General features: G+C 37.6%; 2 protein-coding genes across 3 annotated transcripts; one reads left to right on the forward strand and one right to left on the reverse strand.

The window, feature by feature from the left end:
* The first annotated feature begins 8,875 nt into the window (after positions 1-8,875).
* On the forward strand, positions 8,876-13,114 carry LOC18018044 (NADPH:adrenodoxin oxidoreductase, mitochondrial). Of its 2 annotated transcripts, none has more exons than XM_006401980.2 (13): positions 8,876-9,211; positions 9,319-9,423; positions 9,507-9,620; positions 10,118-10,171; positions 10,259-10,375; positions 10,719-10,828; positions 10,924-10,997; positions 11,586-11,647; positions 11,837-12,047; positions 12,210-12,270; positions 12,362-12,429; positions 12,528-12,673; positions 12,740-13,114. In XM_006401980.2, exons 1-13 carry the CDS (start codon positions 9,092-9,094, stop codon positions 12,965-12,967), a joined length of 1,470 nt encoding a protein of 489 aa, XP_006402043.1. In that variant the 5' UTR covers positions 8,876-9,091; the 3' UTR covers positions 12,968-13,114. The 2 variants fall into 2 exon arrangements, with proteins under 2 accessions (XP_006402043.1, XP_024012453.1); XM_024156685.1 differs by having other exon boundaries at positions 8,885-9,211; positions 10,118-10,166.
* Positions 13,115-23,292: 10,178 nt separating this feature from the next.
* Positions 23,293-24,266, reverse strand: LOC112086551. The gene is made up of 2 exons (XM_024155520.1): positions 23,791-24,266; positions 23,293-23,719 (listed from the first exon to the last, which is right to left on the reverse strand). The coding sequence occupies exons 1-2, from the start codon at positions 24,264-24,266 to the stop codon at positions 23,293-23,295; spliced, it is 903 nt and encodes a 300-aa protein (XP_024011288.1).
* Positions 24,267-72,089: the final 47,823 nt, after the last annotated feature.

Raw genomic sequence — 72,089 nt, forward strand, 5'->3', positions numbered from 1 at the left:
AACTGTGTCCTAAATAGTCATTTGGTTTCTATCTCTGAAATTCCTCCGAATTACCTTAGTCTAGTGCTTTTTTTAACTGAATTTAAATCGTTAAATCCATTCTCTTGTGTGTTACCATACAACCAAACAAATCGTATTTTGTCTTAGTGATAACACCGTACTTTTTGACCACTTTTATGGATCGTTTTGACATAATTTTTTTTATGTTTTTATCGCTTTCAAGTATTTTTCTTATGTTTTTCTAGTATTTGTAGTTTCAAAACTCTTTTCAAGAAACTTAGGTAAAAGCTTAACAAAATGGATAGAAGACCAGATTTCAGCTTATAGTCAAACCGTCTAAAGTTCACCCCCAAATCAAGACCTTCTCACCGTCTGATCCAGCTCAATTTTGGAGACCTTAAAAATGGAACTACCAGCATTCCAGCATACTTTACAGCTTGGCAATCTAACGGTTCAATCAAAAGTTATACGAAGAGCAAGATATCTCGTAAACCAGCCGGCAAACATTCCTACCCGCGACCAACAGCTATTTCACCACGGTCCCGACCTTCCCGACCACGGAGAATAGTCTGTCCGACCCCGAAGCCCATTTTCAAGTCCAAAATGGTTTTCTCATTTGGAGAAACCCTAAGTGACGACTTGAACACTATAAATACATGTTTTTAGGAGCCCTAGACGAGACACACACAGAGAGACACATACAATTTATTGTTTTTGCAGCTTTTAAGTTTTTGTCTTTCATTTTCTTAGTTTTTAGGTTTAGGGAAATAGAGATCTATCTCTTGAACCATTTTTTTTCTTCTATCATATCGATTTCTACTCTGCTTTTTAATACAATGTTTTTGCTTTCGTTCATCATGTCTGAGTAGCTTTATTGTTGGGTTTAAGGGATTTTCGATGGGGGCTATATATGTTCGATGAGGATTCTATTAGCTATTGAAACCGAATCCTAGAAATTTTTCTTCTAAATTTATTTATAATGCATGGGAGTAGTGTCATGAAATACAATCTGATCTAGGTCTTGGGTGTTGCGAAAGTTTTCATTCGGGGCCAGGTATAGTTCGAGAAGAGCAGATCAACCATAGGAGTGGAAAACTACCTATGGGAGAGCTGTGAATGTTAAGGAGTCTTAAGCATACTAAATCTTTTCTCTTCCAGGGCCAGAGTAGAAACATACTGGTCAGGGTTGAGAGAGATAGTTGGTTATGATCACAATAGTGGCGTATTCATACGTTCGTGACTCGAGTTCTAAAAGTTAGCTATGATCTTTTAATTTACTTTTTAGTAATGTTTTGAATCGTTCATCGTCCGGAGCGAATTTCTCTGAAAACCCATCGTCTCGTCTTTATATGTTTTCGCCGATTTCAGTATAAGTTTTAGTCCTTAGGTTATTTTTCTTTATCCCAGCTGATTTTCATACAAGCAATTATGTCTAGCCGTTTTCTCGTTTTTCGTCGATTTCATTAGGTTTAGTTATTAGGTCATTTTAATTCTCGTATTTTCTCGTTAAGATTAGTTTTTACGTTTTAAAGACATCACCAAAACCCCAATAAAAATCGCATAGTTATAGACTTCCTTACTTCATATTTCTTTCGAAGGCTTTTGCAGGAAAAATCCTCATTCCCTGTGGATTCGATCCCTAAGTACTACAATCAATCAGCTGTGGACTTGCGGCTATAGATTTCATTTAGGGTAAAACTTGACAACCCTCACGCATACATACATCAAGTTTTTGGCGCTGCTGCCGGGGAAGTCACGCATTTTCTTTTCCGCAAAACCCTAAGAAAGGTTGGTAAATCGGCTCTAGAACCCTTTTTCTGCCTAATATGAGGGAGGTTTTTACAACACTCCTCAAGCCACCAGACGCAGACAAGAGCAATATATACGAGACCTCTTCAACTCGGTTTAGAACTCAAATCTGAACTACCGCGCATTCTTGGAGGACCCCTACACGCCTCCAATGGTAAACCCTAGACCACCTATGCATCGCCTACCTCATCAAATCCTCCAACAGTATGAGAACGCGCAGATTAGTAATCGATTGGAGCAGCTTGAAGTCATAATCAAGCAGTTCATCGAAACTCAAGCCAATCATACTGCCGCTCTTAACAAAAGGAATGATGGAATATCGAAACTTTTCAACAAGAAGATCGATGACCTTGCTTCCCAGGTCAAATCTATAGAGGAACGAGCAACCAAAGACGCCGCTAATAGATTTGATAACATGGAAGATGAACAAGCAAAACACGCTTATGAGCTTCGCAACACTAAGAACAAGATCATGGACCTGGATTTCAAATTCGATGATGTGGACAAGGCTCTCAACGAAGCTAAGAATGAGTCTTACGACTTCACGGTCGAAGTTTCGGAGAAGGTATACAAAATCATTGACAAAACCAAAGAGCTTGATTCAACCATAAATAAGGTTGTTTATGCTCTTGATGAAGTTGAAGAAAAGGTCGAGGAGATCATGCAAGGACTTGGAGAGAAAAGTTCAACACTCCACCTAAGACCAGAGAGGAAGTACACCAAGCCAGAAGACCCAGGAGACCATTCAGGAAGCAAGGGAGCAAGCAATTCCAGCAAATCACCTCGGAGACTCCCACCCACGGTCGTGTCCCCTGTGACCATGGCCAAGAAGCGTCCTCCCGAGGTCGTGCTCGGCCTACCTGCGGCCCATAGTTGATCCCTCGCGGTCACGTCCCCTGCAGTCACGGCCAGCCGTCAAAACGTCCCAAAACAGCACCGTCCGGCTCATACAAGCAGTTGTTCGTCTGATGCACCTTCTGAAGTAGCTAAACCACTCTTTCAACAACTAATCTACTCCATCAGCACTCAAGAATCTGAAGACGAAGACAAGCCATTACCCTGCAACATGGCCTTGTCTTGTGAAGATGAGTATGAAGAACAATACTCTGAAGATGAAGAGTATGGCTTGTTCGTAGACGACCTAGACGCAAGATACTCATCAGAAAGCAGTACAGCAGAAGTTGAATGGATCACTAACAACATCAGTAGAGAGAAGCTCATAGAGTTTAACAGCCTCGTCAAGACACTCCCTGATCATCTAAGTTTTGATGATGTATGGAAGCTTGGCTGTTTGCAGGTCTTTTTCAGATACTGTAAGGAGTCTAAAGAGGACATCTTCAAAGACCTGAAGAATGCAGCTACTACACCAACAAGATCAGCTTAATGAGTTTAATGATGTAGTCCGAAACTTACCTGAAGGAATTACCTTTGCTAGAGCTTGCAAGGACTTCATGATAGGCCATTACTTCTGTGAGAGCAAGGAATTCATTCCTGAAATAGAAGACTTGTTCAATCATGCCAGAAGAGGTAGACTTGTTCGAACACTTCACAAAATCGAAGGTCAAGGTCAGTTTCTCATCTCTTATTTGATTAGAGGTGAAATGTTTAACAATGTGCTTTGTGATTCTTGAGCTCGTCTCAACATGATGTCCAAGGAAATTGCTTTGAGACTTGGTATTAAGCACCTGCGCAGGACTAGGGCGAAGATTAGTCTAGCTGATGAATCCAATGCAACACCTAAAGGAATAGCCCATGACATTTCTTTGAGAATATGAGAATGCATTGGTCCTGTTGACTTCTACATTGTCGAAACAAAAGACGCAACACATCCAATGATTCTCGGATGATCCTTTTTAGCAACTTCCGGAGCCATCATGGACTGGCCAAACCAGAGGATCTCATTTGCTAATATCGACAAAGATGTCTTCACGGAAGCTGTCTCGTACAAGAGCAAAGCAGGAAAACGTCCTGCAACAGAAGAGTTTGAAGAAGAGCTTTGGAGTGACGAAGAACCTGCTAGGGAAAGCAAGGAGATTTCGAAAAAGACTTGTCTTAGGACAAGGTCTTCTTCATCTGATTAAGTCACGTCCTAAACCAAATTCAAGCTAAACGACTTAGGGCTTGACTGGTTTAAACGCACCGGTTGTGATTGCGAATGCAGGAGTTTGTGAAAGCGGGTGATTGCGGTTTTGAGCGTTATTAAGTAGTTTGCACGACTGGTTAAACTTTTTAAGGCGGGTCCGTTTGCGGGATATTTTTGACTGGCAAACCAGCGGATATTTTAACGGTTAAACATAAAATTACCAAAATAAACAGCATATATAATTGTAAAAAAAAACAGAAAAACTATATTATTATGACTAAAATCAAAATCACTAGTTCAAAATAATTAATAAAAAATTATAAATAAATATTAAATAATTATTTTAAAAACTAATAAAATTTATAATAACATGTTTTATTTCAATTATTGGGAACATCACCCAAAATTGTGTCTAATAATATAATAGACTGGAAAAAAATTGCTCTAATACGTGGATCTTCTGGATTTGTCTTATGCATGATGTAAAATTTTTTTAATTGATCTAATCGATTTATTGCATGATCCCAACTCAAATCAACTCCAAATTGCTCATTAGTATTCTTCAGAATACGTTTTTTTCTGGAGTGCACTAAACAATCTAGGTTCTTTATCTTTAGTTTGTTTTTCTACAATGATCCGTTGAAGTAACGCACATATCATCTCGTTTGATCATGTAACTTTCTGAAAAACAAAAAAAAGAATTATAACAAACTAATTTTGTAATTAATAAAATATATATTTATAATTTCTTATTTTAAAAGTGGAAACAGAACAATTTATATGAATGAATTAAACCAAAGTATTATGGCACTTAATTTTGTATCTTAATTTTCTTCAATTGGTATGAAAATTATGATTAGATACTAGAACTTAATAGAAAAAATGATAAGTTAGGGTTTACATATATAGAAGAAGATTAGTAGGGTTAGGTTTTTATAATTTTTTTTAACCTAATCTTTTTTTTTTTAGTGTAATTTTTTTTTATCTAACCGCTACCGTCCGCAACTGCAAACGCTGGCATTGAATTTCAACGGTATAAAAACGATACAGAGCGGTTTGCAGTGATTTCTATGATTGTGATAAAACGTCACTAACCGCTACCAACCTGCGTTTGCGGGTGATAGCGCGTGAACCTAATAACACCTTAAAACAGAAGCGCTTAATGGGAGGCAACTCATTTAGGTATTGTTTTTTTGAGATTTTTCTTTCTTTTTTATTGATCTTTTTCTTTATCTTATTTTCACGTGTTTTTATAAATAAAAAAGCCAAAAAATTAAAAAAACCAAAAAAAAACCAAAAAGAAGGATGGTCCATGACTGCTCGGCCCAACCGGAACCAAGGAGAAGCAAGAACATGCCTTATTTAAGCCCCCGCGATCGCAGGAGTTCGGACCGCGGCCAAGCCCACTTCGACCACAGCCGCGTCTTTGTGACCGCGACCAAGCATGCTTTCACTGCGGTCGCGTGAGCTCTGACCTCGGCCAATGGTCGTTCAGATGACCTCTGATCCCAAATCACCCACTTCACCTCATTCCACCTCACCAAGCCCTATTCCACCTCATTCATCACTTTCCATCACCTCCCAGCACCATTTATCACCTTCCCGAATGGATCCGGTCCATCTCCATCAGCATCCCAGATCCATGTAAGTTCTCTTAGGCTTACCAAATTCGATTATCTATGCATTTTTCTCATCCAATCTCGACTTGTTTCACACTGAGGACAGTGTGAATTAAGTATTGGGGAGGATTTCATCCCCTTTTAACCACTTTTCTTTCATGAGTCTTGCATTATCTATACTTTTAATTTTTTTTTAAAAATGGTTTTCAAAACAAAATACATTTTTAAAGGGAATGGTGAACATGAATCGATGATAGTTGACTGTGTGCTTTTAGACTTTTCCTAGTGAAATGCTCATTCATGATTTAGGACTAGACTAGGCGGTAGCTAAACACATTTGAAACGAATTACCCCAGAGGAATTTGAATGATTTTGATTTAGATAAAGGAATACACTAGCTCTGTTTTATTTGGACTTAACATGGACTTAATTCTCTCATTAAAGCATTATACCAGGGAAACGAATCATACATTCAGAAATCCTTTATCCTTTTACCACTTTCTGTTGATCCTGAATTGCTAGTTCATCTTTAGCTAGTTCACCACCTTAACCAAACTTCTTTCGAACCACATGCACTCTTGTTTTCCATTGTATTATATGCAGATATATGCAAAAACGTCGTAGAGAAAGACGAACGATGTAGTTTTCAGTCACTAAGACGAAGAACTGCAATTTTGCTAAAAAATTTACCGGAAGGATTCAACAAAGGAGAAAACTCAGCTTACCTCAGAAAAATCGCCAAACATTGGTACATTTTCGTCCCTTGGAATTTCTCTCTCTCTAAAAGTTTATTTCCTCTTTCGTTAAAAAAAATGAAAGGAAAGGAAATAAAACTTTAGAGAGTCTAAGAGGATCGATTTTATCCCTGAGGCAAGCTAGAGTTCGATTATATGGAGTTTTTGGAGATCATTTCTCTGATTCTCGGAAAAGATCTAAGTCTGGAAAATAGCTGTTCACAAAAAAAGAAGAAGGATTATGCAACAACACTGGAAGGGAAGAAGTGACTGAAAATTGCGGTAATCAACAAGTCCACTCTCTCTCTTGCGGTTTTGCAAAATATCTTGCATACTCCAGATTCATCAGGTAACCCGAAACACTTTAACTCCACTACTTAAACAGCCCTTAAATGCCAAACGCCGTCTACCCTGGATGATGTCTTTGATGAGAATTCACTATTACACTTAATGAATGTAGAGAGCTAGTTGACTGAAATCAAGATTTAGATTGTTTAAGTTTTGCATGATGGAAAAAGTGGACTAGTATATTTTGTGTCTTGGTGAGAATTTTCTAGACTAAGTTGTGGATTGATGTACGATCTATGGTCCTAGTTTAAGAGTTCATGTCGCTGAGATTTGTGCATTTCCTATTTTTTTTTTCACTTAACCAGATTAGACTTTTGCTTTGTTTGGGAAAAAATAAAAGTTTAAGTCTGGGGGAGTTGATAACACCGTATTTTGACCACTTTTATGGATCGTTTTTGAATACTTTTTCTATGTTTTTTATTGCTTTCAAGTATTTTTATTATGTTTTTCTAGTATTTGTAGTTTCAAGACTCTTTTCAGGAAACTTAGGAAAAACTTAACAAAATGGATAGAAAACCAGATTTCAGCTCAGAGTCAAACCGTCAGAAATTCACCCCCAAATGAAGATCTTCTCACCGTCAGATCCATCTATATTTTAGAGACCTTAAAGATGGAACTACCAGCTTTCCAGCACACTTTACAGCTTGGCAATCCAACGGTTCAATCAAAAGTTATGCGAAGAGCAAGATGTCTCGTAAACTAGCCGGCAAGCATTCCTACCCGCGGCCAACAGTTATTTCACCACGGTCCCGACCTTCCCGACTGCGGAAAATAGTCTGTCCAACTCCAAGCCCATTTTCAAACTCAAAATTATTTCCTCATTTGGAGAAACTCTAAGTGACGACTTGAACATTATAAATACATGTTTTTAGGAGCCCTAGACAAGACACACACAGAGAGACACATACAATTTATTGTTTTTGCAGCTTTTAAGTTTTTGTCTTTCATTTTCTTAGTTTTTAGGTTTCAAGAGATAGAGATCTATCTCTTGAACCCTTTTTTTCTTCTATCATATTGATTTCTACTCAGCTTTTTAATACAATGTTTTTGCTTTCGTTCATCATGTCTGAGTAGTTTTATTGTTGGGTTTAAGGGATTTTTGTTGGGGGCTATATATGTTCGATGAGAATTCCATTAGCTATTGAAGCCGAATCCTAGAACTTTTTCTTCTAAACTTATTTATAATGCATGGGAGTATCGTCATGAACTACAATCTGATCTAGGTCTTGCGTGTTGCAAAAGTTTTCATTTGGGGCCAGATCTAGTTCGAGAAGAGCAGATCGACCATAGGAGTGGAAACCTACCTATGGAAGAGCTGTGAATGTTGAGGAGTCTTAAGCATACTGCATCTTTTCTTTTCCAGAGCCAGAGTGGAAACCTATTGGTCAGGGTTAAGAGAGATAGTTGGTTATGATTACGACAGTGGCGTATTCATACGTTTGTGACTCGAGTTCTAAAAGTTTTAGCTAGGATCTTTTAATTTACCTTTTAGCAATGTTTTGAATCGTTCATCCCCTATAGAGAATTTCCCTGAAAACCCAGCGCCTCTTTTCTATTGATTTACACCGATTTTCATTTAAATTTTAGTCTAATATTTTCATTCATTCAGCCGATTTTCATACAAACAATTAGTCTAGCCGTTTTCTCGTTTTTAGTCGATTTCAATAGGTTTAGTTATTAGGTCATTTTAATTTTCGTATTTTCCCGTTAAGATTAGTTTGTGCGTTTTTAAAGACACCACCAAAACTCTTACAAAAATCGTCTGGTTTTAGACTTCTTTGCTTCACATTTTTTTCGAAGGATTTTGCCGGAAAGATCATTTTTCCATGTGGATTCGATCCCTAAGTACTACAATCGATCAGCTATGCATTTGCGGCTATTGATTTCATTTAGGATAAAACTTGACAACCTTCACGCAGACACACATCAGTTTACATGTAACAAACAAAAGACTTAGGAAATTTAATGGAAAAGTAATAAAAAAAAAGTTTTTGTTACTTCAAAGACCAAAACTATCTTTAAAACTGTTGCATCTATGAATGCCAAGAGAATCCTTTCATCTCCTACATTCTCAGCTCCGATGCAAAAAACTCAAGTAAGTCATTTTACCTGAATTTAAAAATAGCAAAAAATAAAATTTTGTAGCTGGAATTTGTAAGTTGGAGATTTTTTTTTGACAATTTTCCCAAGAACATTGACTTTTTTTTTAAGTAAGGGTAAGATGGTAAATGTTTCTGAAACAAAACCTTAATGGCCTTCGTCTTCGTCTTCGTCATGACTCGTCCCTGTTATCTCCTCTTATCACGTCCTTAAGCAATTTTTGCAGATTTGTGTCACTCGGAAACAGAATCCAGCGCCGGAAAATAAGTAGAAATCTCACAGGCAAGATCATTGATCTCATTTCCGAAAGGAGAAGATGATATGATCTCCACTAAGCCTCTAGTGTTGAAACGCTGAATCTGATTTCCCCATAGAACCAAGCAATTAGTATTGTAACAATGACTCGTATGTTTCTAGCACGACGATTGGTAACCAGATGCTTCTCCTCGGTTTCTCCCCGTCCTCTTCACGTCTGCATCGTTGGTAGTGGACCTGCTGGTTTCTATACTGCCGACAAGGTTCTTCTTCTCCCTCTTTGATTATAGATGATGATTTTGCGATTTGAATCGTTAACTTAAGACTCTTACTTAACCTCAATGTGTGATTTGATGGATGGTGATTTCAGCTATTGAAGGCACATGAAGGAGCAACTGTAGATATAATTGATCGATTACCAACACCTTTTGGGCTTGTTCGGTCCGGTGTTGCGCCTGATCATCCTGAAACTAAGGTATAATTCCAAGATCTGTGTAATCTTGTTTTTTTGAGAGGTTAAAAACATTGACCAAGGCTCGTTTTCTTTTCTATCTACAGATTGCCATTAACCAGTTCTCGCGCGTGGCGCGACACGAGCGTTGCTCATTTTATGGGAATGTGAAGCTTGGTTCTGATTTATTACTTTCTGAGCTGCGGGATTTGTATCATGTGGTAATGTCGTCTTTTTAACTATGTTTCTTTGTGTGAATTGTAGATAGACAAGTGAATAGTTTCATTCATTTGTTGTTAAAAGTAGACAATACACCTATCCAAGATTTGTTGAAAAGGCAAACCGATTTATATGGCTCAGGTTATGTGTCCAATTTAATCTCTCTATTTCATGGATTAGGCACAAATTTCATGCTTAGATTGGTCATTCTGTCATTAATGGCCTTGTGTCGTCAGATTTCCTATATAGGAGTTTAATAGGAGTTTGTGGCTGTTCACTATACACCCGAAACAGGTTTTATCTGTCTACTATACTCACTATTCTCCATGAGACCCTATTCTTTTTATTCTGCTTTGCGCTCATAATATAACTTCTACATTCAGCAACAAGTTGATTGAGAACATTTTATCAAAGTAAACACAAAATCAATTGGTTTTGAACATTTGAAGGTTACTTTGTTTATGTCTTCAACTTCTTATTATAAGTATGGTCTGTTCAGGTTGTACTTGCATATGGTGCTGAAAGTGACAAAGATCTTGGCATTCCAGGTGAGGTATGCCCAATTAAAAGCGTTTCATGTGGCGTCCTTATACTTTTTGGGAATCCATGCTGATGTACAAAGTTTGACTTACTTTGGTAGAGTTTGTCTGGTGTATACTCTGCAAGAGAATTCGTCTGGTGGTATAATGGTCATCCCGACTACAGCAGTTTTAAACCTGACTTGCAAAGCTCTGACACAGCTGTTATTCTTGGACAGGTACTCTTATATTATGGTATGCGATCCTCGTTTTGTTAAAGGCGCATTACTACTCCTTTGCAGTCATGCATATTGCAATATTCTTTAGCTGTATTGTATAATGGAATTAATTTGAAAACGTCTCATATAATGGAAAGATCCAGCTGCAGTGTTTTCCAGAACGGGAATATGTTTTGCATCTACATCTTAGCCTTTTCCATGTCTTATGTATTTTGAAACTGGGGAGCATATTTGTTGTTAGGTTAGCTATCATTACCACTAAAACATGATTTGCATATAGGTTTGATACCAAATGAATGCATTTCTCAGCAACTCTCTGACATATGAATTATTCAAATTTTAGGGTAATGTAGCTCTAGATGTTGCTCGGATTCTCTTAAGACCGACAACAGAGTTGGCGTCAACTGATATTGCTAGCCACGCTTTATCTGCGCTGGAAGAAAGTTCTATAAGGTCCAAAATTGAGCAAGTTAAATCCTGTTCCATTCCATCTTTCTTATAGTTGATAACCAACTATAGTTCCTAATACAAAGTCGTAACGTGTACAGGAAGGTGTATCTTATCGGAAGACGGGGGCCAGTTCAAGCAGCATTGACTACTAAAGAGCTTCGAGAAGTTCTAGGTATGTTACATATTTAAATCATATAGTGAACTTTTGATTTTATATTTGGATAGAGTCCATAAAGAAAATGTCGGAGAGGAAATAACTTAAGAACCAAATCGTGTGGGTGGGGTCTTGGATCACTAGAAACAATATCTAACTATGCGATTTTGAGTGTGGTATGGTGTGTCTGCTGCCGCTTTTGTGTGCGTGTATGAGTGGAAATGATTTTTCTGCATTATTCTATTGTCCAGCTTGTTACCTAATATAAGGGGAAGTGTGGTTGCATGAAACAATATCTTTAGTTTTGTATCAACTGGAGTTTATAGTACCTTGGTAAATGGGTTCGGAAATTTACCGGTCTCTCTAAGTTACATCAAAACTGTCTATATACAAAACTTTGTACGGAAAAAATGCCTGTCCTGACTCTTGAACTTCTCATGTCTTTGTGAGGTGATAACATACTGCATGTGTCTATTTCTCTTTGCAGATCTTCCTATAAATCTTTTGTTTATTATCTGCAATATTGTGTAATGTTTTTTCGTTGCTCACTGATGTTTGTTATTTACCTATCGATAATGAGTATAAATGTAACTCTTTATAATGCAGGGATTAAGAACTTGCACATTCGAATAAAGGAAACTGACTTGAGTGTAACTCCTGCTGATGAGGTACTTGTGTTACCGATTTTCAACTCTGTTTTTTTGCATCTTAAAGAAAACTGTGATATAACTTTTATGCCTACTTGCATTGGAATTCCACAAAAAATTGGTTCGATCCTGCCTGCGTTTTGTCTTTGTTTCTCGTGCCTTTGTGCTATGTTAATCTACCTTATAATACTCTCCTTTTTTTCCCCAAAGGAAGAAATGAAAAGCATTAGAGCCAGGAAGAAGAAGAAGATCTATGAATTACTGTCAAAGGCTGCAGCAGCAGCAACAAGAACATCCGAAGCAGACCGTGATCAACGAGAGCTCCACTTTGTTTTCTTCCGCCAACCTGACCGGTTCTTAGAGTCAGATGAAAGGAAGGGACATGTTTCGGGTGTAAACTTGGAGAAAACCATTCTTGAAAGTAAGAGTGAAACTTTTTTACCGTATCTTGAGTTTCTTCATTACAGACAATTGTCTAGTAGATTTCTTAGCTCTGCTATTTGAGACACTAGAAAAAATGAATTAGTGATTGCTGAGGATAGAATAGCGTAACATTTGAGACATATCTCTCGGGTACTTGTAGGTGTTGGAAGCGGAAAGCAAATTGCAGTTGGTACAGGAGAGTTTGAGGATCTGAACTGCAGGTAGGGTAATATGAAAGATTCTCGGTGAACAAATTAGAACAAATTAGAACAAATTGAATGAAAAAAAGCAAGCATGTTCGGTTTTTTGCAGTATGGTGCTGAAAGCCATTGGTTACAAGTCGGTTCCAATCAACGGTGTACCCTTTGATCACAAGAAAGGTGTGGTCTAATATGAAAGCTTGTTTTGTTCCATGATTAATGTCTCAAATGGTTGAGTTCTTCTGATTATTGTGTATGCCCCAATTTCATGTTCTAAGGTATTGTCCCGAATGTAAATGGTCGAGTAATTAGTCACACTTCAGGAGGCATATCAAAGACAGAGCCAGGCTTGTACGTATGTGGATGGCTCAAAAGAGGACCAGAAGGCATAATTGCTACTAACCTTATCTGTGCCGAAGAAACAGTAAGCACACTAAACTGATGTTCTTTAAAGCTACGAAATGGTGATGAAATTGGGAGAATGTTGCAGGTTGGTAGCATAAGGGAAGATATTGAAGAAGAAGATGGTATTTGTAAGAGCGAAAAAGAAGGAAGCAAAGGACTGTTGCAGTTGCTAAAGGAGAGAAAGGTGAAGAAGGTAGATTTTAGTGGGTGGGAGAAAATTGATGCCAAAGAAAAACAAATGGGGAGTGAGATAAATAAACCCAGAGAAAAGTTGGTAACATGGGAGGATCTTTTAGCAGCAGCAACCAACTAGGACTACGAATTCAGTTTATATAGTTAGACCTTGTTCCTTTGCTCATTTATCATTTGCCGATGATCCATTTAATTAATTTATTTAAATAATTCATCTGAATAATGTTTATTTCTATTTTGGATTATTCATTTGGATGATACATGTCAATGAATCTTTGTTTATTTGGTCATTTTAATCTGAAATTACATCTTCATCTAGATGTTTTAGAAATGACTAAAATGCCAATGCTTTAATCTAATTATAAGTTTATCTTTTTAGTCTAATTTTAAATATGTAGATATATATATTAATTTTAATTCTTTATCTAAACAATATATACAATTAAATAATTTTAAAATTATTAGTTTTGTTATTTTTAAATTTTACAAAAATCCTTTATTAAATTTAATTATCACATGAAACTAAAAACCTATAAATTATAACTTGAAATTTGTTTTAAAAATATATATTTCATGAAAATTATTAATTTTGGATTTATAATTTTCATGAAATATATTTATTTTTATAACATATTTCAAGTTATAATTTATAGATTTAATAATTAAATTTAATGAATGATTTTAATAAAATTTCAAAATACACAAAATAACATTTTTGATAGAAAATAAGAAAAAACAATTTTGCTTTAATGAAAGACAACACAATTTTGTGTTTTTGATGAGAAAATGAGATTTTATGTTTTTGTCAGAAAATATGATTTTATGTTTTTGGCAAGAAAAAAAGATTTTATGTTTTTGACGAGAAATATGATATTACGATTTTACAGTTTTAACGAGAAAATAAAATATTTTATTTTTAGCGGAAAAACAGAATTTTACGTTTATGGTTTGATGGAAAAGCGAAATATTATGTTTTTGGTGTGAAAACATGATTCTACGGTTTTGACGAGGAAGTGAGATTTTACATTTTTGGTAAGAAAACATAATTTTAGATTAACATTTTTGAAGGTAAAATGAGATATTACATTTTTGGTGTGAAAACATAATTCTACAGTTTGGACGAGAAAACGGGATATTATATTTGGTGGGAGAAAATAAAATTTACATTTTAACAGAAAAACATGATTTTATATAATGACGAGAAATATAATATTATTTTTTTGGTGTGAAAATATGATTCTATTTGCATCTTATTTAAGTGTTAATAGAATATACTATGTTTTAGTATAGAAAAAAATAATCAAGAGTGACAAAGAGTTCGCGAAACTGATTTCAATATATGTTTTAAATAATATCAAGAAAGTCGGTTTCACTGCTATTATTTAAAATATTAAAAAATATATGTAACTACTAAATAAATTCGTTGACAAAAAATAACTAATAAATAAATTCATATTTTATACGTTGCTATATATTATAGCACAAATAGTAGATATGAATTAATTCATAGGAAGCAAACAAAAAAATCAACTCATATAAAGGAAGCAAACAAAAAATAAACTTACATAAATATTAGTGAATTTTAAAAAACAAAAACAAAAATTATGTCATTGTGGCTTCCAAACAAAAGTTTTTCCTGCCCGTCCATCATTTACTGAGGAGTAAATTGCATCAGTTTTGGCAATCCATTGAATTGATTTAAAGCCAATCAATTCAAAGCTTACTTTGCTATATACTCGAAGGCTTTTAAAATAATATTCTTTTCCAGTTCGAAAAAAACGTAAATCACAATCGACATTGCCACCACAAAAAGTAATGCTCCAAGAATGACTGTAGTGTAAAGTCTTTTTTCCTGAATCCAAGTTTCTTCCGGTTTTCATCTTTGGGTTGTAATTACTGCCATTACAATGATAATGGAGAGGAATATCATGACTGAGTTGGTTCATAAGTACTATAGTAGCTGATTTGCAAGTAGCAGCTTCATTTAACCCAAAATACATAACAATAACTAACATAAAAGTTATGGAATTACTCATTTTTTGTATGGAAGATAATTTACAAAGATTACTAGTGTGTAGTATTTATAATGTTTTGTGTGTGGAAAACATGTTACTTGTACTTATTAGATATTCTATTTATGGTGTTAGCTAAATTTAGAAATAATCATGAACCATTTGAAATTTGTGGTAGGAGGAAAATCTACTCAGTCTAGTGTCGAAAAATATGGTTAGTATTTTGAAGATTTTCAATCTACCACGTCACTACTTAGTAATAGTTATGGAGACCCACTCATTTCTGTGTTCAGATGGGAGATAACAGATGTTGTTGCCAGTATTTCACGCTTACCTGATAACATTACAAAATAATTATATGTTAACAGTTTATCAAGACTAACTCAAATCTCTTCTCTGGTTTTCGTTTGTACTGGTTGTAGAATCTATTCTAAATTCCCCTACGTCAGAGGGATCCCTAGTGACAGAGCATACCGGAGACTACCACCATGCTCTAGCCCATAGTGACTCAGGTTTATGCTGCTTCAGTAAGAGTTTACATTTCTCTCGGTTTCAACCGAGATTCTCTGCACAATATTGACTTTTTGTAACTTTTCTTACTTGGTTGTGAATGCAATTGAACGAGAACAATAACTTTTTTTTTTGTGTTCTACTTTTATGCTAAGTGAAATTGTAGATATTTTTGGCTAATATTAGATCAATCATCTTTTAATATACAGTCAGCAATAAAAGAGTAGGCGGCATACACAAAATATAGAGAGCATTTAATGATTGCTGCAGCCACCAGTTCTCTCTCATCATTAGGGTCATTTTGGACTACCGTAGCCTAGTAATTATTATCATAGATTAAAAAAACTGTATAAAACTAATTCTTAGTTATATCTTACTACTTTCTTAAATATTAGATTTATCATTAATACTCTCTCCATTTTACAATGTAAATTATTTTAGCTAAAAACACAAACATTAAAAAAATTACGTTTTTTTTTTAAGTATCATTAAGTTGTACATAAAAAATAATCCAACCAATCATGAAAAAAATGCACAATATAATTAGTTACACAATATCGAAGAAATATAAAAGTTGCATAAAAATGTGAGAATAACTTATTTGTTTGAAAAAAAACCTATAAAACAAATTGTATTTTAAAACAGGGAGTATCTACCCATTTAACTCTAAATTGTTTTTTATGTTTATTTTGCTTTGTTAAAGAGGACATATGCAAAATTCTTTGCATTGTATTAAAATAGATGTATGTCCTAGCACGTTGAGCAGCTAATTCATTGTATTTGTCTTTTTTGTTTTTTATTTTATTTTATTATACTCATTTCTTATCTTCATATTATCATAATTTGTTATCTTCATTTTCCGGTCTCCTTCATCTTCAATGTTTTTGTCCTCTTCTTTTTCAAAATCTTTCTTCGATCAGCTTCATGTTCTTCTTCATCCTTTTCTTTATCTTTTTTTTTTCATATTCCTCTTCATCGTCTTCAACTTTTACTTCTTCTTTTTTTTTTCGGTTTTTCTTCTTCGTCTTCTTCTTCTGGTTTTGTTTTGTCTTTTATTTTTACTTATCTCTTGTGTATGTATTTTTCCGCTTCTACATCGTCTTTATATGCGTCTTCTCCTTTATATTTATATAAAATCAATTTATAGAGATTTTATTATCATCGCTCTCTTCCTCTCTTGGATCCTGCTCACGTATGGTTTCAAGTTTTTGAACAGTGGCCACTTCCCCTTACAGCACCCAGATTAGCATACACATTTTATTGATCTTGTTTGGCATCAACCTTTTAAGAAAAAAACTAAAATTCTAGATATCATCCAAAGAGCCTGAGAGGGAAAAAGGAGGAAATATACACAAAGCCATGCCTATAGTAGGCCGAATAAATTCTCATTAATAGAAAGAAAGAGCAGACGTCAGAGGCCCATGACAACTTTACTTTTCTACGAAATCTCTGCTATTAGAAACTTACCTGCATCAGAAAGAGGTGATCGTTAATCAGATCAAAAATATCTGATATAACAACGCAAAGGAAAGCAGAAAGATTAGTTTGCCAGGAGGCGTTTATTCTGAGGGAGCAAGGCGTTTGATCGTTGTAACTTGTAATTCAATGTGAATGGTAGTGATAGAGAATGGAGGTTAAGCGACAACATTAACAAAGAAACATTTAATCTTTCAACTGGTGATAGAATTTTGTTTACATGAAGATCAAATGGACTTAGACTGTGATAAGCATCATCAGATATACTATAGGAAAGAAGGGCCAAGTTGGAGAAGTGCTCAAGGATCAAGTCCCGGGAGAAGAAAATTAATGAAGGAAAGAGCAAAGACTTGGATTGGAGCAGAGGCTTTCTTTTCCGTAAAGTATAAATACGAGAATATAGAAGAAAGTTAGTTATGCATTTGCTGAGTTTGTAAGCGATATGAGCTTAGGTCAGTGATCTCTATGAGATCATCGTCCCTGTAGATTCATTGCTAATATCTTGTATTAATGACATATATACTTTTCTCATGCAATACAAATACTATTCTACTTCTATATCCTTGTTCATATCAAACTGGTGCGATTGTGACTCGATCGAATGAAGCGATGAGTTCTGCGGAAGATCCGGTGGAAAGAATCGATCAGATCCAAGGATCTTTGGGAGAAGTTCATCAAGAGGTCAAATACATTCGAATCGGTTGGGAACGACATACCAAAGCAAATCAAGAGACGAATTTGAAGTTATCGGAGATGGAGAAATCAAATCGCGAATCCAATATGCGTCTTTCAACAGTGGAGCGACAGCTGAGCTCGATTTGCAACACCTTGGCGCGAATCGAAGCTAGTTCGTTTTCCGGTGCGTCAAAACATAAAGATGTGGCACATTCTTCCGATGATCCAAATCAGGTAAGCAATTCCAACTTGGAACAACCTAGTGAAGATAAACAGATAGGTTATCGGGGAATGACAAATACTTTGATGACTCATGAACATATGCTTAGGAAAATTGAAATGCCTGTTTTCGACGGACGATTACCTTTTGGTTGGATATCTCGTGTGGAAAGATTTTTCCGTTTGGGCAGCTATACTGAATAAGAGAAGATGGGACTGGTCTCATTGAGTTTGGAAGTTTTGGTTCTGTGATGGTTTAACTAGGAGATTGAGCATCAATATTTCACTGACTGGCCACAGTTTAAACAAAGGATTTTGGACAGATTTGGAGTCTCAAATGGATGATGAACCAGGGAAACGGTTGCATAATCTTACTCAGACGGGTTCAGCAGCAGATTATGTTGCAGAGTTTGAAGACTTGTCATCTATGGTTTCGGGCATTGATGATAAGAATTTAGAACACATATATTACAATGGTTTAAAACCGGAGCTGAAAGAGATTGTTAAGATGAAGGAACCTAAAAGACTAACCGGTTTGAAATCAACTGTACTGAAGATGGAGTCTAGCACATTCTGTAAAGTGATTTAAGCAGCTTCGGGGAATGATTCACGTTACAGAAAAAAACCTGCAGGACAGCCTCTCAAATCATCATCAGTATACAATATGCAGCGATCAGTCACAGTTCTAGTGGAGAAGACACAATCTAATGTGGCTAAGCCGGAACAACGATTGAGACAAAATTATATGGACACTGAATTAGATGCAATGAGACGAGATGGTATCTGTTTCAAATGCAAGCGCAAATACTGGAAAGGGCATCCGTGTCCGAACAAGGAACTGTAGGTTCTCACAGTGGTTCATGGTTATGAACTGGAAGTTTTAGATGAAAATATGATGGAAGCAGATGAAAATACTCAGGAAGTGGAACCACAGTTAATGAAAGCGGATGAAAATACTCAGGAAGTGGAACCACAGTTAATGGAATTATCATTCAATTCCTTTTTAGGTATTGATTCTCCTACTACAACTAAAGTACGAGGTCACATTGGGAGATTCTCTATCATTGTCATGCTGGACAGTGGTACCACACATAACTTTGTGTCACCTTGGTTAGTTGATAAAGCGAAGTTGAAAATGACATCACATCCTAACTTACAGATATTGTTGGGAATTGAAGTAACGGTTGAAGGATTGGGATGTTGTGAGCAAATGGAGTTTGGAATGCAAGGACTAACTTTTTTTCAAGATTTCATTTCATTGGAATTGGGTAGTGCGGATGTCATATTGGGTGTTCAGTGGTTAAGGACTCTTGGTAAATGCTTGGTTGATTGGGATTCTCACGAGTTCGTATTTTCACACAAAAGGAAGATGGTGACTTTGAAAGGAGTTCCTATGTTACATCGGGCTAAACTCTCTTTTAAGTCATTAGCTCCGACGATATCAGTAAGAAGCAAAGGGATAACAATTGAGCTTGCAAATCAAGTGGTGCAGGAGTTTGCTGAGATTCCTCCCTCAATTGTCTCTGTGTTACAAGAGTTTCAACAGGTCTTTACTGTACCTACAGGGTTGCTCCCTATTCTTGGAAGGGAGCACGCTATTAATCTGGTACCTGGTGTTACGACAGTTTTGGTTAGGCCATACAGATATCCCCATGCAAGCAAAGAAGCCATAGAGAAGCTAGTCACAGAAATGCTTCAGTCGGGGATCATAAGGCTAAGCCACAGTCCATTCTCAAGTCCTGTATTGTTGGTGAAGAAAAATGACAAGAGTTTTTTTTTGCACAACTGTAAATATTCATTAGATGAAAATTGAAGTTTTACAAAGAGCAGAACTCACATATTTGGTACCATGACAAAAATAAAATAAAAAAACATGATAGCAATATATTACGCGCGAATGCAGATTCAGCACCTACTCAAGCCACAATTGCATTAAGTTTCCAAAGTTTCGTTTATGACGCATCGCCAAGATCGTGTTGCGGATGTGTTTGTCTATTTCCCTGGTCAGCTGAGCAGAACTTTTGGCCACAGAGTTGAAAAGTTTGTTATTACGCTCAATCCAAACGTTATAGATAGTCGCCTGCACCACAATCTTTCGAAGAGTAGCAGGGGTTCTTACCGATCGTTGTTTAACCCAGGCTAGAAGGACAGTCCATGATTGGAAGAAGAATGGGGTGAAGCCCAATCTTCGCTCCACAACAGACCATATCTCCTGACTAAAGGCGCAGCCAAGGAGTAAATGATCTCTGGTTTCATCAAAAACAGAGCAAATGCAACAAGAAGATTGAACCGAGATACCCCAAGACGCCAATCTCATCCTGGTAGGAAGCCTGTTCAGCTGAGCTGTCCACATGAAAAACGCCTGCTTGGATATGGAACCCTTAAACCAAACCAGATTGAACCAATCCTTCCTTTCTTCTCTTTCTCTAATTTTGCTCCAAGTGAACTTAGAAGAGAAAGCATTGCAGGAATTACCACTAGAAGACCAGGAGAAATAATCCTCAACCTGGGAAACACTGGGGAGATGGATGGTGGTCAGATGAGAATGGAGCATAAGCGCCTCGTCAGATCGGGGAGAAGCGAGAAGCCATCCCACTGAGTCACACGCGGCAGCCACCGAAGAATGAATCGGGATTCTCGAACTGGACGGACCATTCACACCAAGGAACCTAATCAGTGAACCAAAAGGGGTCTAAGTGTCATACCAGAACTTGGCCTTCATCCCATTCCCAACTTTGCATTTGACAAATTTCTCAGCTAAAGGCCTGAGCTTCAGCAGAGATTTCCAGGCTCCCGAGTCTCTTGCATTTTCTTTTAAAGCCCAGAAACTCTCATTTCTCAAATGGTGGTGTTTGTGCCAGGCTACCCATAAAGAATTGCTCTCGAAAAACAATAGCCAAATCAGCCTGAGACACAGGGTAGTATTCCATGTCGAGAAACGCCGAAGCCCGAGCCCATCTTCCCTCTTCGGTAAACATATTGAACGCCAAGAAACTTTAGCCATAAATGACCCATCAATAGAGCCCGCCCACAAAAAATGATTGCACATTGACTCAATCTTCTTTATACAGGTTTTGGGGAGCATAAAAGTTGATATCCAGAAGATTACCATACCGTTAATGACCGAAGATATCAACTGTAGTCTTCCCGCAAAAGAAAGCATCTTTACAGCCCAACTCCAAAATCTAGACGCTACCTTTTCAATAAGAGGGGCATACTCTGCAACTCTCAATTTCCTGGACATCAAAGGCAGACCAAGGTACCTAATGGGGAGTGAACCAGCGGCGAATCCGTAGCTGGCAATAGCCATGGATTCAGAGAGGTTCAAACCAGCGTGAAAGACCTGGGTTTTCGAATGATTCATCAGCAAGCCAGACCAACTGGCAAAGTCATCCAGAGTTTCAGATATTCCATGCAAGGAGGAACTGCTACCATTGAAGAATATCATAACATCATCCGCAAACATCAGGTGCGAGATGTTCAAGAGCTCAGTCTTAGGATGGTACTGAATATAGCCCGAAGCAAACCGAGAGTGGAGCAGTCTTGAAAAAATTTCCATAGACAGAACAAAGAGATAAGGAGATAAGGGATCTCCCTGACGCAGACCCTTTGAACTCCAAAAAAAACCACTTGACTGGCCATTTACCGAGACAGAGAAAGAAGGCGTAGTGATGCACTCAGATATCCAGGTTATGAACTTCTCCGGAATACGCAGCCCTCTCAAGGTGGCAAGGACGAAGTCCCACCTAACCGAGTCAAAGGCTTTACGGAGATCGACCTTGAGCATCGCTCTCGGCTCAATGTTTGCCCGGTTATATCCTTTCACGATCTCCGTAGCCAACAGAACGTTCTCAGTTAAAAGCCTCCACGGCATGAACGCTGAATGTGTATGCGAGATGACCGAATCAAGCAACACTTGTAACCTGGAAGTGAGGAGTCTAGAAATGACCTTGTACATCGTATTTAAGCAGGAAATAGGCCTGAATTCTGAAAGCTTAGTCGCATTCAACACCTTAGGGATTAGGACTAAAGATGTGGCATTCCATTGCTTCAGAAGCTTGCCTGATTTAAAGAATTCACTCATGATATCTATCACTTGGAGACCAATAATACTCCAGCATCCTGTGAAAACTCAGAAGAAAACCATCTGGACCGCAAGTCTTATTTCTGGGCAGGGAAAAAAACGCATTCTTAATCTCCAATTTAGAGAACTCCTTAACCAGGCTAGATACTTGAGATGATGAACATTCAAAATCCAAAAGATTTGAGATATCGTCTTGAAAAAACATTGAGGGGGTAACCTCTCCACCAAGAAGATCCTTGAAATAATCAACACAATGTTGCTGGATAGCTTGCTGCGAGTCAAAAATATCTTCATTGGCGCCTTGGAGAGAGTGAATATGATTCTGAGAAGTTCTGGCCGCCATCATACGGTGAAAATACGCAGACCCACAATCTCCTTCCTTAATCCAAGTGATTCTAGACTTTTGAAAAAGGTAAGCCTCCTCAGCTTTTCTGAGAATATCCCATTTCCGAGTTGCCTCAAGTTCCAGATCAGCATTAGAAGTAGAGGGATCATGCAACATACTCCCTTGACAGACAAGCACAACCTCGTGAGCTTCCTTCGTACGCTTTCTAAATTGGAGAAGTTCGCTCTGCTAAAAGATCTGATTGGATTTTTCAAAGCTTTTAATTTCTGAGAAACCCCGAACATAGCAGAACCAACAACGTTAGAAGAGAACCAATGATACTGCACCAGGTTAAGGAATTTGCTGCTTTTCAACAGGAAGTTTAAGAATTTAAATGGCCTTTTGTGCCTCAGTTGCACAGGGAAGAAAGCAATGCCACACGAAGCATGGTCAGAGAAGTCTGGACAGCCAAAAATCCCAAATGACTAGGAAAACTGCAACTGCCAGAACTCGTTTACAAGAATTCTATCCAGCTTTTTTGCCACCGGGTTCGATCTTCTTTTATTTCACCATGTAAAAGAACAACCCCTGAATGATAAATCCTCAAGCGCTGCATCAAGGAGAGATGCACGAAAATCTCTGGTGGGCCTGTCAATGTTCCCACCTGAAGAAGCAGAATGCTCGGAGGGACACAAAACTTGGTTGAAATCGCCAATGACTGCCCACGCCTTGCCTATGACATTCTGATTTGTAGAAAGATCGACAAGCTCTGCCCATAAAACCTGCCTTAAATCTTCAGCGTTCGAGGCGTAGACAAAGCAAACAACGAACTCATTGGCAACCTCCAGAAGCTTAACCATACAGGCAACCATCTGCAGCGACTTAGATAAAATAGAAATCTTAACCGATGGGTGCCACAAAACCCATATTTTACCCAATTCCGAAAAACAATAGTTATCGTCGAAGTGCCAGCCAGGAAGAATAGAGTTGATGAACTTCCTCTGCTTGGCCTGCTTGACGTGAGTCTCCAAAAGACTACCAAAAAGTGGATTTTGCTGCTTGATCCATTTTTTAAAACTAGTACGATGACTATTCTTATTAAAGCCTCGCACGTTCCAGCCAAAAATATCTATACACATAAAAACTTAGTGTTTTTTGGGACCCTTGTCCCGAGGGTTCCTGTGCTTCCTTCTAGACAGCACCCCAATGAAATCATCCTCCTTATCCCTCAATTCACCTTCTTCCTGTGAGTCACTGGATTCCACATCAGACGAATCGGGATCCGCATCCGAGCAAGGGGGAGAAGTCACCTTTGCTTTTAATTTCTCCGACAAGAGATTCTTGCTCACAGGAGCCATTGCGCTTGATTCCCCAATAAGAGTCTGGTTATAGTAGTTTCCATCAGCATTCGATGCAATACTCTTATCCTTCTGCGGAGGTGGAACAGAAGACTTATCAGCTTTCTTAGTCACCGCAACATACTGACCTTTCGGAACACCTCCCTGCTTCTTTTGGAAATGAAGATTCTGATTCACCTTTTGCTTAGAGCTCGGCCTCGTGCACTTCTCCAGGCTGTGACCCGTAGAGTTACAAAAGGAACATGTGATACGAGCTTTTTACATCTTTTAATGCTATGCCCAAACAAAAGGTGTTCCTCTTCTTGTACCCCTGAATCCACAGCTATGCGACTAGAAATTGACTCTTTGCAATGTGAGCATATCTGCGGCATCCAAGGGCTCGCAACATCAACTCTACGAATTTCACCCGATTGGAATTTAACATTAACAACTTCCGGCAATGGCTTCCTTGGGTCGATAATGATAAAAATCTTGGCCACCTCCAAGTTGGTTTTATTGGCAGTTGAAGGATGAAGGAATTTCGGATCTCCAACCAAGCTTGCTATATGCTCGAGGCCTTCATCATTGAAGAATTGAAGGGGCACGTTTCTCAGCTCCAGCCAGATGGGTGCCGATTTGAGCTCCGGGTTCATCGGGACTACTCCTGTCTCCCAATCCGTGACGAACATGGTCTGTCCTTCAATGCTCCATAGACGCTGAGCTAAAACACGAGCTCTGGTGGAAGCATTTGGGATCCTGAAAAGAAATGCATTCCCTTCCATTTTCGTGACAGATACATCACGAAATTTCTTGATCCAGATTCCATTGACAATAGAGTGCACAATCCCTTGGGATGGCAGAGTAGAACTGGCCAATAATGAAACTAATCCATGAACTGTGATTCTTCTCAATCACCTCGTTTGGGATTTCAACACAGGCTTCACCTGAAGGAAGTGTAAACCCATTTCCTGATTTCTTCAGTTTTCTCGCACCACCCTTGAACAAATCCGTCCATGGATCCTTCGGAGGCACATTTTCGGTTTCAATTTTTCTTGGGTCAGTCGACTTCGCGACCTTCGCAGATTCAATTTCTGGGGGAGAGCTAGTCATCTCCATGGAGCTCTCAAAGGAGACAATAACCTCTGGGTCGACTGTATTCACAGCTTTTGCAGTATCAATACTCGGAACCGATGTAGAATTCACTGCTGAAATCAATAACCTAGCAGATGAATCTACATCAGAGAGCGGCAGAGGAGACTCTAGAGACGAATCTTGCAACGGGGGGGGGGGAGGGTAACCACACCGGGGAAGGAATCTGCGGCGAGGACAATCTGGGGAGCAGCAGGGTCCAACGGTGGAGTCTGGCGCTGAAGATCTGGCGAGATGGACGAAAGAGGAGGCAGAGATCCCTTAACGGAAATCTTGGGAGGGGATTGGATTTTGGGTTTTTTCTTCCCCATGAGGAGAGGAGGGCTTGAAAAAGAGGAGGGGAGGAGGTTCCGACGTCTGGAGAGACGCCGGACGATGGTAGAAAAAGAGGTCACCTTGGTCGGCCGAGAATCGCACTTTAGAGGAGAGAGAAAATCAACATTGCTTCTTTAGTTTTGACCATCGTGTGCACACTCCAAAGAGTTACGAGAGAGAAAACACCTAAAGGAGAGAAGTGGAAGCAATATGAAAAAAAGGACAAGAGTTGGCGGTTATGTGTTGATTACAGAGCTTTAAACCGAGCAACAGTTCCAGATAAATATCCAATACCTATGATCGATCAACTATTGGGTGAGCTCAATGGTGCAACAATTTTTTTAAAGTTGGATCTTAGGTCTGGGTATCATCAAATCAGAATGGTGGAAATGGACATAGAAAAGACTGATTTTAGAACTCATGAAGGTCATTATGAGTTTTTAGTAATGCTTTTTGGGCTTACTAATGCTCCAGCGACATTTCAGGCGTTGATGAATGAGATCTTTAAACAGTTCTTAAGAAAGTTTGTTTTGGTCTTCTTTGATGATATACTCATCTACAGCTCATCCTTGGAAGAACATCTTAATTAAGCATTTATCAGTTGTGTTGAAAGTTTTTGTTGATCATCAATTGTTTGCTAATCAGAAGAAATGCATATTTTGCCAGGCTCAAGTGGATTACTTAGGGCATATTATATCTTTCTCAGGTGTAGCAACTGATCCGGTGAATACTGAGACTATGCAAAAATGGCCAACACCTAGAAATGCTAAGGATTTGAGAGGGTTTCTGGGTTTGACAGGCTATTATCGGCGTTTTGTAAGAGGGTATGGTGTATTGGCAAAAATTCTAACAGAGTTGTTGAAGAAGGATGGTTTTGAATGGTCGGATACATCTCAGGCGGCTTTTGAAACATTAAAACAAGCTATGGTCACGACTCCAGTTCTGGTATTGCCAAATTTTAATGAGGTGTTTGTGTTGGAGACTGATGCTTCAGGGTTCGGACTTGGTGCTGTGCTAATGCAATCTCAAAGGCCCACTGTTTACTTTAGTCATGGATTTACACCTCGAGAGCAACTGAAATCAGCTTATGAGCGTGAATTCATGGCTATTGTTTTAGCTGTTCAGAAGTGGAAACACTACTTGATTGGCAGAAAATTTGTGGTACATACTGATCAGAAGAGCTTAAAATTTTTACTAGAACAAAGGGAAGTGAATATGGAATATCAGCGCTGGCTAACCAAGTTACTAGGCTATGATTTTGATATCGTCTATAAAGCAGGAGTTGAAAACAAACCTGCAGATGGCTTATCTCGAATCAACTTGGCATCTGCAATCGTTCATTCCGCTTTGTTTGCTTTGACTGTTCCTTCTGTTCTGCAGTTACAGGATATATATCATGAAATTGCAGAGAATGACTCCATTCAAAAGATTATCAAATCAATCCAGGAAGGCAATATGACTAAGCCTGGTTATTCGGTGCAAGAGGAGAAACTTTGGTATAAAGGAATACTGGTGATACCGAAGGACTCTTCCTTTATCCCACTGATTTTAACTGAATATAATAATGGAAAGCTTGGAGGACACTCGGGTGTTTTTAAGACAATGAAGAAGATTCAGCAATCTTTTCACTGGGAGAATATTCAGAAACAGGTGCCGAAGTATGTTGCTGAATGTGCAGTTTGTCAAACTCACAAATATTCCACCCTTTCACCAGCTGGTCTTCTTTAATATTTACCATTACCATCAAAGATATGGGAGGACATATCCATGGATTTTATAGAAGGTCTTCCTGTTTCCTATGGTTTCAATGTGATATTTGTAGTGGTGGGTAGACTGAGCAAATATGGACATTTTATTGCCCTGAAACATTTGTTCACCGCAACAGATGTAGCTCAGAAATTCCTTTCGGAGATTGTCAGGCTTCATGGATTTCTTCAATCCATAGTATCGGATAGAGACAAAATATTTCTGAGTTTTTTTCTGGCGTGAGAGTTTTAAGTTGGCTGGCACTAAACTCAAATATAGCACAGTTTTCCATCCACAAACAGATGGACAGACAGAGGTGCTTAATTGGTGTTTAGAGACTTACTTGCGATGTCTGGCTTCTACTCATCCAAGAACATGGTTCAAGTTTCTTTCATGGGCTGAACTGTGGTATAATACCACGTTTCACTTGTTGTTGCAAGCCACACCCTTCAAAGTTGTGTATGGTCGCAAGCCTCCGCCGTTGGTGAGGTTTGAGAACGGGTCTACTAATAACTTTGATTTGGAGTCGCAGTTGAGGGAACGTGATGCAATGCTGGATGAGATTAAACAACACTTGTTGAAAGCACGATAGAGGATGAAGGAGAGTGCTGATTAACACTGTCGGGTTATCAAGTTCACTGTTGGGTCATGGGTTTATTTGACGCTCAGACCTTATAGACAACAGTCTGTGGCGTATCGTGCTAATTAACCACAAACTTTAAGCAAGGTTTACAGGCCATTTGAGATTCTCGACAGGATTGGCAAGGCAGCATATAGGTTGAGATTGCCGGATGGTTCGAAAATCCACCTTGTTTTTCATGTGTCTCAACTGAAAGCAGTGGTGGGTAAAGACATTACGGTTTATCCTTTACCGTTGAATATGACTGCAGAGGAGGAAGTGTTGGGAGTTCCTGAGGAGATTGTGGCAACTCGTTACAATGAAACTGGTGGGTTGGAAGTCTTGGTGCAATGGAAAGATTTTCCTACTCATAAGCAAAGTTAGTTATGCATTTTCTGAGTTTGTAAGCGATATGAGCTTAGGTCGGTGATTGCTATGAGATCATCGTCTCTGTAGATGCATTGCTAATATCTTGTATTGATCACAGATATACTTTTCTCATTCAATACAAATCATATTCTACTTCTATATTTCTTGTTCATATCAAACTGTTGATGTGGGTTCTCTTCTCAAAGTTTTGAAAGTTGATGTGGACATCTCCAAGAATCTTAAAACCCCTTTTATTAGGGTAGATTTTGGTTATGGAGATACAGTAAATTATATCAAGGAAAGTCAAACATGAAAACAAATACATCTGTGTCCACTTTCATCATTTGTACAAGTGCAAAGAGAGTAGTAGCTATCTTTAATTTTGGCTATGCATTGCTTGCTTCCGTCAGGACCACAATATGTTCCCTTTACAAGTAAACAAGTTCAGGTAATTGTTTCACTTCAACTATTTTACATCAACCACAAAATGTTAAATGATTGATAAAATGTCTTATATATAAATAATTGATAACATAACAAATTTTAAGTTTTTTTAGAGTAATATGGTGGGATATAAGTCATATGACATTTCTTTTTTTTTTTTACTTAATTTGCTAAAATATCACTTCCCAAAGACCTTGTATTATATTGTATTTTTTTACATTTAATTAAAAGTATTTTGTCTCTTACCTTTGTCTTTTACTTTACCGTCTACTCTGTTTGGTCTGCTTCATCTGGGACTGCTTAGGTGAATATTTTGCCATTAATTAACTATACATAGTTTGGTAGGATATAAAACATTGTATGGCAAAAATATTACTATTTTGCTAAGATTTGCTTGTCTTCACTCTTGACCTTCTCAGGTTTTTACGAGTATCTCTATTTTTTGAAAAAAAATATCTGCAACATCATGTAATGTTTTTTTTTTGTTGCTCATTGATCTTTGTTATTTTCCCATTGATAGAGTAAGAATGCATCTCTTTATAATGCAGGAATTAAGAACTCGCACATTCTGATAAAGGAACTGACTTGAGTGTAACTCGTGCTGCTGAGGTCCTTGTGTAATCGATTTTTAATTCTGATTGCATTCTAGAGAAACCTTAGTATAACTTTTATGCCTCCTTGCATTGAAACTACACAAAAATAAAACTTGGCTCAATCTGCATGTGTTTTGTCTTTGCTTCTCATGAATAACAAATCCCTATGTGTTTGGCTTTTCAAGTTCATGTCCAACGTTCTAATGATATTATTTGTTCAAGCATAAGAGATAAAACCCGCGTGATTTATTTTTGAGTTCTTTCCAAAAAGCTTTATACTAATTAGAGTTGGCAATTACTTAATATTTGTCTAAACTTTATTTGATTGATATCTTATCACTATGTGCTAAGTTTATTTATCCGTATGCTACTTTTTTTTAAGAAAACAAAATTTCCGCATGAAAAAATGAAAAACACTAGAGCCATGAAGAGGATCTATGAATTACTGTCAAAGGCTACTACAGCAGCAACACGAATATCTGGATCTGACCGTGATCAACAAGAGCTCCACTTTATTTTCTTCTGCCAACCTGACCATTCTTAGAGTCATATGAAAGGAAGGGGCATGTTTCCGATGTAAACTTGGAGAAAACCATTCTTGAAATTAAGAGTGCACCTCAAGGCGAAACTATTTTATCCTATGCTGGTTTTTTAGCTACAAAATGGTAATGGAATTGGGAGAGTGTTGCAGGTCGGTAGCATAAGTGAAGACATTGAAGGAGAAGATGTAAGTTTGGATTTAGGCTAGATCTATATGTTTGACGATGGGTAAACATAACGAGATGAGAATGAGTGTACAGTAAAGAAGACACAGAGATTTATTAACGAGTTTCAGCGAACCTACATCCCCGGGACCTCGTCCACAATCCACTAAATAAGATCGTAAATTACAATTGCTATATGGAATCAACACACACCTATGTCTACCACTCTTTTCTACATGGACTATGGAAACAGTAACAAGCACAGCATGAGTGACTACAACCAGCAGCACTGGTGCACCTACGTCTCTTCTGAAAAGTGTGATTTTTATAGCAAAACTACCAACAGATCTCTCCATCTGTCTGGTGGGACGACATCATACACACCGTGTGCGTCACACAATAGAACCCTAGGCGCGTGAGTTTTACTGTCACCGCCTCGTCCTATTTAAGCTTCTTATGAGCAAACCCTAAACTCCTCGACCCCACACTTCACTTCACAAGAAGTTGAGCTTCTCTTTGCCGGCCCATGTGACTTCTTTTATGATCTCGAAGCTCACATAGTCTTTTTCTTCATACATGAATCTTCTCAATAAAATTCCATGCAACATCATCACGTCAATCTTCATTCCTCTCTCTAGCAACTCTTTAACAACACAGCTCTTGTAGCACACACAAATTCTTTGTGGAACACACAAACAACTTTGTTTCTTCATTCTCCCCCTTTTTATCTGAGTGTGTCAACTCAAGCCCATTAGTGAACATGATAACACCGTACTTTGACCACTTTTATGGATCGTTTTGAAATACTTTTTCTATGTTTTTAATTGCTTTTAAGTACTTTTATTACGTTTTTCTAGTATTTGTAGTTCCAATACTCTTTTCAGGTAACTTAGGGAAAAGCTTAACAAAATGGATAAAAAACCAGATTTCAGCTCAGAGTCAAACCGTCAGAAGTTCACCCCTGATTGAAGGCCTTCTCACCGTCTGATCCAGCTCAAATTTGGAGACCTTAAAGATGGAAGTATCAGCTTTCCAGTGCACTTTACAGCTTGGCAATCCAACGGTTCAATCAAAAGATACGCGAAGAGCAAGATGTCCCGTAAACCAGCCGGCAAGCACTTCCACCCGCGGCCAAACACTCATTCCCCACGGTCAGAAGCATCCCGACCGCGGCAAACCACTCATTCCCCACGATCAGAGCACTCCCGACCGCGGCCATCAACCTCTGAGCCCAAAAAGCCCATTTCTGAAGCCCACATTTGGAGAAACCCTAAGTGACGTCCAGAGAGGTCTTGAGCACTATAAATACATGTCTTAGGAACTCTAAACGATGTGTAACCGAATACCACCAAAACATTTACTTCAGATTTTTATTGTTTTTGCTTTAGCTTTTAGGGAGAGAGAGATTTGTTCTCTTGAACCCTTGTTCTTTCTTTTTCAATTTCGGTTTCTATTCTACTTCTTAATACTATGTCTTTGATTTCGTTCATCATGTTTGAGTAGTTTTATTGTTGGGATTAAAGGATTTTCGATGGGGATTTATATATTCGATGAGGATTCCATGAGCTTTTGAGCCGAATCTTAGAACTTTTTCTTCTGAATTCGTTTTACTACATGAGAGTAGTGTCATGTACTACAATCTGATCCAGATGCTTGGTGACACGAAAGTGTTCATCAGGTATCAGATCTAGTTTGGGAGAGCAAAACAAACACAGGAGTGGAAACCTACCTATGGGCGATTTGTGAATTAGGACGAGTCTTAAACATAATGCATCTCTTCTCTTTCAGGGCCAGAGTGGAAACCTACTGGTTAGGGTTGAGAGAGATAGTTGTCTATGATCACGACAGTGGCGTATTCATACGTCCGTGACTCCAGTTCGAAAAGTTTAAGCTAAGATCTTATCAATTTTACTTTCTAGCAATGTTTTGAATCGTTCGTACCCCTGAGAATACTTCCCTGAACCCCAACGCCTTCTTTCCCATTGATTTACACCGATTTTCTTTCAAGCTTTAGTTCAATATTGTCTTTTCTTTTTAGTTCATTTTCATTTAAGCAATTAGATATCTGTTTTTTACATTTTTAGTCATTTTCGTTAAGTTTAGTTATTAAGCCATTTAATTCCGGTAGTTTCTTTTTAGATTTCGTTTTTACATTTTAAACACACCACCAAACCCCCACAAAAAAACCGTTTTGGTTCTAGACTTCCTTACTTTATACTTATTTCAAAGGCTTTTTGCAGGAAAAAGATCCTCCTTTCATGTGGAAGTACTACAATCGATCAGCTGTGCACTTGCAGCTATTGATTTCAATTAGCGTAAAACTTGACAACCCACGACACACCACATCAGAACACAATCACAACCAGCAGCTACACAGCAGATTAACTTTAAATAGCACTCCCTCTGCATCATTGCTTCACATTCTCCCTCTGCTTGAGTGCACATTCATATAAAAACTAACATGGCTAGACCACATCTTTAACTTCTCATGTACGATCTTTTGATTGCATCTGCAAGTAGCTTACATGATCTTAACATCATCACTAACTCCTTTGTCGAGCTTATTTTGACACTCAAGCACTCTATTCATTAAGCTCCTGCAGCCAACAGAGACACACACACAAAAAAAAACCACCGTCGCATTATTCAGTGAACGAACTTTTGTTCACAGTCGTTTAAAAACTAGTAAATCCATAGAACATCCCCATGAGTTTAGCTTCAACTAAGTGTGTCATGTGTGATCAATCTACCCCTTAATCATATATCATCATTCATCAATCGCATAACTAATCTCAGAGATTCTCCAGATCAGCACAGCTTAGCACGCGTATCTTCTTATGCAGTCTCTCCCTTTTTATCTTAGTTTGTGCAACATTAGCAGCAGGCAGCTATCTTTAGATTGCATCAGACATCTAATCAAATACCTTATATATATATATATATATATATATATATATATATATTCTCTCCTTGCTTGTTTGCATAACTAAGATAAAACCATATACAGAGCTTTTTCTTTGATCAGAATCCTCGCCAATTCCCAATAAGCATGACTTATCAATGAGACAAAATCTTCACATAAGTATCACCGTCAAATACTGCACCAGTTTGATAACCTCTGTCCAACACTGACTACCTCTGATTCACCCAATTCCCAATGACTTGCGAAAAAATCTCATTCAAATCACAACATCCACAAGAGAAAAAACCAGCAGTGGATTGCAGCAAAAAAAAAAAAAAAAAGCGTAGAAGCAGCTGTCCCAACATTAAAAAGATACCGCTGTCGCCAATAGGAACAAGATCTAAGTTTGCCGTATGCACAGAGCAGTCCTTTTTGATGAGGTAGCAGTTCTAGAATCAATTGAAAATTTAAGAAAGTGCCCAAGAGCTTCAAACTAGGACACATATTCTTCAAACTTCTGCTGCCTTACAAAGACTGCCTCAACTTCAACAAAACGATCACCTTTCTTTCAGGTTCCAGATGATCTCTCCTTAAGCAAGAATTTAGTTCCATATGTCCAGAATGCTCATGCAAATACAGATCAAAACAATCTTGTTTGACTAGTCAAACACAACTCTTCGTCATACTGGTTACATAATTTTCTGCACAGACCTGTTTCGGAAATGCATGCATAAACCTCAAAATACCCGTTGGAATCTCGATCTCACTGTTGATTCGGGAGACACCAGTGCCAAGAATCTTTCCACAAAATTTAAACCCGACCGGAGCGTTTTTGACCCTCCAGACATAGCTATGAAATTGATCTGACTGTCCCCTTTTTTTTTTTTTTTACTTATAGACTTCCATAAGCAACGTTAAACTGAGACATTGATATGCTTGAGACCTGCATATATTCTTAGCTCTTGGTTTTTCTCACTTCTGCGACATGAAAAACTAACACTTGTCTCTTTTTCTTTGAACTTTTATACGCTCACCATCAGCTGCAAGTATCAAACATCTTCTTCAACAAACACAAGATCCTCATACAAATTTCTTCTGATTTTAAGAATTAGAGCAACAACAAATTCTTGAATCTCAATTGTGATGACCCAACTCTCAACTACAACACGTCAGCTTCCTAGATTACAAATTAATCGGAGTTACTCAACTATGAGTGTTCTACCTCATATTGATCCCAACCAACATCTCCCGGCAGACATCACTTAAGCTAACCTTGCAGAACTGAACCGGAGTTACCCAACTCTGAGTATTCTACCTCAGATTGATCCCGACCATCTTCTTAGTAAGAAAGAATCCTCCTCTTGAACTTCAACAATTGTGTGCTCTTACCCTCTAGACTCTTTTTCGATAACAATCTCTCCTTAGAGCCAAACTTAAATCCTTTTTGGGAGTCTCTTTTCCAACAAGGATAGTCGATGCATCCCAAATGTCTCTAAGCTTTGAAACTTTGAGATTGAATAGAGCAGATTCAATTGAGCCAACACTTGAACGTAAAATCTGATATTCAGATACCTACAACTTTTCATGTTATTGCCATCTTGCAACACTTGTGGTATAAACTACACGTATAAACACTGCAACCTTCAGTCTTTTTTTTTCTTATCACAATCTGCATCCACGTCAAGAGATTTTAACAGCATCATGAGACACACCATCTTCAGTTTTACACCAGAACATGTGCCTCTTGTAATCCTCTCACAACTCTGAACCTTAATCCTTATTCAACACAGTCTCGTGTTCTTCTAGTTCTTCCTAGGAATTTGCAGAATTCATAGCAAATCTGCAGAACTTGGGATATGCAAATCTCTTGACAACCAACCCAAATGGTAGACACCTAGAAGATGACTTGAACCCAGATTTCCAAAAAAAAATGCAAGCTTAACAATTTCAAGCCTTGAACTTTGAGAGCTGATGAGCAATTTTGATATTCATTTCCATGAGACAATCATCAGAAACTATGTCTCCCTTGAACAAGAAACAAACTTTCACTAGTGAGAACTTCCATTTTATATCAACTTCAGGAAGATCATTAACCGACGCTTAAATAAAAACAGCATCTTGGTTCAGCCTTTGAAACTTTCACACATTCTTGTGCTTAACCTTATAACCAACATAACGATGAGAGATATCTTGCTACCCTGCATATATGAACCACCATATGCACATCCATTCTCTGAAGCTTGCAATGTTCATTCAACCAAGGATACTTTGGCCTGTCAAATCATGAACCCAGAAATTTCAGAAATGATCTCAACCGAAATTGTGTTCTTTTCAATTCCATAGAACATCAATTTCAAACATCAACGAGTTCTTATCTTTTTCTTTCTTCTTAAGAATCTTCAATCGCAAAACCAGACCATCCAAGCTCAATTGACTGAAGATCTATAATTTCGGTTGAGTTAACCGACGTTGTCCTTTTCAGAGCCCACGACCTCAACTTATCTTGCAAACTCTTGATTCCAGTCAACAACTTAAGACTTGACTTTTTCTTCTATGTTTGGAACCCTGAACTTGTATGAGTAAATCCGATTTGCCTCCTTTTCTCAAGAGAAAAAAAAATTGACTCCTCCATTTCCGATAAGACCAAATGAAACCACTGATGCAGTCTTCACGGGAAGCTCTGCAATCTCCGACAAGTTCTTTATCTCTGGCCAGAACCATCCTTACTTCTTAATCTTCAGAGAAAATCTCAAGCTTCATCTCGATTCAGAATGCAAGCTCAATTATTCTGAATTTATGCACTTCTGAAATCACCGCTGAACCTTAAAATCGCAAATTCAAACATGATGGCTAATGCCACTCGCTGGAGTACTCTCATTATCTTCCATGAACTTCTCTGTCGTTATTGACTCCTTCTACAATTTCAAAAATCATAACTCAATCTCAAGCCCATGCCAGCTTTGGTATTCATCTTCCTCTGAAAACTCAGTTCCACTGGAAGTTCGAGCTCGATTGGCTTAGTTTTTGACCCCACTGAGCGTTAACGTTGGCGACGACACTGAGATGACATTCTGGTGATCCGCTTCCGTTTTCAATTTACTTTTACCTTTTAGACATCCCTCGATTCATAATAACTTGTGTCTTCCTGAGAGTTTCATAGAAGACCGATCTGCTGTCACTCAATCTCAGATTTTCTTCGGGAAATGAAATTCTGATTCTTTGTATCATAATGAGCACGAAACTGAAATCTCTTCTTCACGAGCTCAAACCAGATCAGTTTTCTACTTTTATGCCAATAGGAGAAGTTAACTTGAGATTATTGAATAATGAAGCCTACAATACTTATATCTCCACCTCTTCAGTTTAATAACCAAGACCCATGAAATCAATGCTTCCCCTAAATAGAACCTCGATCCAAAACAAACCGTTGTCGCACATCTCTAACGGTCTCCTCCGTAAATTCAAAGATACCTTCACCATAGAAATATGTTGCTAGCAAAATACAAATTCCTCATGATTTTAAAGGACGGTCTGAGACGAGAACTCTTGATTTTTTCTTCAAAATCTCCACCTCTCTTCGTCTCTAATTCTCTGGTTCAAAGACAATCTGAATCCCAAAACACTCAAAACAGTCAGACTCTTCCTTGTAAAATCTTCATGAATCATTCCACTTCAATCTCTTATTCGTGTTAATTTCAGAAACCCAGAAAATGAAATTGCAGTTGGTGATGAGCTTCTCCTTCTTGAACTTCTTCTGGTTCTAACTCGTGATGGCTGATCCGGTCGCCGAGACGGGGCAGTATCGTCAAAATCGACGAGCTGTCGGTAGTGAAATCTCTTAGCCCGAGAAGCCATATCGATAGAATCTATAAAATTTTAAAAAATTTGTTACTAATTTTTCAAATATTTATTTAAATTTACAAAATCCGTGCCTATCTAAATTCCGAAACCTAAATCTAAATTCCGAACCTAAATCTAAAATAATATGAAATTAATTTAAAAAAATACTTACAATTAATTGGCTGGAAAAGTAGGGAGAGAGGGAGAGGATTAGTTTTTTAGAGAGAGAAAGAGATTTATAGAGAGAGAGGGGGAAGAGAGGAATGAGCGACGAAGGGGAAAAACTCGCGTCCTTTATATAGATTTTGTGATCGTCGTAAAATCGTCGTAACTTTACGACGGTTTTACAACGATTTGGTTGTCTAACAGTCGGTCCACTGCATGACATGACACGTGTCGTGATGGGAGCATTTGACCGTTACGACGGTTTTACGACGATTAAACCCAAAACCGTCGTAAAATCGTCGTAACGTCTAAACATTTATAACCTCGTACCTCAGATCAGGAGCCTATCCGGTGCAAACGTTACGACGGTTTTACGACGGTTTTGGGTTTAGTCGTCGTACAACCGTCGTAAATTTACGATTATATTACGACGGTTTTACGATGTTTTTTAAAAAAGTGAGTAAACCCTAAATCTTATAAATGGGATATTGCATAAAGAACAATGCAAAGGTTATTGTATCCTAACATATAATAAAGGTTTACAACTTTGCATGTATGATGGATTTATGACATGAGATAGTAAAAATTGAAATTCTGTAATCTAATATATAATCTAATATATAACTTTTCACTTAACATTCACGAAAACATGCATGAACTTGTAAAAATGTATGTTTTTTTTCAAATTTTTGATTTTAATCAGATTGATAGCATTTCATATAAAATAAGATAACCAATCAAAAACATTTGTGAAATACCTTACAACCAATAAGATATAAAAGATTCAAATTCTTGGATTTCAACATTACAACAATTTTACGACGAAATAGTGTACTCGTCGTAAAACCGTCGTAACTTTACGACGATATTACGATGGTTCGTCGTAAAGACGTCGTAATGTTGAAACCCTATTCATTCAGGGCTTAAAACCTAGACTTAGGGTTTAGGGTTTAGGAAAAACCGTCATAAAACCGTCGTAAAATCGAATTTTAGAGTTTTTAAAAAATTCAAACAAACAAAGTTACAAATTACATAATAACAAACATTCACTAAATACAATGCATGAAACTCACTCAGATTCATCTTCCTCTATTACTTCATCACCATCACCGTCTTCTTCCGCCAAATCGTCATCATCGGTTTCAGCAAAATCATCATCACCTTCTTCTTCTGTATCATCGGGAAGATCTTCAACTTGCCTGTTCCGAGGGTCTATTAAGAAAATCTCCTCATCAACATCTGGTTCAGACAGATCTACGCAAGTGTCCTGTTGAAGTAGAACATCCTCAACCCCTACAATCTTGCCCCTCGGAGCCACTTTAACTACAACTAACCATGAAATTTCTGTTGATCGAACTCGAGGGTATGGCAGAAACGTTACCTGTTCTGCTTGAGAAGCTAATATAAATGGCTCAAACCTGTTGTACCGTCGTGATTTGTTCACGTCAACAACTCCAAACTTGTTTAGACGTACCTCGTATTCTTGCATTTCAAACAAGGACAAAACATCTTCCCACTATCTTTCGTTCTCTCCATATTTGTAGCCTGATACATAAATATTTCTAACCCGTTCTTGAACTCTTCTGTCAACGCCCCATCTGAATCTTTACGCATATACATCCAACTTCTTAGCTCGTATATAGACATCTTGAAAATAAACTCAAAATACTATTTCTTTTTATTGATTAGACAATAAAGGAGGTAGTCTCTTGTGTCACGTCTAGCCACGTGAATGGAGTAAATTAACCTTATAATATTATTATTTCTTTTTTTCAAAGTAATATAACTCTTAATTCGGCTTTCCAGCAATGGACAACCCAATATATAAGGATTTACAACACTATACTAAAATTTAAGAGACCTACAATGGGTCTCCAAGATGAAGATGCTCTTATGTTTGAATGATAATGTGTTGTGATTGAATGAAGGAATGAAGATCTATTTATAGGAAAATTTCGGGCTTTACAACGCTTTTACGACGACTTTTTACGACGGTTTTACATTCAACAATAATATTACGACGAGTTTACAACGATTTTGCGATAAAATCTTTCATATACAATTGTTAGGTAAACATGTTTTAAATGTTTTTCACCTAACTTCTTTTTCGACGTAAAATCGTCGTAATATGTACATCGAAATGAAGTCGTCGTATATTCGTCGTAATTTTGCATCGAATTTACGACGATTTTACATTTACTAGCAAATTTCTCGTTATCGATGTATAATCGTCGTAAGTCGTCTTAAATTGTACGTCGAGTTTACGACGATTTTTTTATACGACGGTTTTAAAATTAGACGTAAGATCGTCGTAAAATTGTTGTAATTTTGCGACGATTTGAAAACCGTCGTAATGGACCGTTGGAAAACGATTGTTTTCTTGTAGTGACCACCTTTGACAAAACCGGAACTTATCTTCTCATGAGAGCTTCATAGAACGCTAATCCCTTCCAATATTTTAAGATGGTCTCTACTCTCCATGCTGCATTTGGTTTTCTCTCTCAAAAGTGAATTCACACCATCATCGTTTCCCAAAAAGAATGACTTGTATTTGATTAGTCATTAACCATTCCGGTGAACGGCCAATTCCTACCTCAACTGTTCCAAATGGTGCGGATTCATACCTGACAAATCTACTTGCCCGAATTCAAACGAATTCATACTGAATTCCTAAAAACCGGACAATTCATACATGTACTAATAAAGTTTTGGCGAATAAAGACATTGACTTGTTTCCCGTTAGTCAACGATCTCATTCCGTTAACGGATCATAGTCATGTGACACATAGACTGCACTGTTAGCACTGGAGGTTAATGAGAACCAAAAAAAAAAAAAATAACAAGTATTCTTTCGTCGATTTTGAGAAAAGAGAGTCCAAACTAGAGTTTGGAATTCATAGAAAATCAGAGTATAGATTCTTGAAATCGATGAAAATAGAAGAAAGATAAGCCAATTTCAACTCTGGAGATACAAGAACACTTCTGGATCTCAGAAAAATGAGATAATTCGACATTTAAGGCTTTTTAATTGTGGTGAAAATTTTCCAATTTTTTATAGGTTTTGAAATTTTTAATCGTTCTTTAGTAATTGTTTAATCCTAAAGGAATTGTTTAATGGTTGCAGTGATATAATGGATTGCATGTTTCTCATAAACCATGGGGGACAGTTTGAGAAATTTTCAATCGGTATTCTCCATTACCCAGATGTCTGTTCTTCCCTAATTTTGAGATGGAGATTGGGATAGAAGAAGATTTAGTTTTTTATGTTTTTTTTAACAAAACGACGTTGTTTTGTTTTTGTTTTTTTTTGTTAGTAAATATTAAAACAACGTCGTTTTAATCTCTAGTGCTAACAGTATAGTCAACGTGGCAACAGAATGAGATCGTTGACTAACGAGAAACAGGTCAATTTATTTATTCGCTAAAACATTATTCGCTAAACCCTAAAACAGGTCAATGTATTTATTCGCTAAAACATTATTAGTACAGGTATGAATTGTCCGGTTTTTAAGAGTTCGGGTATGAAATCGGATAAGTAAATTTATCAAGTATAAATCCATACCATTTGGAACAATTGAAGTAGAAATTAGCCGTTTTTCCGGCTTTAAATACACCATAGCTTAATGCTTGATTGGGCCCAGGCTCAAATAAATTTACTCAGCCCATCTTTTCATTAAATCCTTTGTGCTTCAATTTTAGACCCAATCTACAAGGTTCATCGTTTTTGAGAACTTCTATTCTTCTCACGATGGTGCAATGGTGACATCACTTTCTCTGATGAAATTTTTACTTATAACTTCATGAAGATTAATTGTTGCTACAACATCTGTCCATTAACACCAACGTCTGATGCCCTGTAAATTTCGTGAGTCCAGAAAAAGTCATCTTCTCCACCTTGATGCTTTTCCACCGTTGAAAGACTGTCAATTGATTCCTCCACGTGAATTCACAAATTCTCCAAGAAATTGGAACTCTGTCGTCATAGAGATACTCGAAGGATAAATCCCAACTTGTAATTTATCTCTACGTTTCCAATTAAACAAAAGAACGTAGACTTTATCTCCTGATGCAGAACTTAAATTCTTGATTCAAACATCAGAGAGGAGAAGATAAATCCCGATCTCTCTCCCTCTCTCCCTGATTTTTATTTATTCTCCTTTGACTCTCGATTGTGAAAACCAGTGAAGCAAAAAATGATCTGAAACTTGCAATTCGGATCAACCTCAATATCATGACCATTACCATTGAACCAACTGAATCTCAATTTGCTTTTCTCTCTCGCTTTTGACAGACAAGGAAGCCTTTCTATAATTTATCTAGACTTTATTATTCACACCGTGAGATCTGTTCTCATCAATTCAGAATTTATAACTCCAACCAAACCACAACTCGATATCAACTCCAACTTCTCTAGTGAGCTCATGAATTCTCTCAAAATCTGAAGAAACAAAATCTCCTTTTTCGTTTTGAACAACAAACCATTATAAGGAAGTCAACTTCTCATCGAAATCTTCTCTTGATGACTTTTGTTTCAACAACATCTTTTGAGGTTTTCTTTTTTTCAATCTATACGAGATAACCAACAAACTTTGACTCTTCTTTGCTTTCTCAGACTACAAACGTTATGAATCCCACTTCTCTTCCATGTCGATGACCAATTAGACCACGATCATCTAATTTATAACTAATCACCCAACACGATGACACTCGTCTTTGTTCCGCCTGTCATAATCTTGATTCAAACCTCTTCTTCTGCTTCACGAACACATATCCTTTCTCATATGCTTCGGTTATTCTCCTCATAGCCATAAATCCATGATCTACCCGAAACAAGACTAGATCTCTGTTCCTGATACCAATTGTAAGTTTGGATTTAGGCTAGATCTATATGTTTGACGATGGGTAAACATAACGAGATGAGAAGGAGTGTAAAGTAAAGAAGATACAGAGATTTGTTAACGGGGTTCAGCGAACCTATATCCCGGGGATCTTGTCCAGAAACAATCCACTAGAAAATATCGCAAATTACAATTGCTATATGGAATCAACACACACCTATGTCTAGCACTCTTTTCTACAAGAAGTATGAAAACAATAACAACCACAGCATGCTTGACTACAACCAGCAGCACTGGTGTACCTACGTCTCTTCTGACAAGTGTGATTTCCATAGTAAAACCACCAACAGATCTCTCCATATGTCTGGTGAGATGATACCATACACACATTGTGTACATCACAGAATAAAATCATAGGCGCGTGAGTTTTTACTGTCACCGCCTTATCCTATTTAAGCTCTTCATAAGCAAACCTTAATCTCCTCGAGCCCACACTTCACTTCACAAGAAGTTGGCCTTCTCTTTGCCGGCCCATGTGACTTCTTTTATGATCTTGACGCTCACATAATATTTTTCTTCATACATGAATCTTCTCAATAAAATTTCATGCAACATCATCACGTCTATTTTCATTCCTCTCTCTAGTAACTCTTTAACAACATAGCTCTTGTAGCACACAAATTCTTTGTATAACACATAAACAACTTTGTTTCTTCAGAAGATGGTTTTTGTAAGAGCCAAAAAAGCAGGAAGCAAAGGACTGTTGGAGTTGCTGGAGAAGAGAAAGGTGAATAAGGTAGATATTAGTGAGGTGATTGAAAATTGATCCCAAAGAAAAACAAATGGGGGAGTGAGAAAAATTAGTCACATGAGCGGATCTTTTAGCAGCAGCAGCCAACTATGACTACAAACTCAATTCTATAGTTAATGATTTCTGATCAATGGAATATATTGCAATATTATTAGTTTAATTGATACTGATTTTATTTTATTTTTTTGTGTTGAAACAAATTTCATCACGACATAAGTTCCAACTTCTCAAATCGATTAAATGGCTTCTTTGCCGTTCAGTCTCTTGGCATAGTTGTTTTTACTAGATTAATTAGATAATGCTTTAGAGTTATAATACAGTGGCATGGTCGTCTCTATTTTTCTTTTGTGTTCGGTCAATACAAAAGGAAATCTATCTTTTTCTGGTTCTAACAGACACCTAATAATGGTGATTGTGCAGTACTTTTTAAGTGCTATAAAAAATGTTGTAATACAAACCCTGCAGTAGGGAGACATTGCTAATACCTAGAGAGGAAAAAATTGAACTACCACTAAAATCGAACTTAATTTTTGTAGTTTGTCAAAAAAGTTGAATCGTAAAAAGTTGTATCGTCAACGACTCAAAAAATACTAATTTTTAGAAAAAGTATAGTTTAATTTTTCCTTAAAGAATTAGTTGTGTATGTTCGCATCGGTGAAGATAAACTTTTACTAGTTTCCGTCCAATGTTTTGTGCTACGTTATAACTCTATAACTCATCTCCTCGTCAGCGAGTGAAGATTGAAGGTTTTTGTCCTAGAATATTCGAAATATTTGTGTTGGAAACTTTGTTTCATGGGTTCACATGAATAAAATTTGCAAGTTAACATTTCACCTTAGAAAAATGCAGGTCAATCATTCACTTAGGAATCAAATCGCAATATAACCTTTGATCGTGTATAGACTTTAAAAATCGTATAAGACTGTGTATAATCATCAAAACTAGGTCGTTTTGAATAATTTTTGAAACAAAATTAATGTAAAAGAGAGATTTGAATCCACGACCTTAGGCTTTATGCATGTTAACAAAACCAATTGTGCCAGCAAATAAAAATACACAAGTTGAAACACGTATATTTATATCGCTATTTGACAGGTTTTTATTTTTCCCAGATTTTCAAACATAAATATCGAATAAATCACTATCCCCTAAACTCAAGCTTAAATTCGTCTTCCAATTCAACATTGAACTCTCAGATTCTCAAGCTCTGACACCTCAATAAAGTACTCATAATATATTGCGTGTCATTTTTTTTATGCGCCAGGAAACAAACAACGGAAATAATCATAAGCAAAATCAAATTTCCAGAGCCATCAACGACAAACCCTCGTGGGTGAAATCTCTAATCAAATCCACAATGAAAAGGATGAATCACGAACCACGACTGCTAAATTTGACAGTTCATCATATGTCCCGAAAATCAATGGAGAAAAAAAATGATAGAAATGGAGAGGAAGAAGATATATATATATATGTCTACGCTCAGGCTAGGCGTAAATATATATATCTATGTATGATTGTGTGAGGTATACAAAAAGCTATGTTGGTTCTGTTGGCCGGGTATATATATGTCATTTTACCTTGAGGTCAAGGGTTCGAATTTTTATTTTACATTCTTTTTTTCTCTTTTTTTTTTCCAAAACGACGTAGATTTGATTATGTACTTATACGGTTTATAAAATCTATACACGATCGAGGGTTATATTGCGGTTTGATTTGTAAGTGAATGATTGACCTGCATTTTTTCAAAGTGAAAGGTAAACTTGCAAATTGTATCACATGACGGTTTTTCTTATAGAAAACCCTTGCTTCATAAATAGAACGTTTGATTTCTCAATAAAGGAGAAGACCTGGAATTTCAGTAAAAGATCACAAGAGATTGGGTTAAAACGATAGCATATGCAAGCATGTGAGAGGCAGAGATGTTTACAGGTTGTTAGAAACGATCTTTGCGAATGTCGGGTTTTCAAATAAGAAAATATACCATTTGAAGTCATCTTATTGTTTCACTAACAGTATAATTATTAGCGTCTTGAATCTCAGAGAGGAAAGATGTAAAAGATTGGATTTCTCATTAATGAACAATAAAGTTAGTTACAGATGTTTATACTATCTGATCTACTAAACCAAGAATAAACCAAGTTAATTTATCCTATAAACCGGACATTTCAGAGCCCTTAACCATGCTACTATATACACACGACTATGTTCTATACACACTCTAATAGCCCCCTTCAAAATGGAGGTGCAAAGATATTGCTAACTCCCATCTTGCTTATCAACTCCCTAAAAGGAGCAGGATGCAACGCCTTTGTGAGAGTGTCAGCTAACTGATTACCAGTCTTCACATACATAGTCTTTAGAAAACCAGAGTCAATAGCTTCTCGCGTTTTGTAGCAATCTAGTTCAACATGCTTCGTCCTCTCGTGATATACAGAATTATTAGCAATGTGCATAGCAGCGGTATTATCACAATAGAGGTAAGCAGGTGGAGAGAAAGGGACCTTCAAATCAACAAGTATCCTTGAAAGCCAGATCATCTCCTTAGTGGCAAGAGCCATTGCCCGAAATTCTGCTTCTGCGGTGCTACATGAGATCGTATTTTGTTTCTTGGACTTCCAGGAAACCAAGGAATCTCCGATGAACATACAGTATCCAGATACTGATCTTCTAGTATCCACACAAGCAGCCCAATCAGAGTCTGCAAAGCCACGAAGATCAAAGTTCTTGTCAGCCGAATAGAAGAGCCCTTGACCAACAGTTCCCTTCAAGTAACGTAATACTTTGTATACAGCTGTGAGATGAATGTCTCGAGGGTCATGAGAGAACTGGCACAAAGTATTAACGGCATAAGCAATGTCGGGTCTTGTGATCTGAAGATACTGAAGTTTGCCCAAGAGCTTTCGATATGAAACAGGGTCAGCAATAGGAACTCCTTTATCTTTTGACAACTTCACACTAGGATCCATTGGAATACTTGACGGTTTACAACCCAAGTATCCAGTAGTAGATAATAGTTCCAAAGTGTATTTCCTTTGACAAACTGATATGCCTTGAGCTGATCTAGCAATCTCCAAGCCAAGGAAGTATTTAGCTGTACCAAGATCACGAAGCTTGAAGTAAGAGGCCAACTCATCCTTGAAAACACGTACTAGATCATCATTGTTGCTGACAATGAGTATGTCATCAACATAAACCAATACACCCAAAAACACACCATCTTTGTATTTTACGAACAATGTGTGATCACCAACTGACTTTTCAAAACCCATTGCACAAAGAGTAGAGGAGAGCTTCAAAAACCATTGCCGAGAAGCTTGTTTGAGACCATAGATGGATTTATGAAGCCTACAAACAGCATTCGGAGGTAAGGGATCATCTTGAAGATCTGCATATCCTGGCGGTATCTTCATATAAATTTATTCATCTAAGTCCCCATTGAGAAAAGCGTTTGATATGTCAAGTTGGCTCACTGACCAGTTCATCTTAGCTGCAAGGAGTAAAAGCATGCGAACTGTAGCTAGTTTTGCAACAGGTGAAAAGGTTTCTTCATAATCCAAACCTTTTTGTTGTGTATACCCTTTAGCAACAAGTCTTGCCTTATATCTCTCAATACTTCCGTCAGCATTGTGCTTAACTGTAAAGACCCATTTACAGCCAATAGCAACCTTGTTAGGAGGTAAAGCACATACACTCCATGTATGAGTCCTTTTCATAGCACCAATTTCATCCTTCATTGCGTCACAATACACCTGTAAATCCTTGGCTTCTGAATATCTTTGTGGTACAATTTGGTTGGTAATGGTGTTAAGAAAGGCACGAAAAGGCTCAGATAAGTATGAATAAGAGATATAGTTGGCAATAGGGTATAGTATAATACTAGTAAAGGTATAGCAATGAAAGTCCTGCAAGTGTTTAGGAGGTTTCTTGTGTCTTTGAGATTTAAACTCAGAAGGAGCAGAAATCTCGGAGGATAATACATCAAGGGGTTGATGTACATCGGAAGATGATTGCTCTTGAGGCAAATGATCATCATTGGGTGCAGGAGAGTGTAAATGAGGAAAGAAGACCTTTGTGTCATCTTTGAGAGTAGAAGACATAAAGGGAAAAATATCCTCATGGAATATGACATGTCGAGAAATGGAAATGGCATATGTCTCTATATCTAGTAGCTTATACCCTTTGTAACTGGAAGGATATCCTAAGAAGACACAGGCTTTTGCTCTAGGTTCGAACTTATGCCTACCTTTCGGAGATTTTGAACTATAGCACAAACACCCAAAACTCTTTAATGATTCATAATCCGGAACCTTGCTAGTCAGTTTCTCAAAAGGAGATTTGTTCTCTAGAACAGGAGTTGGTAATCTATTTATTAAAAACACAGCTGTTAAGACACAATCTCCCCAGAATTCTAAAGGAACATTAGACTGAAACAGAAGGGCTCTAGCTACATTCAATATGTGCTGATGCTTCCTTTCAACCACCGAGTTTTGCTCAGGTGTTTCAGAACATGAATGAAACGAAACAATGCCTTTCTCAGAGAATAATGCAGCAAATTTCAGTTCATGTGCATTGTCGGATCTAACAGATTTAACCTTTGTCTTATATTGTGTTTCAACCATAGATATAAAGCCAGGGAAAACAGTCAAGACATCAGATTTATTTTTCATTAGATAGATCCATGTAGCACGACTGAAGTCATCTACAATTGTCAGGAAATACTTGAAATCATCAACAGTAGGAACTGAGAATGGACCCCAAGTATCAATATGAACAAGTTCAAATGGTTCTTTACACATGTTCTGTCTAGATGTAAAGGGTAAATGTTTCTGTTTCGATAAATGACAAACATGGCAAACATGAGAATGGTTCTTATTGTTATTCCTTAAACTCAACACATTCGACAATACATCAAGTTTAGATTGAGAAGGGTGACCTAATCTCTTATGCCAAGTGACGTTATCAACCTTAAAACTAGAACAAACTGGTGTAACAGAATATGTGGAATCAGTACCTTTTAAAGAAACAGAATGACTCGATTTACCAACTTCCAAAACATATAGATTTCCAACTTGACTACCTTGACCAATCATCAATTCCTGTGTAAGTTCCTGGATAAAACAAGCATTAGAAGTGAAGCTAACTTTAGACTTTAAGCTCTTAGTAAGCACACTTACACTGATCAAGTTGAATTTAAATTCAGGAATGTAGAGAACATTATGCAATGCAATAGCATCAGACAATTGAATGAGTCCTACGCCCTCTATCCTAACTGTGTAACCATTAGGCAAAGTGAAAAAGGTTCTGTCTAAAGATCTATATGACACATAAAGTTCTCGAGTATGGGTGACATGGTGTGTAGCTCCGGAATCTATTACCCAAGCTCTAAGAGACAATGCCGGTTCCGTAGAGATAGATGAAATTAACATGTCATAATAGGCATTGGAATATAGAGCAAGAAAGGTACCTGAAATCTGTGAGACAACAGGACCAGAAGTTGAAGTCGAAGCACAAGGTTTCCCAGATGTACCTTCTACAGATGAAGAATGAAGTTTGGAGCTCAAATAAGAGATCATTGTTTGAATCTGATCCGGAGAAAGCTCATCCTGATTACTGGTTTCGACATCCTGATTAGAAGTGGCAAGATTAGTAGTACCAATATTCTGAGATTTCTTCCATTTTGGACCAGAACCCGGAGGGTAGCCATGAAGCTTGTAACATTTCTCAGCCGTTTGTCCAGTCTTGTGGCAATGCGAGCACTTAGGCTTCTGCGAGTTGACTTGACTTATAAGAGCATGAGATTGATCAGGAGCAGCAGGTGCTTGAACTTGGAAAGCAGTAGGATTGGAAAGGATAGATGTAGGAGATCCACCAATGTTCCTTTGACTTTCATCTTGATCAAGCATATTATATATGGCTGTTAATCCTGGTCTCGGCTTCATGTTTAATATCTGGCCTCTAATGTTAGCAAAACTATCATTAAGTCCCATAAGGAACTGAATGATTCTGCTAGTTTCAGCATCTTCCAATAATTCTGAACATGATCACAATTGCAGCGTTTCACTGTAGATGACTTGGTATTAGCGAGTTGCTCCCAAAGAGTCTTCTTCTTAGTGTAATATGCAGACAAATCCATATTGCCTTGTTTGAGAGTCATTATGGCCTGTTCAAGCTGATATTTCCTCGGAAGATTGCTTACTCGAAATCGGAGATAAAGATCATTCCACATTTCCACAGCATCGTCATAATACAGAATGCTATCATAAATCTCCTTGTTAACAACGTTTAGAAGCCAAGATTTAACCATGCTGTTACACCTACTCCAGATCTTAAACGAAGGATCATCTTCATCAGGTCTAGGCAAGCTACCATCAACAAAACTAAGCTTGTTCTTCGCATCTAAACTCATCTTCATAGCAATCAACCATGTATTGTAGTTTGTACCATCAAGTAGGTGAGTAACGATGGACAAACCTGGATGATCGCAGAATGAAGAAAGAATGGACTATGGACATTATCGAAGGTGTCCGTAGTCGTAGAAAACGAACCAGATCTACCACGAGGAGCAGTAGTCTGAGCTGGTGGAGTTATCGCAACATCATCATCGGCCATTGATGGAGAACCAAATCGAGATCCAGCTCTGGTCTTCAACGGAGAGATATATGTTGCCTGAGGATGTTGAACACGAGATTTCTTTCCTTGTTTCACCATTGTTGCAATCGAAACACAAATGTGATGTTGAACACGCAAATAAGCTTCAGAAATTGGGATTCGAAGTATCGGAGTTCAAACGGAGCACAGATTCGGAATCGGAATGGAAAATAAATGGTGAAAATGAGGAAGAAACAAAGATTCGATGAGAAATCGAGGTAGAATCAGAGAGAAACGAGCTGGAAAAGCTCTGATACCATATTAGCGTCTTGAATCTCAGAGAGAAAAGATGTAAAAGATTGGATTTCTCATTAATGAACAGTAAAGTTAGTTACAGATGTTTATACTATCTGATCTACTAAACCAAGAATAAACCAAGTTAATTTATCCTATAAACCGGACATTCCAGAGCCCTTAACCGTGCTACTATATACACACGACTATGTTCGATACACACTCTAATAATAATTTGTAGTAACTTCTTGTTTTAGTGTTTTAAACTTAACCGAGTTAAGCATCATTTCTTAAGGGTTTATATAGATGCGGAAAAACAAAACAAGTCCAACGCACAAACCAAAGTAATTATCTAGTTTCTTTTATTAAAATAGATATTTAGTTATGGAGATACAGTAAATCATATCAAGATCAATCAATGAGAACATGTACATTGATGCCCATCGAGACTATTCAAACAATTGCAACGAGTGTAGAAGCTATCTTTGATTTCGGCTAGGCATTGCTTGTTTCCGTCAAGACCACATCTTGTCCCCCGAACAATGTAAACAAGTACAGGTGGCTTGTCTTCCGCTACAACTATTTTATATTCAACAAAAAAATGTTAGATGATAGATAAAACATTTTATCTATGAATAATTGATAATATAACAAATTAAAACTTGTTTTTTCAATCATAATAATAATTTTTTCTTAATCAATATTTCATATTACGCAAATAACCAATTTAAAATTATAAATAAAAGATTGATATATCACCTGTAGCATGATGCATAACGAAGAACATGATAACACATGAAACAACAAACAAAGTAGCAGACCTCATTGTAAAATTTGATCAAAGTACTGTCTAGTTTTTGCGATTTTTTTTTGGTTTATCTCGTAATGATTTCTTATTAAACCTTTTTTTATATATATACACACTGCACACACTAATTATAGAGTATTCTAATTCAAATGAAAGGCAATTAATAACATAGTTGACCAAAATTATAAGATACACATTTAAGAGTCAAAAGCAAATATATTTATTACTATATTTATCTAAATTAAATTAACACATTTATGAGTATTAATTGTATATTTGACCATATTTAATAGAATAGAGAAATTGTTATAAACAAATGGACTTCTAGTAACCGGCCCATTAACCATCAGGTTATCTCATGGCCCATTAGGGTTTCTGATACATTAGTTATGTAATGTATATATACTCTGCTTATGGAAATAATAAGATTAGAGTTTTTCCTTTAATACGTTATCAGCACGAAGCTCAACTTCAAACGATCATATCTCTCAAAATACAAAGAGTTAGAAGGCGATCTACATATCATTTTGAAGCCCTGGAAAAGAAGAATCTAGTGGTGAAAACCGCTCCTCAATCCGACACCAGACGCGCCCTCAAGACTCAAAACAATCGGCACTGTCCCACCTTAGCGGGTGATTCTTTCCAAGCGGTGGTTCCTCCATTGTAGCAGCTGTTCGTCCTCCCTTCTGGCCATCATTCTCAGGAGTTTCCAGTAGATATCTGTGGTCTTTAGCTCCCAGATCATAAGCCGGTCAGAAATCCATTTGGCGAAAAGGTATTATCTAAACCCTAATGCTTTGTTCAAACCCTATACCGATCGGTCCTAGCATCATCTAAACCAAACACTAAAATTTCTTGCAAACCGAAACCTAAATCTTTGCAAAACCCTAGATCTAAAATCGTTTTGGTTTGTCTATCGTTAAACCGAGATCGATCGGTTTAAATCCTAAACCGATCGGTTATTTATCTTAGATCCGATCCTTGAAAACCCTAAAACCGGTCCATGCAAGCTCCTAAATCCTAAACCAATCGACCCCTTAAACTCTAAACCAATCGATCCACCTAAACCGTTTATAAACCGATAAATTCTAATCCTAAATCGATAGGGTTTAAGTTTAAACCGATCGGTTTTTCCTAATAAAAAATTAAACCCTAGCAAATCCGTTTAGTTTAATCCCTTAACCGATTAATAACCCTAATAACCGGTTTTCAAAATTAAATCTAATTTAACCGGTTTTGTTGTTTAATCGATCAATCCGATCGGTTTAAGCTTAATCGGTTAATTTCAAATTAGTTTCCAAAAAAAAAAAAAAAAAAAAATTAATTTCAAATTAGTTTATCTATTAGAGCTAAATTTGGAAACCCTAGTAAACCGGCTAGGTTATAAACCCTAAGGTTCGATTTTAGAGTTCCCTTCTATAGCAAGTTTCCTAAAATAGCAAGTTTCCTAAAATGGAAAGTTTTCCCAAGAATACCTTAAATCCCTTATTCCAATGATCATAGTCTCATACTATTGATTATTTAAACATAAAATATTATATGTTTCAGATGTCAAACATTCAGAAGGTCGAATATGAGGCACTCACTGTCTCCGGAGATAACTACCTCAAATGGGCCCTTGACACCGCGACTCAAACAGAACGGTACTCGGCGATATTTATTATCCGCCATCACCTCGCTGAGTCTCTCAAGCAACAATACCTCACTCTTGAGGATCCACTCGAACTTTGGGTGGCACTGAAAAAGCGATATGACCATCAGAAAACGGTCATACTGCCCCAAGCCAAGTTTGACTGGAAGAACCTACGGTTCGAAGATTTCAAATCCGTCGAAGAATTCAATTCCGAACTCTTTCGGATAGTTGCACTCATAAGACTATGTGGCGAGGAGGTCACTGATAAGGATATGCTAGAGAAAACATTCTCTACTTTTGGCACTCCCAATGTTGTTCTCCAACAACAATACCGTGCCATGAATCATAGCACCTATGAGGATTTGATATCTTGCTTACTGCTTGCTGAGAAGAACAATCAGCTTCTGTTGAGGAACAGTGCCATGCGGCCTCCAGGATCAGCCCCATTGCCAGAAGGAACCAGAACAGAGTCCACCTTCGTCCAACGTAACAGATCCTCAGATCGTGGACGTGGACGTGGAAATGGACATGGACTGCGCGGCAGAGGACGCGGTAGACCGAACCAAGATAACCGACCTAACCTCAGTTTTGGTCGGGGTAAGGGTCGTGGTATCAAAAAACCGACCCAAAGAGGCAGTTCATCTAGACCAACTCCTTGCTCAAGATGCGGAATGACTAATCATTGGGTCAAGATCTTCCGTACTCCCAAATATCTTGCTGAGCTCTACCAGAAGTATGGGAAAGATAATCATGAGGCTAACCTGGTTCATCAAGTCAATGAAGATGACTCAAAGGATGATAAGATTGATGGCATGGATTATGAGCTCTCCGACCTTCTTGATTGATCTCAAAAATCTGAATTTGTTTTTCATTACTCCTTAAACTTTTATCTTTTGTTTTTGGGATTTATTGTCTTTACTTTGGATTTTTAAGACCTTTTTGCTTTTACATTTTAATTTATGGAGTAATGTTTTATTTACATCTCATTTTTGCATGTTATTGAATTATAATTCTTGTTTAATGAAGATATGCAAGACAATATGGATATCATTGTGGATAGTGGATCGAGTCACACCATTCTAAAAGACAAGAATTACTTCATAAATTTAGTAATCAAAACCGCAAACATTAGCACTATAGCGGGTAGTTCGAGCCTAATAGAGGGCCATGGCCAAGCTAATGTGCTGTTATCAAATGGTACATATCTAGACATCTCTGATGCCTTATACTCACCCAGTTCTAAGAGAAACCTATTGAGTTTCAAAGACATAAGATTGAATGGTTTCCATATCGAAACTCAGGATGAAGGAAACAAAGAGTTTTTAATTATCACTAAAATGATAAATGGCCATAAACAAGTTTTTGAAACTATACCCGCCGTATCTACTGGCATTTACCATGCTAAAGTCAGTATGATTGAGGCTAATGCTGCTATCAAAGCACGGTTTTTAGATTACACTATTTGGCATGATCACCTGGGTCATCCCGGTGCGAACATGATGCGTAAATTAGTCCAGAATTCTAAAGGGCACAGCCTTAAACCAAATGGTATTTTCCCTCAGCACCTCAAGTGCACAGCTTGCTCACAAGGGAAACTGATTACCCGACCTTCACCAGTCAAAGTGTCTAAAGAGACCTTGAACTTTCTGGAAAGAATCCAAGGAGACATATGTGGACCAATTCACCCACCTTGTGGGACATTCAGATATTTCATGGTCCTCATTGACGCATCGACCCGCTGGTCGCATGTCTGTCTGCTCTCTTCTAGGAACCAGGCTTTTGCTAGGTTATTGGCCCAAATCATCAGATTACGAGCCCATTTTCCAGACTTCCCATTAAAGACTATACGTCTTGATAATGCTGGTGAATTCACTTCCCAAGCGTTTAATGAATATTGTATGTCCATGGGGGTAAGTGTTGAACATCCCGTTCCACATGTCCATACACAAAATGGATTAGCTGAATCCTTCATTAATCGAATTCAATGGGTTGCTAGACCATTACTCATGAGGTCGCAACTCCCGGTCTCAGCTTGGGGACACGCAGTCTTACATGCCGCTGAACTAATACGCATACGACCATCTAGTGAGCACAAATATTCACCATCCCAATTGCTAACGGGTCATGAGCCAGACGTCTCCCATATTAAAACATTTGGGTGTTCAGTCTATGTACCCATTGCACCACCACAGAGGACTAAAATGGGACCTCAAAGGAGGATGGGAATATATGTTGGTTTTGATTCTCCCACCATCATAAAATATCTCGAGCCAACTACAGGAGATCTGTTTAAAGCCAGATATGCAGATTGCCGATTTGATGAATCGGTATATCCTAGATTAGGTGGTGAGACAGACAAGCTGGTAAAAGAACTTTCATGGAATCAAACATCCACACAATGGCAAGATCCTCGGACTCTAGAATGTGATTCAGTGGTCCAAAGAATTATACATTTACAAAAGCTAGCTAATCAATTGCCAGATTCCTTTGCTGACCCGAACAAAGTTACCAAATCGTACATACCAGCTTGTAATGCACCAGTACGAATAGATGTCCCCTCAGGGAAAAGTCAAGTTGCTACAGAGTCTGACGCACGTAAGAAACGTGGCAGACCACCAGGTTCCAAAGATAAGAATCCCCGGAAATCAAAGAAAGGTGCAATGATTGAAGCCGATATTCAAGAGAACACGGATACAGCCTCAGCTGATACTTACCCTATCGAACCATCTCAAGAGGTTTGGGACGCCAAAACTCAAGGTTCTGAAGGGATTGATAATAATGAGATCTCAATCAATTATATCATATTCGGTTCTCTATGGAACAGAAAAGATGTCGACATCAATGAAACTTTTGCATACAAGGTAGCACTTGAGATTGCGCACACGCAAGAGGATCTAGAACCCACGTCTATAATTGAGTGCACTCGTAGATCAGATTGGCTGAAATGGAAAGAAGCCATAAACGTGGAGTTGAATAGTTTAAAGAAATGGAATGTGTTTGGTCCGATCTTAAGGACACCATTCGATGTTAAACCAGTGGGAAACAAATGGGTCTTTGTGCGTAAAAGAAACGAACTCGGCGAAGTCGTTAGATACAAGGCACGCCTTGTAGCACAAGGATTCTCACAGAGACCCGGAATCGATTATGAGGAGACTTATTCTCCAGTGGTGGATGCAACTACATTTCGATTCCTCATAAGTCTGGCCATAAGAGAAAACTTAGATTTGCGGTTAATGGATGTTGTAACCGCATATCTTTATGGACCACTGGACAGTGAAATCTATATGAGATTACCAGATGGTATTGAGCTCAAAGATAAGCATGCATCTCGTGATAAACACTGCATTAGGCTGAACAAATCCTTATATGGACTGAAACAAAGCGGACGTATGTGGTATAACCGGTTAAGCGAATATCTCATCAGAGAAGGCTACAAAAACGATCCGATCAGTCCATGCATCTTCATCAGAAAATATCAAAACAAAGGATTTGTAATCATAGCAGTATACGTGGATGACTTGAACATCCTCGGAACATCTGGTGAAATCGCCCAAACAGTTGAATGCTTAAAAGCAGAGTTTGAAATGAAAGACCTAGGCAAAACTAAATTCTGTTTGGGATTACAACTTGAGTACGTCAATGACGAAATCCTTGTGCATCAATTGGCATACACTGAAAAGGTACTTAAGAGATTCAATATGGACCAGGCCCACCCATTGACCAGCCCAATGGTTGTGAGGAGCCTTGGATTGGATAGTGATCCATTCGGTCCAAAGAAGGACGATGAAGAAATCCTCGGTCCTGAAATGCCATACCTCAGTGCCATAGGAGCATTAATGTACTTGGCTAGTCACACTAGACCAGACATCTGCTTTGCCGTGAGCCTCTTAGCTCGCTTTAGTTCGTGTCCAACTCAAAGGCACTGGAACGGTATTAAGCACATCCTTAGATACCTTCAAGGTACTAAGGACTTGGGATTATTTTATTCTAACCATAACAAGGATGGTCTAGTTGGTTTTGCTGATGCAGGATATTTGTCAGATCCGCACTGTGCCCGGTCTCAAACCGGTTATGTTTTCACGCATGGAGGAACAGCCATATCTTGGAGATCCAGGAAGCAGACTATTGCCGCTACCTCATCCAACCATGCGGAAATCTTGGCCATTCACGAAGCTAGTAGAGAGTGTGTTTGGTTGCGGTCCATGACTCAGCATATCCGATCAGATTGTGGTATGGACGAAGATAAGGAGCCTACGGTGATGTATGAAGACAATGCAGCTTGTATCGCTCAACTCAAGGACGGCTACATCAAAGGTGACCGGACGAAGCATATTCTGCCCAAATTCTTCTTCACTCATGAGCTACAGAAGGATGGTCAGGTCAAGGTTCAGCAAGTCCGATCAAACGAAAATTCAGCCGATCTATTCACTAAATCATTACCGACTTCTACACTCCGGAAGCTCATTCATCAGATAGGAATGCGTAGACTTAGAGATCTACAGTGATGCCTAAACCAGGGGGGAGTAATGCGTGTTGTACTCTTTTTCCTTCACCATGGTTTTTCCCACTGGGTTTTCCTGGTAAGGTTTTAATGAGGCAAAGTTCCCCAACGCATTATAGAGATCCCGGTTTTGTGACAGGCACGGTTACCTTGTCCAAAGGGGAGTGTTATAAACAAATGGACTTCTAGTAACCGGCCCATTAACCATCAGGTTAATGTTTCATGGCCCATTAGGGTTTCTGATACATTAGTTATGTAATGTATATATACTCTGCTTATGGAAATAATAAAATTAGAGTTTTTCCCTTAATAGAAATGATTATAAAGTTAGTTTTTCTCTTTTCTTATGCATCCTCATTATCATCAACAATTTATTAATTAATTAGCTTTGCTTGCATATTTAGAAGAGTAAATAGTTTGTGTTGCCTAAATGAAAGGTAATTTATTTATATTTGAAAAATAATTAATTTATCCATTTTAGAGTGAAAGAAAAATATTCAGTTACACATTTACCTAAGTTAAAATAATTCTATATTTTAGGAAATTAATTGTATTGTCCATATTTAAAACTCAACCTCTCTATTAACAACGGAAGATACCATATCTATTTATATGGAAATTGAACACTTAATTTACTTAATTACTTGTATCCTGATATTGAAGTTTACGACAAAAACAGCATGCCAAGCTTTAAAACGTCCCATCTCGAGTAGATTATATAATTGCCAATACACACATTTATAATTGGATAATAGCAGACCAAGACAATATATTTGTTTCTATACTTTATAGTTTGAAATTTGAAACTGGTGAAAATTTATAGCCGGCAAAATATACTTTACAAAATCAGTTATCACAGCTAGGCTTGGGCATTCGGATATTCAGTTCGGTTTCGGTTTGGAACCAATCAGTTTCGGATATTTCGGGTAGAAGAGGTTAGGATCTATCGGATATTTTTATAAATTTCGGTTCGGGTTCGGTACCTTTATTTCGGTTCGGTTCCGGTTCGGATAATCGGATCCGGATCTTTTGCCTCAAATTATTAATTCGACTCATACTTTTTTAATAACAAAAATTCAAAAATATATATATCAAAACTTAAAAATATACCCAAAAATCCCAAAAATAAAGAAAATATATCTGTAAAACCAGAAATATATACCAAATATAAAAATATATAAAAAAACTAATATTTAGAAGGATATATAATTATACTTTGGATAATTCGGGTACCCAATCGGTTCTCGGTTTGGTACTAGTTCGGTTCCGGTTCTTCGGGTATAAGAGTTTAAGATCCATCGGATATTTTTAAAAATTTCGGTTCGGATTCGGTACCTCCATTTCGGTTCGGTTTCGGTTCGGATATTCGGATCCGGGTTTTTTGCCCAGGCCTAATCACAGCCACATAATTTTCTAACCAATTTCAGATAGATAATTGAACTGGATCGTCATTGAAAATCTGTCGAAAATTACATCAAGAAATTACCATGTTATAGCTTATAATGATATCACTATAGTGAAAGTTTGCGTGGGAATTGCAAAATGGACCGAAACTTCAACACCCAAAACAACGGTCTCTGTCAACCATTGGCTCCAGATCTTGGCGTCGAAAAAGGAACTTAAACTAATTACACTAACATACAATAATAAGATCATACTTATAACAACAGTTATCACAACCTAGTTTTTTTTTATTTTAAAGTCCCAACTCATATAATCCATGCAAAAATATTTATTCCGTGTTTGTTTACAGGCTCAAATGAAAACTGAGGTTGATATAACATAGGATTAAGATAAAACGTTTCATGTTGAATTTGGTATTTGTAGAAGAAAGCGATGTAACATAGTGGAACCTAGCTAGTGCCAGTTGCATAGGTACTATTAAATCTTCGGAGATTTTGCATAGATTCGTAACTTGAATGGGAAAGAGAAAAGAGAGTCGTACAATTACGGAACTCAATTTCAATTTGAATAAATTTTAGCTTTACTATCTTTATTGCATTGTTGGCAATAATATTAGATTGTGAGTAAATGTTATTGCTCATATCATGAGGAAAGAGACTGCTATGGATATATAAACCGTAGATGGCAACGTACGTCCAGTTGTAGCTTAATTTGTTTTTATTCTTCTTACTAGAGCAGATCAATACTTCACTAAACAACAAAGAAATAACACCAAAATCCTTTAATTATTGATTATTTAGCTTTTATTATTTAACATAAATGGTTTCAATAAGATTGGAAAAAACATAGATACACAGACAGAGTAGAAACTTGAAAGTCTTTCGTTTTGATACAGAGACAAATCTTGCTATTTGGTTATATAGTAATGTATAATTCACGATTAACAACATTATATGAAAAACACATTTTAATATTTAGTCTCGTGTACCTATTTTTTGTATAGATGTATTATTTACTGTTCAAAACAGTAGTACAACGAAAAGATTAGCCGCTAATTAAATGCATCAATAAAGAAGAATGCTTATGTGGGAATATTTGATTAGAAAAGAAGAAAGAGTGAGAGAGACTGGTGAAGAAACTATGATGTCATTGCTCAATGCCTCATCTGGAAGAAACTTTGAATGATGTCTTGCTAATTACAAGTAAGAACATGTCAAATTCAACGATATGTTTTGTTGAATGCAAATTAACATGTTTTTTTCTTCTCTAACTCTCAAAAGGGAAAAAGAAAAATCATAATAAAAATTTCACAACCCTATAAAACCACACGTATCAATATTTATTTTATTTTCAAGAGCCCATCCTTTCAAGAAATATAAAGAGTTGAACTACTTTAATCTTAAAAAAAAGAAAGAATGTAATGTTAGAGTCGTATTAGATAGGGCATGCAACATGCTAAGAAATCATTTTACAGAACTAAGCGGTGGTGTTCTATAGGTTAAAATGTTCTATTTAATTGCTCTTTTTTAGACAGAGTTTGAACTCCCCATTACGATTTTTGTCGTCATTTGCCATCCGTAGACGGTTTTAGTGACTAGAAAATTCAATTTAAAAAAAAACATCGGAGTTTAGTTTGAGCTTTAGGTTGAGATTTTCTTGGTTAACAAAAATAAATCATTTTAAATCATTTTAATACACATTTGGGAGAAAATGAATTGAATTACATTTTGTGCTGATGATTTTGCAATATAAGTGTAATTTCAATATAACCAATAGAATAAAAATTAAGAAACATACATACTGTATCTAAAAACAGATCCCAAATATATTAAAAAAATAGCTAGTTAGTACTTATCGGTTACAGTGACCACTGATTTGTGATTATTTAATTTGCAATATTATGTGTATGTCAAGATAATATATTATTCTGAATTCGATATTATATTTTATTTCAAAAAAAGTGAGTATATTATATAGATTTTGTCTTAGCATCATCTTTAAACACTACAAGAAAAACACCATTTTACAACGGCCAAAATAGTCGTTATTTTATCGTAATAGGACTATTACGACGGACTACCGACGATTTCAAAATCGTCGTTAACTCATCGTCGTAATAGACAAATCGTCGTAAAATCGTCGTATAATTTACGACGTTTACGTTTCATCGTAAATGCGTCGTACAGTTTACGACGATTTTACATCGAATTGCGTCGACTTGGTTTTCGCCTGGACCGTCGTTAAGTGGTCGTTAATAATCGACGTAAGATCGTCGTAAAATATACGACACAAAAATCGTCGTAAATCAATCGTAAAGTATTTAATCATTTCGTCGTAAAATCGTCGTAAAACACGGACGTATAATCGTTGTATTTGTCGTCGTTAAATTCGTCGTACTATTTACGACAAATGTACGACGGTTTTATAAAATAATTATTATTATATTACGACGATTATACGACGTTTAATATAATTGAAAATTAAAAAAAAATTAATTTGAATTAAAATTTAAATTAAAAAATAATTTACAATTTAAAATTTAATTAAATTTCAAATTAAAATTAATTGTAGTATTTACAAAAAAACCCTACAGCTCTAAATCTAAATCTACATCAATATCGTCGATCCTGTCACCGGCTTGCTCCCCATCGTCCTCGACGTGTTCCTTGCCGGGTCTTCGGTTAGATGCTTCCGCCGGCGCCTGATCTCCGGTTCTAGGAGGATCAACCCCGAGAGACCGGAACATCTCCTCGTCCGTCTGCACCGGTGGTTGCCTCCTAGTAGATGATCCGGCAGACGATCCGACAACCCCATCAGCCCGCAGCCTGTCCAACTGTGCCATCAACACCAGGGTGTCGGCTCCCATGATCTCGAAGAGACCGTACAGCTGGTCGATCCTCGTCTCGTAACGGGTCCGCATCTGATCGATCTCCTGGCGGATAACCGGATCCGGGACCCGGACGTGACCAGTCGCCGTAGCTCTCGGGGTATCACGGATGGATCCCATCCCTAATACCCGCCCCTTTTTCTTTGGGGCAACCTAAAAATATTTAAAAACATTATGGTTAGAAATTCAATTTAAAATTAAAATTACATTAATTAAATATATTAATTGAATTTACCTCTTCGAATATCTGGTCCATCTCCGCCACCGTCAGCGCCGGGGTCGATTGGACCGAGCTACCTCCGGGAGACGTTGGACGCGCCTGCTGAGTCAGTTGCGTCTGCTGCTCCTCGATCGCCGCACAGGCGGCGTTGTAGATCTCCTCCGCCCGAGGATCCGTGAATTCGCCGTTCCGCTTTTTATGCGTCTCGGCGAAAACCTTCATCATCGGAGGAAGTTCTCCTCCATTTTCTTCGACCTACAAAATCAAAATGAAAAAATTTATAAGCCAAATAAGGGTTAATTATTTAAAAACAAAAAAATAATAATTTTAATTTACTTACCATCATAAGGTGTCTTCCGGCAAAAAGAATCTGGCCGGAAGTGTGCGGGACGTTCTTCCGATTTTCCGCATTGTCAGTAGCGTTCCTGAAAAATATTTTTATTAGAATATATTATAAGAAGAAAAACAGATAATGTAATTATCAAGGGAATTAACTTACCTAGATCCGGAATACTTGGCGGCAGTAGTCTGGTTGTGCGGATCCAACCAGTACTGGACAAGACCCCGCCAGACGGAATTGGCCATAGGCGCCGGCTTGGCCTTGTCGTCGTCCACCTCCCACTTCCGTTTCCAGTCGGAAACGGTGTTGTTGAGGCGGAATTTGACCTTCTCCTTGAAGGCCGTCTCCACACGTCCGTGTGCGGATGTTTCCCAATGCCAGTTTTGCTAAGACAAAAACAAAAAAGTTAGTAATTATTGTAAAAAGTAAAAAAGAATAATTAAAATTAAACAAAATTGTAAATTACTTACCGCAAAACACTTGAACCAAGTGTCAAGTGTGGCATGATCCAGCTTCTTCCAGCTGGTATGGGGTTGTACGAAAAACCTCTTGATGATATCCGCAACGTTACGACCGACTGCATTGTCGGTCGTAAACCTAGTCAAATACAAAGAGAAAGTAAATTAATTTCCAAAAATTATAAATATTAATTAATTTAAATATTTTTTTAAAAAAATTTCGTACCAATATGTTCCCGGGGCTCGATCCGGGTCGAGTTTGTTCATACTTTCACGACCCGGCTGTGCCAGAAGATCCTGTACCGTAAACTGGGCATACGGTACAGGCTGGATTGGATCAGCTGCAGGATCGGCAGCTGCGGGGGCCGCTGGTTCGGCTGCTGGTGGTGGAGGCGGTGCCGGCTGCGATACAACGGCCGGTTGGGAAACTCGTTGTGTTCCCGAGGACTCCGGGATGACTGATCCGGTCGCCGAGGTAGACGGGGCCGTACCGTCAGAATCTACCAGCTGTCAGTAGTGAAACCTCTTAGCCCGAGGAACCATATCAATGTAATTTACAAAATTTAAAAACATTTGTTACTAATTTTTTAAATATTTATTTATAAAATCCGAGCCTATCTAAATTCTGAAACCTAAATCTAAATTCCGAACCTAAATCTAAATTCCAAACCTAAATCTAAAAGAATATGTAGTAAAATTATTTTTAAAAAAAAACTTACAAGAGTATTTGGCTGGGATGGAGGGAGAGGTTTAGGAGAGTAGGGAGTTAGAGAGAGAAAGTTTACTAGAGAGAGAAGGGAGAAGAGAGGAATGAGCGACAAAAGGGGGAAAACTCGCGTCCCTTATATAGATTTTGTGATCGTCGTAAAATCGTCGTAACTTTACGATAATTTTACGACGATTTTACGACGATTTGGTTATATATCAGTCGGTCCACTGCATGACATGACACGTGTCATGATAAGAGTGTTTGACCGTTACGACGGTTTTACGACGATTTTACCCAAAATCGTCGTAAACCCGTCGTAACGTCTAAACATTTATAACCTCGTACCTCGGATCAAGAGCCTAACCGGTGCAAACGTTACGACGATTCCACGACGATTTTAGAGAACTTAGTCGTAAAACTGTCGTAAAGTTACGATTATATTACGACGGGTTTACGATGTTTTTTTTAAAAGTTATTAAACCCTAAATCTTAAAAAAGGGATATTGCATAAAGAACAATGCAAAGGTTATTGTATCCTAACATATAACAAAAGGTTTACAACTTTGCATGTATGATGAATTTATGACATGAGATAGTAAATATTGAAATTCCATAATCTAATATATAACCTTTCACTTAACATTTACGAAAACATGCATGAACTTCTAAATATGTATGTTTTTTTCAAATTTTTGATTTTGATCAGATTGATAGCATTTCATATAAAATAGGATAACCAATCAAAAACATTTGTGAAATACCTTACAACCAATAAGATATAAAAGATTCAAATTCTTGGATTTCAACATTACGACGATTTTACGAACGAAATAGTGTACTCGTCGTAAAATCGTCGTAATACTTAAACTCTATTCATTCAGGGCTTAAAACCTAGACTTAGGGTTTAGGGTTTAGAAAAACCGTCGTAAAACCGTCGTAAAATCGAATTTTAGGGTTTTTAAAAAATTCAAACAAACAAAGTTACAAATTACATAATAACAAACATTCACTAAATACAATGCATGAAATTCAATCAGATTCATCTTCCTCTATTACTTCATCACCATCACCGTCGTCTTCCGCCAAATCATCATCATCGGTTTCAGCAAACTCATCATCACCTTCTTCTTCTATATCATCGGGAAGATCTTCAACTTGCCTGTTCCGAGGGTCTATTAAGAAAATCTCCTCATCAACATCTGGTTCAGACAGATCTACGCAAGTGTCCTGTTGAAGTGGAACATCCTCAACCCCTACAATCTTGTCCCTCGGAGCCACTTTAACTACAGCTAACCATGAAATTCCTGTTGATCGAACTCGAGGGTGTGGCAGAAACGTTACCTGTTCTGCTTGAGAAGCTAATATAAATGGCTTAAACCTGTTGTACCGTCGTGATTTGTTCACGTCAACAACTCCAAACTTGTTTAGACGTACCCCTCTTCCAACAGTTGGATCAAACCAATCACATTTGAAGAGAACAGTTTTCAGCCTTAACAATCCAAGATACTCTACTTCAATTATTTCTTGCAGAACTCCATAAAAAATCTATTTCACCCCTCACACAAACTCCATAGTTAGTTGTCGCCCGCTTTGCACCGTGACGGTATGTGTGAAAAACATAGCCCCGAGTGAAATACATGGAGGCTGTAGTTATTTTTGCCATCAGACCTAGTAGTAACTCATGGAACCATGTTGGAAATTCATCCGGATCATTCGGGTCCACCTAATAAGAAAAAAATTCCGCTTTAATTTCTTGATTTGAAATATAGCAAATTAAAGTAGTCTTTTAATTAAAATTTTATACGTACTTGTCCTTTTAACCACTGGGCATAGTGTTGAGCTTTACGATCATTGATTTCAGTTTCAGAAACCCCAGATATGCATTCTTTAACCTCATCAACAAATGTGCTGAGAAAAACAACAAATAGTTATTAATATTGACAACTCATATAAAGATATTATTAATTAAAAGTACCTTTCATACGATGACAACTCTTCACAATTTAACAGGATATACGTATGTGCACTGTGATAATCTTTTTCATTGGACCACCAAAGTTCTTTTAGTTTTCCACTAAGACGTCCGATCGGCGAGAATATGTCAGGTACACCTTCAACGGCATATGTATGGCCAACTCCTCCATCATCATATCGACGAGTAGCTCTTTTGCATGTTCGTACTTTCGGTGCAAAATAGTATGAAGTGAAGTGTGAAGTCTCTTGCGTCAAGCTTCCCGCCACAATTGAGCCTTCCACATTAGCTAGGTTTTTGGCTTTACCTTTAAGATGCTTCATGAAACGCTCGAACGGATACATCTATCTGTACTGAACGGGTCCACCGAGCTCTGCTTTGTGTGGGAGATGAACAGGAAGATGTTCCATAACATCAAAAAATGATGGTGGGAAGATCTTTTCCAAATTGCACAACAAGATTGGAATATTCAATGCCAGTTGTGATATTACATCAACTGATAATGTTCGTGTACTAAGATCCCAAAAAAAAGCACCAATGCCTCCAATAGCTTCATGGACATTTTTGGGCATGAGTTCAGCAAATGCAAATGGAAATAATCGTTGCATAAATACATGGCAGTCATGGCTTTTCATCCCAGCAAACTTTACCCCCTTCTCAACAGATTTGGAAAGATTAGAGACATACCCATCAGGACATTTAACGTCAGAAGAAACCCATCTGAACAATGCTGACTTTTGATCTGCACTCAACCAAAATACAGGAACTGGTGCTTTCCCATTTCTCAGTAGATGCAACTCACTTCTGTTGCATAAATCAGGCAAGTCCAATCTTGACTTACCATTGTCTTTTGTTCTTCCCGCTACGTTCATAACTGTATGCATGATGTTATCAAAAAAATTTTTTTCAATGTGCATGACATCAAGATTGTGTCTGAGCAGATGATCTTTCCAATAAGGTAGTTGCCAAAAGATACTTTTCTTGTGCCAATTATGATGAACTCCATAACTTTCAGGCATATTTGCAGGAGTGTGACAGTTTCCCCCACGCGTTACTGTTTCCTCTGCCCTCCAATGATCGATTTGCGCCTGTATATCAGCTCCTGTTAAATTAACGGGTGGAGGGACATGTACACTTTTTTTCTTCATAAATAACCTCTTGTTCCTCCGATATGGATGGTTATCCGGTAAAAACCTCCGGTGACAATCAAACCAACAAGTTTTTCTACCATGTTTTAGCTGAAACGCATCAGTTCGATGAAGACAATAAGGACAAGATAGCCTCCCATATGTAGTCCATCCTGATAGCATACCATAAGCGGGGAAATCGCTTATTGTCCACATAAGCACAGCCCACATAGTAAAATTTTTCCTCGTAGAACAGTCATATGTACGAACGCCAGTATACCATAACTGATTCAACTCATGTATGAGTGGCTGCAGAAATACATCGAGAGCTCGCTTCGGATGATTTGGACCTGGAACCAAAATACTTAGGAAAAGAAATTCCCTTTGCATGCACAAATCTGGAGGAAGGTTATAAGGAGTTAGGATTACTGGCCATAATGAATATTGTCTACCAGACATACCAAATGGACTAAAACCATCAGTGCACAGACCAAGATAGACATTCCGTTTGAACTTAGCAAAATCTGGGTATACCATATTGAAGTGTTTCCATGCCTTTGCATCTGATGGATGAACAACTTCTCCATCTACTTATGTATGTTCTGCATGCCATCTCATTGATGCAGCTGTCCTTTCAGATTGATAAAGCCATTTTAACCTATCAGTTATAGGGAGATACCACATACGTTGGTACGGTATCCTTTTACGCCCACCAGTTTGCGGCCTGTATCTTGGTTTTTGGCAAAATCGACATTCCTCCAGCTGATTATCATCTTTCCAAAAAATCATACAGTTGTCAACACATACATCTATCATCTCAGAAGGTAGACCAAGACTAAAAATCAACTTCTGAATTTCATAGTATGTTTCCGCTGCCAAGTTATCCTCCGGTAGATACTCTTTCAGAAGATCAGCCCAATCATCCATGGAAACCTCAGCCAGGTTATGATCTGTTTTAATTGACATCATCCTAGCTGCCAACGATAATTTAGACAAGCCTTCTCTACATCCTTCGTAGATTGGCTGATTAGCATTGTCTAACAAATCATAAAATCGTTTGGCATCTACATTAGGTTCCTCAACAGCATTACCAGTATGTGTTTCATGAAATGCATCAGTCACCATTTCGTGCATCCTATCATGATAAAAGATGTCATAAAGCATAGGGACATCGACTTCCCCAAAAAACCATTGATTGGGATCTTTTCCCACCCTTCTCAATTCTTGCGATTCCTAGCCAGCCCCCTTAGCTTATTTTGCTTTATAAAACCACTTTCCCCTTTTGATCTACACTTTGATCATATTGATACTGATTAGGCTAATGACCATAATTCGATTCATCAATATCAACATGACTTTGATAATTACTACTACTACCAGCATTCCCATGAGTATTACTGCCATATCCTTCTCCATGTAGATACCAAACAAAATATTGTGGCATAAACCCTTTATTTAATAAATGCGTCCACACGGTTTTGGTTAGTGTATACCTCGTATTCTTGTATTTCAAACAAGGACAAAACATCTTCCCACTATCTTTCGTTCTCTCCATATTTGTAGCCTGAAACATAAATATTTCTAACCCGTTCTTGAACTCCTCTGTCAACGCCCCATCTGAATCTTTACGCATATACATCCAACTTCTTAGCTCGTATATAGACATCTTGAAAATAAACTCAAAATAATATCTCTTTTTATTGATTAGACAATAAAGGAGGTGGTCTCTTGTGTCACGTCTAGCCACGTGAATGGAGTAAATTAACCTTATAATATTATTACTTCTTTTTTTCAAAGTAATATAACTCCTAATTCGGGTTTCCAGCAATGGACAACCCAATATATAAGGATTTACAACACTATACTAAAATTTAAGAGACCTACAATGGGTCTCCAAGATGAAGAAGCTCTTATGTTTGAATGATGATGTGTTGTGATTGAATGAAGGAATGAAGATCTATTTATAGGAAAATTTCGGGCTTTACAACGCTTTTACGACGACTTTTTACGACGGTTTTACATTCAAAAATAATATTACGACGAGTTTACGATGATTATGCGATAAAATCTTCCATCTACAATTGTTAGGTAAACATATTTTAAATGTTTTTCACCTAACTTCTTTTTCGACGTAAAATCGTTGTAATTTGTACATCGAAATGCAGTCGTCGTATATTCGTCGTAATTTTGCATCGAATTTACGACGATTTTACATTTACTAGCAAATCTCTCGTTATCGATGTATATTCGTCATAATTCGTCGTAAATTGTACGTCGAGTTTACGACGATTTTATCATACGACGGTGTTACGACGGTTTTTAAATTAGACGTAACATCATCGTAAAATCGTTGTAAGTTTGCGACGATTTTAAAACCGTCGTAATGGACCGTCGAAAAACGATTGTTTTCTTGTAGTGAAATAAGAAATAATATCAAATAGGAATTTTCTCTTATTTCCTAAATTTACATAGATATCGTTGAATATATCGTCTAATACTCTCCTTTCAGATAGTGAGTGGAGATCACAAACTCCCATCTTGCGAAGAAGATAAGAGAACTGGATGCCACCAAAAGCCTGGTTTAGGAGATCCGCTACTTGCTCAGTTGTGCGAACGTGAGCTAAAGCCAGTTCACCAGCTTGAAATGCATCTCAAATAATGTGGCAGCCATTTTTTGATATGCTTTGTCCTTTCATGAAAAATAGGATTCCAAAAATATTAAAAGCTGATTTGTTATCGCAAAAGAATGAGATAAGCTCTAGGTGCTTGATACCAAACAGTGAAGAAGTTGAAGTAACCATTGTATCTCACAGTATGTAAAAGACGTTGTTCGGTATTCAGCCTCAGTATATGAACGAGAGACTGTCTCTTGCATCTTGGTTTTCCACGAAACAAGTGAATCTCCCAAAAGAATAACATACTCGGTTAGAGAGTGACGTGAGATAGGGTAGGAGGACCAATCCGAGTCGCGTAAGCCTTCACGTGAAGATTTGGGATTAGAGTTGAGAAAATACCCTGACCCAAAGTTCCCTGAGATACTGGACTACACGAAGTACCATCCCAATATTTCTTACGCGGTTTGACGAGAAACTGAGTAACACCCTACTAACTTTTGGTCTCGAGATGGATTCTCAAAGAGTTCTCCTTCATCACGAGCCAATGTGTGATTCTGTTCGATGGGAGTGTCATAAGGCTGTGACCCAGTCAGCCAACACTCGGTGATACTATCCAAAGTGTATTTTCTTTGAGAAACGAAGATACCTTCTTTGCCACGCGAAATTTCCAAACTAAGAAAATACTTTAATACTCTGAAATCCTTCATGTGAAAGCACTTACTCATATACGCTTAGAATTTTTTCTAAGAGCGCAGAATCATTACCACCAATGACCAGATCATCAACATAAACATGTACATAGAGGCAAAATGTGCCACGATGATATGAAAACAGAGAATCATCCTTCTTTTTTTGAATGAACCCGAATCATAAAAAGGATTCTGACAACTTTGCAAACCAACATCTGGGAGCTTGTTTAAGGCTGTAAAGAGACTTTTTCAAATGACAAACCTTGTTTTTATCACTTGTAGTATAACTTTGCAGAAGCTTCATGTATATTTCCTCCTTTGAAACACCATGGAGGAATGCATTATGAACATCCATCTGATAAAACTCTCAATTTTTTGTGGCAGCTACCTTTAAGAATACCCTAACCGTAGTCATCTTCACAACAGGTGCGAAAGTATCATCATAATCTGTCCCATCTTCTTGCCATTTACCAAGAATGACTAACCGAGTTTTATATCGTTCAAGTGTTCCATCAGAGTTAAGTTTCACCTTAAAGACCCATTTGTTGCCAATGGCATGTTTATTTGACGGAAGATCGACAATATCCCAACTGTGATTTTTCTCAAGTGCAACAACCACATCTTTAGAAGCTAATCGCCAATGTTTATGTTCCATCACTTCTTTAAATGATCTCAGCTCAGAAAGTAGTTCGACTGCATTGAGAAATATTTGCTGCGGAGGAGAAAATAAATGAAGGGAAACATAGTTAGACAGAGGATAAAGACACTTACTTGAGGACAAGGAGGCAGAGTGAGGGACTTTGCAAGGGGGTTTATCATTTACGGCTGCAGAGTATGTAATATAAAGCTTGAGCAGTACTGATGGTCTCCTAGCGCGAAGACCTCGTCCAAGCTCTTCAACAACATGTGGAGTCCCTTGGCACTGATTGTGTGTCAACTGCGTGAGGGAACAAGTTTTACCCTTAACAAAAACAAATGAAAGCCGCAAGTGCACAGCTAATCAGTTGTAGTATTTAGGGATCGAATCCACAGAGATTTGTGTGCCTGGTATTCTTCTACGGTTTTTAACTTTATGTCTAGACTAGATTGGTTTTAAAGGTTGGTTGTTTATCACGAATTAAACTAAAACTTAAAGAAAGCAAATAAATCTATCCTAGAAAGCAAGTAGAAAAATCGAATGGAAAGCAAGTAAAGCAAGTAAAGTATCGAACTAAGGCAATTGAAATGCAGATCTAAATAAACAAGTAAAAAAACGATTGGTTTGTAAACTATGGCTAAAAACGCTGAGCTTTTGGGAACTCTACAGAGATCATAATTGGTTTTAACACTAAGGTAGATAGATTGGGATTGACAGATATCGATATATAGGATTCTAGAGCTAGAGTACGGCGGTATGACTACATCACTGTCGTGATCATAACCAACAGTTTCTCGCAACCCTGACCAGTAGGTTTCCACTCTGGCCCTGGAAGGGAGAGAACGCAAGAGCTGCACAAGACTCGTCAATACTCACGATCTCGCCGCAGGTAGGTTTCCACTCCTACAGAAAAATCGCCTGTTTCATTCTAGGGCTGATACTTAATGAAAACTTTCGCAACACTAACTATCTAGATCAGATACTAGGTGATCAATCAAGCATACATGCAATAAGAACAAGAATAAACAGAGAACAAAGTTGAAATCCCAGATCTATAAACCTAGATGTCTTAATCGATTATGAGAGCCCCTTTCGGGAACCCTAAGCCCAACTCGGGATCTACTCAGACATGGCTGAGGTCGACATCATCATTGGTTTTAATAAAAGTAATCAAAAACAGTAAAGAAAAGAGATGAAGAAAGCTTCTCTATTGAAGAACTCGGACTTGAGCAATCTTCTACAAAAATCGCATAAAAACGGCTAAAGGAAAAAGGGTTTCTGTAAAGTATAAAGGGTTGTCTCTAAAAACGACCTAAATGACAAGTATTTATAGTCTTCAATACTCCATGGTCTCTAGGGTTCCGGAATTGAGGCTGAGAATGACTTTGGGCTTCAGAAATATGGGCTTTAGTTCGGAGTTTGACGGCCGCGGTCGGGAGTGACGTGACCGCGGGGAATAGGTACTTGGCCGCGGTCAGGAGGCTTGTGACCGCGGGAAATGGGCTGTTAGCCGTGGTCGCGTGACTTGCTGGCCGTCTTCAAGTGGCTCCGGGGCTAATGGAATATCTTGAGATCCAACCGTTGGAATGTCTCCAAACCAAGTTCATTTGAAAGCTGGTTGATTCTTCTATAAGTTGTCCAATTTTGAGGGTGATCAGACGGTGAGAAGGTCTTCGTCTCTTCATGAGAGTTCTGGCGGTCTACATTTATCCAAAAGTATATTTTTATTCCAATTTGTGCTTCTTTATCCCAAATTACCTGAAAAGTCTTTTAAAATCCGAAAACATAGAAATCATTTGAAAACCTTTGGAAATGGAGTAAAAACACCTGTAAAAGATATTAAAGTGATCCATAAAAATGGTCAAAATCCGGTGTTATCAACTCCCCAGACTTAGTCTTTTGTTTGTCCTCAAACAAAACAAAGGCTAAATCTCGGCGAGAGGTTTGAAAACGCAGGAACTAAACAAAATCTCAGAGACCAAACTTCTAGACCAATATCAATCAGTATGCATCAATCGGGAATAACATAGAAAATTCTCACTAGCAATACAGGCATAACTAGTCCGTTGATCCGTAATGCGAAAATCTATGCACTAAGATCTAACTTCCAGTCAACTAGCTCTTAACATTCATTAAAAATCTCGGTGGTTCTCATCAAAGAAAGTCTAGGCAAGGCAATCTAGGCTAGGTGTCAAAAAGGTTACTCTAGGGGTAAGGCTTAAAGTGTTTACGGGTTACCTGAAGATATGGAGAATGCAAGATATTATGCAAACCGCAAGAGATAGTGAAGCTGTTGGTATCCACAGTTTTCAGTCACTTTCTTCTTGCCATAGATTCCTGGTCTTCTTCCTCAGGTTCTCTCCTAACTCCCCCAGACTTAGATTTTTGTAAATCTTTCAAAAACATAGCTCTATAAACGCTTAGTAGATGCTTCTTGCTCCACAAATTTCAAAAATCTAAGACTCATTAGGCTTTTTGTTTCCCTCTCTCTTTTCATTCGTTTTTTTTTTTTTTTTTTTGAAGAGAGGGAAAACCTTTAGATATAGAGTCTTAGAGAGCACGAAATTACCAGTTAATATCTGTCTTGTAAAGCTTTATGAGGTTTCTGATACTCTTCCTTCCCAGTTCCATTTAGTCTCCTTTGTGAGTGACTGAAAACTGCGTCGCTCCTCTTCTCTCCGACGTTTTTGCACATATCTGCTGATATAAACTAAAGAGAGAATGCATGAGGATTGAAAACAAGGGTTTGGATTTAGGGTATGGTACCAGATAAAGATAAACTGGTCATCTAGGACGACGAAGAGTGGTAAAAGTGAGGGTAAAATACGTCCTAGATGTGTATGTCGATGCCTGCCTAAAATCAATGATGAGAAAATTAGATATCAATATTAAGGTCAAATAAAATGAGCTAGTATATCCTGTCAGAAAGAATCTCCATGAATAGAAGTCCTCTGGTGGGAGTTCGTAGTGCAAGTACTCTAGCTACCGCCTAGTCTAGTGCTAACCACAAATGAGTTATCATGCATAGTGTAGAAGTGTGCAGGTCTAAATCATCATAGTTTTTTGTCAAACATTCCTGAAAAATACTTAATGTCGAATGGTTACATATTAAAATTTAAAAAGTGCTTGAAATTTAAAAGCAAAAGCAAGAAAATGATTAGTACGGATAGACATCCTCCCCCAGACTTAAATCACAATGTCCCCAGTGTGAAAAAGTTGGTGAGA

Source organism: Eutrema salsugineum, unplaced genomic scaffold (genome assembly GCF_000478725.1).
Source record: "Eutrema salsugineum unplaced genomic scaffold, Eutsalg1_0 scaffold_2, whole genome shotgun sequence".
In the NCBI taxonomy this organism is placed as follows: domain Eukaryota; kingdom Viridiplantae; phylum Streptophyta; class Magnoliopsida; order Brassicales; family Brassicaceae; genus Eutrema; species Eutrema salsugineum.

Bases quoted from the DNA above. Each gene is read 5' to 3' on its own strand.
- LOC18018044 (XM_006401980.2), top strand. From the start codon at position 9,092: ATGACTCGTATGTTTCTAGCACGACGATTGGTAACCAGATGCTTCTCC. The intron at 10,172-10,258 runs GTATGCCCAATT...TTACTTTGGTAG, and splicing joins ATCTTGGCATTCCAGGTGAG to AGTTTGTCTGGTGTATACTC. The intron at 10,376-10,718 runs GTACTCTTATAT...TTCAAATTTTAG, and splicing joins CAGCTGTTATTCTTGGACAG to GGTAATGTAGCTCTAGATGT.
- LOC112086551 (XM_024155520.1), bottom strand. From the start codon at position 24,266: ATGGAAGGGAATGCATTTCTTTTCAGGATCCCAAATGCTTCCACCAGA. The intron at 23,720-23,790 runs GTTTGGGCATAG...TACGGGTCACAG, and splicing joins CAAGAAGAGGAACACCTTTT to CCTGGAGAAGTGCACGAGGC.